This window comes from Poecilia mexicana, unplaced genomic scaffold (assembly GCF_051168715.1).
Source record: "Poecilia mexicana isolate PSO_F unplaced genomic scaffold, ASM5116871v1 scaffold_17, whole genome shotgun sequence".
In the NCBI taxonomy this organism is placed as follows: domain Eukaryota; kingdom Metazoa; phylum Chordata; class Actinopteri; order Cyprinodontiformes; family Poeciliidae; genus Poecilia; species Poecilia mexicana.
This window is the reverse complement of record NW_028263386.1, coordinates 16,342,921-16,405,140: the sequence shown is the minus strand read 5'-3', so window position 1 is coordinate 16,405,140 and position 62,220 is coordinate 16,342,921. Positions and strand designations below refer to the sequence as shown.

Here is a 62,220-nt window from a genome sequence, read left to right as displayed (position 1 = left end):
TAGGACAGGCCCTTCATCATCCATCACGGGCAGGTTGAGGAAGAATGAGAGTGTGTGTGTTTATGCGTGTGTGCGAAAGCACATGGGAGTGTACACATCAGTAAATCACGTGTGGTAACTACGCTTCCATAAATTACGGCAACAGTGCAGCCCAGAGCAATGGCTGACGGCTCATCAGTTCCAGTCATTTAGCAGAGAGCGATTGTACTGTACACATGTGTATTAGTGTGCGTGAAGGTGTAAACAGATTCCTGCAGCTTGCGTTTGTGCATGAAAAATGACTTTCAATGACAACAAAAACTTGAGATCATTGTATGGGTGTACGGACCATTAGAACGACAATAGATTTACTTCATATCAATGCAGAAAGACAAAAAACATTCAGGTACACTGACGGATGGCATCATGACCATGGGATGGTGAATGATCACCTGCTCTGACAACGTATTCCACAAGAAAGAAAACACATCATAGTAATGTACACCAATATACACACAATATCAACCTGTACTCCACTTACACAGTTGTAAGCAACACAGATTTACAGACACACAACGAGGGACGAGAATAAAAACGGAGTCAACACTGATTGGCGGAGAAAATGAGACTGGAAATGAAAGGAGGCAGAAAGGAGAAAGAGCAACAGACGACCTGCTGGAGGATAGCTTGAGCTCGGTACGGGTGTGTGTGGGGGAGGAGTACGAAATAAAGCTTAATTTTTTTTTTTTTTAAGAAAATAGCCACACAAAGGGGGAAATGAAGAAAAAGAAGATAAAGAAGGCGAAAATCAGCGAGGGAGTGGGTCGTCGGCTGTCAGACAGGTGTTGAGGCCCCCCAGCCCTTCCATTCCCCGTTTGTTTCCTCTCACAAACACCCGACCCCTAACCACCCACCACCCCTCCCTGGCCGAGGAGGTTGTCGACATGGGCGCGAGATGGAGTGGAGACGAGGAAAACACAGCAAACACGGATGGAGGCTGAGCTACTGACCTAGCCTGCAGCCCTTATGGGACACCTGTGGAGGTTTCAAGGGTGCATCTTACGAAGGGGGGAAGGGGGGATAAGAGGAAAAACAACAGTCTTTTAAACAGGCAGAATTCATCAGTTCTCCAGTGTATCTGCTATTTATGGCAATGCATCAGTGCAAATGTAAGGATAATCAAACATAAGACACACAGCATCTTTGCCTTTCCTGCCTCCCTAATCAGATCTGAGGAATTACCTACCAACCAAATGGTACCGAGAAGCTTGACTAATTTGCTCTACATGTAGTTACTAAGATTTAGGAAATTTGTGGCTCTATGGGCACAGATATTGTTTGCTGAGGCTCCACGGACGACATCGTATTAGTCTGTCTGGCTTTAAGTGGAGGAAGACGGGTTGACTGCATCTGTTGTCCTTCCATTCTGCCTTAAAAATTGATGTCTGTCCGCCTCATCCCTCATCAGTCTGTCTGCGGGACTCTGAGTGGACCGGGCTGTCGTTCATCAGACAACAGAACTATCTGGATGAAGGGGGAGGTGGAGGTGCGGGGGACTAGGGTGCAGGAGGGAATGGGAAGAGGAGGTGGCGGTGACTTGCAAGACTAGGCTGTTATCTGTACACCATGCAGGGCAGAACCAGAGGAATCAGACAGGGAGAAGGCTGGACCTCGAAGTTTGGTGGGGGGAACAGAGGCGACGAGTACGTCGATACGGCTCTCAGAGGCAGAGGGCTATTCCTCCCTTCGCTGCAGTAAAGCTCCCTGTCTGCAATAAACATTTACCATTAAAAACATTTAATCTCAAAAGAGCCTTGGTGCACTGCGGTGCGGCTTATCTCCCCTCTGTTGCCCCAATCTGCATTAATATTGAATTAGGTCATTTAAAGCAGCTTTCCCTTCCCCCTGTGCATTCAATTTGCCTTTGTATTTGGGTTTGGAATGGGGGGCGAGGGTGGGGTACAAGAGAGTGGGTGGGAGCCTATTAGTCTATACGTGTGAGAGAACAGAACCTTCTCAGGTTTTATTTGAAATCTGTTGTGTTTGAAAGCAATTTTAGTTCAACATAGCTAATTATTCTTAATGGAGTTCAGTGAAAAACTAAAGGAATAACGTCACGGGAGGCAGTGTTTGCTTTACAGTCAGACAGCTCCTGTGCTTCATGTACAGGACCGACAGATAACAAGAGGACATGCAGTAAAGAAACAGGTTGATTTTTCTAACGAAAAATCAACCGTCTCAGATTAAAGCCCCTGACTGCAGTATAATGTTTCTGCTACTCAAAGAGGGGCGGGTTGCGCAGGGGGTCTGAATGGGTAGGGGGTGTGGGGGGGATTGTTTCCCTACATACACACAACACACATCTGTAATAAAAAGAATTTTTAAAAAAATGAAATTGTCCCCACTGACCTGGTCGCCGCCGAACGGGTCTTTTCTTGCCGCTACAAAAACGGACTTTGCTGAAGACCCCCAAGAAATGCCTCTCGCAGAGAGAGCGGGGGTCTTTGCTGGGGCTGGGGCGACGTTTCGAAGTGGAGACGCGGTCGCTGTTGGATTCCCTCGCCTGGCGTTTCTGCCGGATCAGGGAGCTGGCGATAGCAGCCATCTGCCCGAACCCGATCAGCAAAGAAAGAGTCTATGGTCGCCGCCGGCAGAGGTCGGGTCTGGATGCGCTCCCCTTTGCGTGGTACACGAGCACACGGGACAGGATACAGAACGTCGCTTCTGGGTCTCGGTCCGCCGAGAGTTTTTTTTAACTAAATGTCATCCTGATCAGACAATCCTGTGAGTCCCGCGCATCGTTTGCTTGCTTGCATGCCATGCACCGTCTTTGAGGAGACAGTTGCATGTAACTGTTCCGAGTTTCGGTCGCACCCGACGGGGGGGCGGGGTGAGGAAGCGTGAAATCAGCACTTACCGATCCAGGGACATAAACCTACGGGCAGGGCCGCTGGGGGCCGGAATATGAGGCGTGAGAACATGCAACAGTGTTCGGAGGTCGGTGCAGCGGCGTTGTCATTGGAGAGCCTCAGGTATTCCAGGTGAACGGCGCCGCGTCAAAAAAAACACACACAAAAAAAAACGAGCACGAATCCTCCTCTGCACAGCAGGTCCGTCCTGAGGATCCCTGACGCCTCTTTAATTATGCGTTTCCACCTAAAGCCGAGTAATGTGCGCCTCTGCGTGCGGAAAAAAGAAGCAAGGTTGTCCTAACTTCCTTTGGTTGTTGTTTCACATCGTCACCTCCGCGCACATTGAACAATGAGACCGTCCGCCGCCGGTTCAGACAGGAGCCCATATAAGCCCAGTTCCCTGTTCCGTCGGTGGTACCTCTAAACGCAGTCTGAAGAAAAAAGAAAAAAAAATGGAATCGGCAGCAGAGGCTTTACTCTGCAAGGATGCTGCAGCGCTGGAAATGAAGCCAGCGGGGAGCGATTTGTGTCTGAGGAGCAACAATTAGTTGAAACGAAAGTGCTTTCTGTTGTAGCACACAAATAATGAGTTTTTTCTCTCTCCCTCTTCCAAACGCAGTCGGTGAGTTACATCGCCGACGAGGGCTGAATGGTCCACAGTCTCCCCCTTTTCTGCCTCCCTCTCTCTCTCCCCTTCTCTCTCTCTCTCTCGCTCCACTTTCTCTCTCCTCTCCCTCGCTAACTCTTTTAACGCAATCATACGTGATTGAGGTTCGTATTAGGAATTCACAGGGATTGTTCAGGGATAGATTGATTATCTCTCGATGGAAATATAGAACTAAAAAGCAGATCAAATAGGAAAAAAAAGAGAAGGGTTAAATGCTGTGTGCCTTTTGCGTTAGGAAAAATGGGTTCCTCATGGAGAACATTTTTTATCTTTCATTTACAGTCTGTTAGTATAGAATTTGTGATGATGCCAGCTGCAAATCAGTTAACTAAGAGTGACACAATTACATCTAACTGTTAGGAGAGCAATTTGTCGATAATTTTTGGGCTTTCAGCCACATCTTCACCCCAGCTCTCTTTTTTTAAATATATACATAATAGAAAACATATATAACATACTAGTTTGGTTATAAAACTCCATGCAACAGGTTTGAGCAAACAAAAGGCATGAATGGCCAACAATGCAAAGACAAAACACATGAACGGATATGATTAAATAATAAATGACATGTATAAATGACAACGTACTGACATATTTAAAGATCAAAACGTTACAAACTTCGCCATGCACATTTAAGCACCTCTTGGTTCAAGACCTCAACGCTCCTCATTTTTTCAGAGATATAACATAGTTCCTTTCAAAAGTATTCATACCGCATACAGACTTTCAAGTTTAGAACAACAAACATCAGTATGTTTTATTCGGATCTGATATGGGTGATCAGAACACATTAGTGCAAGGTTGTGATATGGAAAGGAAAGGTCACATAGTTTTAATTTCCTCTTTTTAAATTAAAAAGATGATTTTAATTATTGTGTTGCATAGGTACATAAATCCCTACATGAAATCCAAATGTCCACAACAGCACCCAAGTATTAATCAACTCGCCTGTGCATTCAGCTCTGTTCTCCTGTGGTTACGCCTGCAGCTTCTTTCTCTTAGTATTTGCCCAGTTTTTTGAGTACACTCACTCTGAAGGAGAGCGGTCAATAAATCACGGTCATAATTTTACTGTTGCAAAAACATAGCAAGACATCATTTCACATGCAGTTATTCATTGCAACGACAGTATACAGCTTTAAACAAATGAAAACCATCAAAAAAAAATTAATCAATGCAAAAGCAGCAAGGACTTGCTAAATGATGCCTCCTTCAAGAATGATTTACGCTAGCCATTTGTCTGCTAATCTAAAACAACTATTTGATGAGAAAGACTTCTGCAGACTTTGAGGATTTTCAGTTTTTCAGTCATCTCCTCCTCGTTAATCTTCCTCAATAAAACAAAACTTGTGATTATAAGGCTCAGTTTCCTTTGACAAGTCAGACCTTTGTTTTTAGTTGTCTTCGTCAAAGCAGCATGTCTTATGCTGGCAGCAGTTTATGTGATGGGTTCTAGCTCTCTATTAGACTCCCCATTGTCACATTTAATTCATTGCACTTGAGTTGTGTCCTTGTGTCAATCCCACTTGTAATCTGCTCTTTAGCCTTGGCTTTCCTCCACCAAATATAGAGAAATACAATGAAAGTTAGAGAATTGGTCATTGTGGCGCTACAAAGAATTGTGTCCATGGCACCAAAATGGTCCTGGACCCACCAAACGCCCAGACTGGGCTGCTCTCATCATACGGGACGTTTAAATGCCCACCGGATATTCCGCCATATCCTCTGAAGGGAAAACTCTTGCAAAAAATACAGATGTGAGTGGGAAGATACACATTCCCTGAACAGCTTCTGTGAGGATTAATAGCATGCACGTTTTTCAAATTGTGTCAGTGAGTGAATTTAGCACTCTGTGAATTTAGCATTCTGTCTGCCTAATAGCAGACAGAATGGATCAGGAGAGCATCACAGTAGACAAGTAAGAACGCAGAAAACTCAGCTTTCAGTGTTACAACTACTCAATCTACTACTGAGACAGATATGGTGGAACATTATGTTATGATTGATACAGTTTAATATTGTAATTTTAGAAGAATATTGTGGATCAAATCAGGCAAGAAACCAATAAAGGTGAGGAGTAGCTAAGCAGGGTTGGATTATAAAACTATATTCTAATCTACAAACATCTTAGAGAGCACTTCTTCAATCCAAGATCCAAACATGGGAAAGCAAACCTAGCCAGATATGGCAGTCCATTTAAACTAGCAGGCTGGGCAAGGAGAGCATTAATCAGAAAGCCAAGAGACTCAAAGTGACTCATGAGGAGCTGCAGAGGTCTAAAGCTCAGGCACTGCACTTAAAAAAATGCCATGTATGGAATAGTGGTTACAAGAAAGCCATTGTTAAAAAAACCCAACAAAAAACAATAAGAAGTCCTGCTCTAGTTGGAAAAAGGTTCTCTAGAACAGAATTGAAATATTTGTATTCAAAATACTTTGTGTGATAGAAAAGAAACATTGAAAGTTATCCTTTGCAAGACATGGTGTTGGTGGTGGTATGATGCAGTGAGGATTATTTATCAAGGCCTTGGAAGTTATATGAGGTTAAATATAGGATGATTCTGAAAGAATATCTTCTATGGACTGCATAGACATGAGACAGAGGTGAACTTTCCACTTCCAGCTGGACTACCGCCTGACCGACACAGCTACAAAGGAAACGTTTATAGCAAATGTAACAGTTATGGGCTATGCAGTTAACTGCGGCTACAAGAGCAGCATCAGAAGATGGTTCTTTAAGGAGCCTGAGGTGTGAATGAAGACACGAAGCAATGGTTTTGGTTTTAGTTTTGGTGTATATATTAGTATTTTGAAAGTGGGGCGTACTAGACTGTAATCAGCTGTTTCAATCCCGGTGACGGCCCAGGTAATGGACGCCAACAGTTCAATAGATCAAATCAGTGGATGCAAAGATTTCGATGAATTTGCCAGGATGAATTTGCAGGAAGATGCCAAACAGCCAGCCATAATCACAGTGGAACAGGTGATGAAGTTCAACTGTGCGCTGGAGGCGGGGCTTTAAATAAGTTAGCAAGTTTGGGGCAAAACAGGCAGTGAGCCCGCAAAAATAAAAGTCTTGACTAATTGACTAATTGCGGGTTACACAAAGTATACTTTCATCAGAGTGCTCGGGTTAAAGTATGGAGTGAAATCCAACTCAAAATTTTTGGCAAGTCTTCCAAAGTGACCTTTTAGAATAATGCATGATTTTCTGCATGCGAACATCGTTGAGAAGCATGCAAACATGTGCTTGGCAATAGGTTTGTATTCCAAATAGATCAAAAGCTAAGCTGACAGAGACCATTGTTTGTTGTTTATGAACAGATGCAAAAATTGCCGGACAAAAACGCAAGAGGTCAGCAAACTTCCTGCATCCCCATGATGAAACAGCATGAAACATTTAAAGGCTTTCTCCGTGACTTTGCTTGACATTCTCTACCCAAACCAAATCTGTTCCGACAGCAAGATCAGGGGGAGAAAAAAAATGTAGATAGATCTACATAATATTTAAAGGACATGGGATAAGAATATGGCACTGCTTAGTCTTTTGGCTGATGTTTAATGTGAGTGACAGAAAGGCAAATATATACAGTTAGAAAAAGACAAAGACAATGGAAAGATAAGCTCTTTCTAAAATAAAATAAATGGTCAAAATGTGTAATTAGAAACGAGCAATTGACTCAATAAGATTCAGAACAAATACTCGTCATTAGGCATTGTACTATGCCTAATGATGGGAGGTAGAAATCATTATGCCACTGCGGTATTCAGAAATATATCAACAACATTAATTGTTATATATCGTGCTGTTGTGTGCAACAGCATGATACTGAGTGTACAGACAGGTTGTGTGGTGTGAAGCACAAAGGGAACGTCTCAGAAATGAGCGGGACCATGTTGGACCTGAGCGCTACATAAGTGGACATATGTCTTTGTCAGAAAAAGATAAAGTATACCCTTTCAAGAATCTGCTTAACTTCCTCATTCCACTGCAGACGACTAGTGTTCACTTCCTGGAGAGATTTACACAACAGCAGGGAAACAGTTCTGCACACGCTTGATGCATAAGGAGACTTTTTTTTTTAAATTGTCTCACTGTTTTGTTTTGTTTTTTTACATAAGCTTCTGTTTCATAAGTGTGATATATACAATTGTTAAGGTTTAATTGCATCAGTCCAAATCTTCTCTGTGAACATACAGACGCTACACTGCAGCACATAACTGAAGTAAAACAAAGCTAAGCTTCAGCATACCTGCGGTCCCCAAATCGCTTGTTTCTGTCTGATGCCATCTTGTGGTTAAAAAAACAAACCACAGCGTGATAAGAGGAGAGAGAAGAAAAAAAAAAGTCTACGTCCAACTTTCAAGTTTCTCACTTCTGAGTGTCCTTGAAATACCTCGCAGATTTGTTGACTCACAACAGCCGGAGCAAAATTTCATAGCGTAATGTCTACTCGACTTTCTCGCTGAGTCTGTAGGAGGCTGAAGTGCCGAAATGTGAGAGAATGAAAGCAATCCCACTGCTCAGACTGCTTGTTCAACACACTTCTAGTATTGACAAAAATCATCACATAAACGTGAGAAGTTTGTGCTATTAAAGCGCTAACCCCACTGAAAAGACGAGACAAACATTAAAACTACTGTCTGGGCAATAAACAGTGAGGCAAATCATTAAAATCAGCATTTGTCCTGTGAGGATAAGCATAGTTACCCAATTTAAAACCACATTAGCATTCACTAAAGCTTGGAAACTAACTATGTTGCTACCAATCAATTCAGTAAGAAACCACTTACAAACATTTATTTCTCTACTTTGGTGTCCACCAGAAAACCTTCTCTTTCAGACGGGACCTTCTCGGTTTGAAAGTTTGAGATGTTACCAACACAAAAGTCGGTGTTTTTCATTGGGGTTTAATGTCAAATATAGGCAAAAACCATCTTATAATTGTGCCACACATATATCTATTCAACCCGCTTTACTTTGATAACCCTAAAGAAAATCCAGAGTAAACAACTTCCTTCCTCTAGTTGGTAAAAAGAGTCCACTTGCATGCAATTTAATCTCACAGAGCTCCTGTGAAAGAACACACCAGCCATATCAGGGATAAAGCTGTGCAGAAGTTTAAAGCAGGCTCAGGTTATAAAACTGTATCTAAAGCTTTGAACATCTAACAGAGCGCTGTTCCGTCTGGCATCTGAAAATGAAAAGAGCAAGATCAAACTTAAAACCTACCAAGACATGGCTGTCTGCATAAACTGAAGGCAAGAGGCCAATGATAAGATAAAAGGAGCTGCAGAGATTCGCAGCCCAGTTGGGAGAATTTTTTTAATGGTGTAAAATATTAGTTGTGCACTCCCTAAATATTCCTTTTGTGAAAGGCTGATAAGAAAAGGGCATTTCTAAAGAAAGTTAAAAAATAAATAAAAAATAGAAGTCCAATTAGCAAGTTGGATTAGCTCCAGTCTTGTTTGATGAGACCAAAAATCGAAAGTTTTTTGGCCTGCACACAAAATTAATACTACACATTACTGTAAACTCCTCATCATCACTGGTAAACATGGTGGTATCATGCAGTGAGAATGATTTACGTCAGCAGGAACAGAGTTGATAGGAAGATGAAAAAAGTGTGCCAACTTTAGAAGAAAACATGCCAAGTACTACAAAAGGCTGGACAAAAGGTAGAAGGACAGCAATCCGAAACATGCAGCCAGAGCTTGAATGAAGTGGTCTAAATCAAAGCATATTCATGTGTATGACACAATGGCGGAGTAAAAGCACACATCTGAGTCCAATAAAGAATCAATGGCAAAACTTGAAGGTTAGGCTTTATAGACAGCCTCCATCCAATCTAAGTGAGTTTTAGTCATTTTTACATTTTTTTGCTGATCTATCACATAAAAACCCCAATAAAATACATTAGCATTTGTGTTTGTAACATGACAAAACACGAACAAGTCTTACGTTGATAAGCTGATAAGTCTTCTCACAACACAAACAGAAAAATAAACACATGTCTGAATAGCAGCTGCTGCATTTAAATTCTTCTAAATAGGCTACAGTCAACAAAGTGAGATCCTCAGGTTAACGTTTGCAGAAAACAACCCAGGTGCTCGACTCGCACAATGAGGGAAAGCAGGTGCAAACATGTATGCCAACTCCAAAAGCCCATTCACGAAAACATCTTGAGGTTAGTTTTTTTTTTTTTAATCCAGACTGAACACATTGATTAAAAAAAAGAAAAGTTTTCTCTCTTCCTTCTGCATATTATTTACTGAAAAAAAAAATATGCAGAGAAAGTAAATAAACCACTGCAGAGAACAATGTCTGTTAAGGGATCTTCTTCCTAACAAGCACAGACCTGCTTTACTGTACCAATTATTTACTCAGCAGTTTCAAAATTGCTTAGTAATCAAACATTCCCCAAATTATCATGATACACAGTGGGGCCAGCGGTTAGACCACTACCAGAACAACTCCCAAGTTCAACTTCAAAAATATGTATATATATTTTTGCTACAGTTTGCTATGTCTTACTCCTCTGTGGCTTCACTTGCACATCCCTCTACGAGTTATCAAAACTAATACATTCAGCAATATTTTTAACTTCAACTTGAGACAGATGCTTTGGGGAAACTCGTGGATTTAAGTATTGCGTCCATTTCTGTCAACACCTTTGAGCTGACTACTGAAGTTTTGATTGAGGTCACCCGGTTCAGGTAACAGCGAGCTGAGATGCGGGAGAAGGGACTGTCAGGGCTTTCAGTTGGAGCCCTGCAGATCCCAGTGTGCGCGCTGCTTTTGGTCCAAACGACCTCGAAGGAATCAGCTATGCTTAATGGAGTTTCTAATTGTCTGCCCTGAATTTCACAAGTTGAGAGGTGACAAAAGGAGGCACCAGGCGAAACAATGCAGAGTTTTCCTTGTGTAAACACGGGACCGTTTTTTGGTTTTTTTTTTTTTTTTTGGTTTAGTTTTTTTTAATGCCTTTGAAAACAGGAACAGTTATGTCACAAGTGAACAACTGTAGCAATGCAGTCAGCTGCCTCTGAGATGACTAAAGGACATAGGAGTGATCTCAGGCTTTTTGCCAAACAGGTAAGTGGTGGTTGTGTACAGATGTGTGTGTGCGTGTGCGCGTGGATGACAGTTAGTGTTGATATTATGCAGTGTAGTACATTGTCTGCATTTGAAAAGTAAGTCTAGTTCAATAAGAATGTGTCATATCCAAGTTATACCTCTGTTATGACATGCGCTGAACAACTTAAGTCAAAGTAAAGTCTGTGGGTTGTTTTTGTTGTTATGAGAGTCTGAATAGTAGCTACACAAAACAGATTTTCAGAGATTTTCTTACAACTAAAGGACCGATTTTTTTTAAGTTTGGTTGATCAGTTGTGACGTGAGAGCTCTTTAAAACCAATTCTGACGTGAAAAGTTTGAATCACTGCCCTGGAGTGCGTCTGCTATGGCGCTATCCACGGTGCTGAAGCAGGCTGCTAGTTTTGGGGCCCTCTCAGGAGCGCTTTCTGGGCCCCCTGAAGTTTAATAACTTGATCCCTGCATTGCCCCTTTATTTATTTATTTATTTTTTTATTGGCTCGCTTCAGACGGAGCACTGTAAATATACAGCCCGGCTGGGGCGAAGTATCTGGAGCTATCTGTGTCCTCTTGGTGCCGACTGGCTGAAGCCATCTGCGGCGGGCGCAGACTGCACACAAAACTCGGGACAAACGCGAGGAGCGCAAGGACTGAGAAGAAAAGGCTCTTCTCTGCTGCAGACTCGGAGGATGTGAAACACTCGAGTGTTTAATGAAACCTATCCACCCCCCACCCATCCTTCTTTCCTCATTCGCATCCTCTCCCTTTTTTTTATAACATTCTTTCTTTCTTTTTTTTTTTTCTCCCCCTTACCCGCCACCTCCCCTCCCCTCTGTCACTCAAGAGAGAAAGCATGCAAAGCAAAGCAAAGGCAGCTGTTGAAGCTATGTTTGTCTCTCACCGTCGGTGATAGTGGTCGACTTCGATCGTTGTCCACAGAAACACTGCAGCATATGCGCTCCTTTCTGAAGGAATGGCCTCAGAATCCTCATTGATTTGGGTTGGTGGGAGCCTTTCCTCAATCCAAACAATCGGACAGCGCTATCACAACACAGAAGGGTCAGGCAGCATAGCGTTGCCAGCCAGCCAGCCTCTCTCCGTAGGCTTCGCGGCAGCCCCTCAAAACGCCAGAAGGGCACAGTCTGCGGGACAAATTACGCTAAAACGAGGCATCTTGAGTGATCCCCCCCTCCCCGCCACCCGTCTCTCTCTCTCACTCTCTCTCTCTCTCTCTCTCGCTCGCTCGTTCTCTCTCTCTCTCCCTCTCTCTTCCCTTTCTAGTGCTATCTCACTCTCCCACAAGTCTATCCACGGTCATTCGCGTCCTCAAACTCCTCTCCCGCCACGGCAAGGCAACGCAAGGACGTTACAATGTGCTCTTTTTTTTTTTTTTTTAATTGTAGCTACATCCTCTGCCTCCGCGTCTTTCCCGGCAGCGGACGTAAAAAAAAATAAATAAATAAATTTTAAAAAAAAAAAGCAGGAACGCGAGAGGAGAAGGGAGAGACTGCGTGGAGGAGGGAGGGACGGAGAGGGAGGAGAGGGAGGAAAGGGAGCACACACGCCAAAGTTAAACTGCAGGGGTAAAGTGGCAGGCCGGACACCAGTGAGGTAATGCGGAGCTAAGAGTTTAGAAGAGATGTTGGAACCAGTGATCCAATAGGGGTTTTTTTTCTCTCTCTTACTCTCTCTCTCTTTTTTTTTTTTTTTTTTTTGTTTCCACAAATCCACTGGGAGCAAAACGCAGAGGCTACGTCAGCCGCAGTCGGAAACCTTAAAGTCATCCTCATTGTTTGATAGTAGCAGAAAGTTTCTGTCGCTGCGTTATGAAAGAGCCAGCAGTTACCTCATTACTGCCCTTCAGATTCATGTTAATCTTCACACATCAGTGAATAAGTTGTGGGCCACAATGCAATAAAATCCAGCCAATGTATTTTGTATTAACTTTTCCCCATCTACAAATATGATTAATAACTAACCACTTATTCATACTAACCAGTATTTTCCTTCTTCTTCTCCTTCCTTCCATTAGTGTTCCCACTACTCAACCTGAGTAGCTGAGTGGTCACTGAGCTCGATATAATGCAGTCCATCCAATATGTGATTGCAATATTTTCCAGGCAAACAAAGCCTGGAGAATATCACACCCAATTACTTATTTGGTGTTGCAGTTCTGCACATATTAATACTGTGATTATGTTTGAGGTGTATAAATTGCCTGCACAATTCATACTACGCAGGTATTTTAGAAAAAGCTGAATTGTTTATTGGGGAAAAAAGAGAGTGCCAGGGTCAAGGGAAGTTGGGACAAAACAAGAGTTTAACAGAAGCATAAATGTTCTCTTTACACGTCAGAAGGCAGACTTATGTAGTATTATCCGTCTTAGCAAAAAATAAAAATAATAATCATAATCATAATCATAATGGCAATGATTATGAATGGCCTCCCATTGTGTGTTCTACAAAATGTATTAAAAAGTGCTAAAAGTGCTCTTTTAATTTAGAGTAATGACCTAAGGTTAAAAAAGCTCAAGCTCTAGGATCTAGATGTGCATTTTGACCCATGATGACAAGCACTATCCTGGGTTTCATTGGCAAAATAAAGTCAATAAGAGAGTTTTACCACTAGAGGGAGATACAACATAAAACAGTTACGGCTCAGAGGCAAACGATGGGTCTAAAATTAGACGCCAACATAAGAAATGGACACCAAAAGCAGACCCAAAACAAAACGCTGTTTCTGGACGTGGGTAAGTGTCAGAGCTCAATTTCCGCAGCATTTTTTCTAAAACTGCTGCAAATTCTAGAAGTTTTCCACACTGCCTTCTTCCTCTTGGTGGTTGTCGGGCAACACTGCACCAGCAGGCAAGGACGAGAAATTGCTACACAAAATACCTTTGGAAAACGCTGTAGATGTTCATAATAAATAATCTACATTAAAGAATGTGTCAGATCAGCAGAAAGCTTTAACAGCAGCCATGCAAATAAGAGGTTAGAGAGGAATAAGGAGAAGCTGGGCGCACCAGTGGGGAGGGAGGAAAGGGGGATGTGGGGACTGGTCTGGCACCCTTTGTTCAGATCCCAAACCTGTCCCACTGCAAAGCCACCACTTGCAGGCTTTTAGCAGAGAGCACGTCGCATAGTCCAGATGCATTAAAAATACAGAATCAGTTCTAAATTAGGGATCAAATATGCATTTAACTTAAGGCTTTAGAGTAATCTGAACCTTTAAAGTTGCCATATCAGGGTTGTCTTTCTTTTTACATCCCAAATACCAAATCAGTAAGGCTGAAGTCAAACAATGTAAGCCTAAACTTACATATAAGGGAGTGGTAAGAGAAAAAAAGATATGTTGTACAAAGACCAATTCCTCTTCTTAAGAAGCAACCTCAAATTTAGTGTACAGTGGTCAGAAAATGAGCATTGCCTTTCTCAGTATATATTGTCATAGTATATATTTTCTTTGTGTCAAAAAAGTTATGTTTTAACTGTACCACTGCCATAAATTTCTATATATCCAATTAAAATCATAACTGCATACAGGACAATGCATAAAAAGGCACACAATTTATTTGTCTCTGGCACTAACATTAAAATAACAGAACAAGAATTTAAAATGACCACATTTATTTCTATTTCCTAAGTGTTTTCTATTGTCTAAGTGCTAGAAAAAGAGGAAGATTAATTTTTTTTTTCTTAGGTCAGTTAGTTGTGGCCACCTTGATAAAACACATCTTTTCAGCATTGCCCTCTAATTGTTTAGGGAATCGGCGCAGGGTTTTATGAGGGTTTGTCCAAAATATTGACTTTGTTGTTCTTAAGCCCCTTTGTAATTAATTTGGTGGTTCGTTTAGGGTCAATCTCCATTTGGAAAACCCATTTGTGTCCAAGCTTTAAGCTCTTGGTTGATGCCTTGAGATTTTGCCTTAATATTTCCACATATTGTTTTTTTTCTTCATGATGTTATTTCGGACCACTACATCAGTGTCTACTGCAGTCAAATACCAAAACACCGTGATGCTGCCACCTTCTGTACTTCACAGTTGGGGAGGTTTTCTCAGCTTTTATTCTCATAAATGGAAAAATAGTCAAGCTTAGTCATATCAGACTGTAAGACAAGTCTCTGATAATGAAAGTCTCTCCACTTACAAACTGTAATCTGACACCGAATTATTTTTCAACCCGTGTTAGTACCGAGTTTGTTTCAGAGTAAATAATGACAAGCTTTTCTCAGTTTCAGCCAGAATCTTCACACTATGTTTTGCTTTGGTTCGAGGGTCAATACACCCATTTCACATCAAAACAGATTGATTTCTGGGACACTGAACTCATACACTGTATCAATATTTAACCATTTCCATAATCATCTGGGCTTTCCCAAATAGTAAAAAGGCATAATAATCTTACTGTACATAAACATTGTCACTGTCGTTACTCTGACTTTCAGCACCATTTAGGATGATTAAAGTTAATCATCAAAAATGGGTTAAAACACAAAAACTTGTTTTAATGTCAGTGAGGAAAAAAAAAATATTTGACTTACTATCCAGCATATGTATAAAATATCTGGTTTCAGCAGTATATATATAACCTGTCTGCATTTGAGCAAACTCAGGTCTGTGTTAAATGACACTATGGAAAGATGCTAAACAAGCCATTAGTCATTTCACCTTCCTAAATATGTCAGCAACAAGGAGGTTAAAATGTTCACCTTGAAAGGCGACACTACCTTTGTCTGAAGCGTAATCAAAATGGATTTTGTATTGTACTGTAAAAAGAAAAAAAGTAAACACCAATATAAAAGATTTATTCTGGAGCTCCAGTCTCAAATGGTATATATTTTGGAATTATCTTTCTTTATTGATAAAATAGATGTTTTCCATTAGTATATGTGTTGATGCATAAATAGGGACAACCTTGTAAGCTCTTTGTTTTTACTTACAGATTCCAAGCTGATATCTCTATCAATGGACTAGGCAGCAATTTTTTTCATCTTCTGATTTCATCCGTTGAAATCAAACAAAATATGCACAAGTGAGTTTATGAATAAGATGTCATAGTCCAAGTAATAAATCTAATAAAGTCAATAAAGAACACAGCTTACACATCTGAAGTTAAAGCAACCTCCCCGCCCCAACAGAATTATGGACATATCCTCAAAATCGTTCACAATCCAGAGCAGTTGAGGTTTTACGCTTAAAACTAAAACGACAATAAATAAGATCAAACAATTCATGAGGCATTCCGAAACCAAAATGCATACATTTGAAACAATTTAAAAGCAAATTAAGTCGTTTTCTCACAGAGCTATAGTCCTAAATTAAAATGTCACCATATGGTGCTACCTGTAAATAATAATTACAAGTGTATGGATGACTCAGTTGTTTGTAAGTGTGAAGAGCAACGCTGCCCACAGTGGGGCATGCAGGATGAGAAAAACAAATCAACCAGTTTCACCTAATATCTAGTGCATACAAGCGAAAACAGGCTGGATGTGCAAGCATGACTACAATGTATCCATTTCAGACCACTGCAAAAACAGAGACAGATGTATTCACAGCTATTTTTTTATTATTTAAGGATGTGCTTATCTAACAGCAATATTTTTCCCAGTATGCTGAAACATTTCACAATAACTTGCAAATGTATTCACTCCAGCAACTTGAACAGTCAAACTGGATGGAGAGCTTCAGTGAAGACAGACTATTACAATGAATGCTCAATTGGATTTATAATTTTTTCTTCTTCTTCTTCTGCTTTTATAATTTCATATTTTAGAAATAAACATTCTATATTTACATGAAAAAGATGGACTGTGTTTTGATACAGGTCATTGATAAACCAGCCTCGCTGTTTCCATTGAAATCCCAACTAATCATGGGTGTACAAAGCTTTCAGAAAGGATAGTTCATAAATTAAGGATTTAGTTTTTTACTTTGTAATTATTCATGATTAGTGGTATGGCAGCATACTGCACAGCACTCAGGTCTGTCCCACACAGCCGTTGGTGGAGCATCACCTAAATGTGTCCTAAAAATAACGTATGGACCGGATCCAGGTTGCCTTTCGATTTGGTCCAGATCCAGCCTGGATTTTGAGAATTGCCGATCCAAAATATGCGATTGTAGATCTGACAGTCTGACTCGAAGTCTCAAGTCTTTTCAGAGCCTTTAAAATGTTTTGGTCTTTGTTTCTACCTCTGACCAGCTTCCCTCACCATGCTGACGAAAAGCATCTTCAAGACATGATCCTGACACCACCTGGGGGTCGTTTCTGGGTTCATGCACAGAGCTGTTTTTCTTGGACAAGTAATGTTTCGTGTTGACCAAAATGTTTCATTTTTGTCTCATCTGACAAAAGCACTTTCTTTCTTTCCCACATCTTCTGTGTCCTTTGCTTGTTTTGTGTGAATTTCAAACCGGACTTCTCATGGTTTTCTTTTAGCAACGGCAAACTTCTTGTCAGTCTTCCATAAAAGCCAGATTTGTGGCGTGCATGACGAAAGTTTTCCTGTCAACATATTCTCCCGTCTGGGCTGTGGTTTTTTCCAGTCACTCCAGTCGGTTTTCTGAATAATCAGCCTTTGCACAGCTTGTCAGTTTAGGCGCAGACATGTCTTGGTAGGTCTACAGCTGTAACGCACCCATTCAATTTTCAGACTGTTGATTGTTGTATTACCTAACTCTGCTTTAAACTTGTCCACAATATTACACCACATAATAGATGTGCAATATCATCCCAGAGCTGTCCGGTGTGTTCCTGTGTATTCCAGATGTTAGTTAGCATCAATAACCTTGGAAGCCTTTATAGAGCTTCTGTATATACACTATATGTAAATTACACACAAGTTTGGTACCAAATTTCTTTTTTTTTTTTTTTTGCACAGCCAACAGCCCATCTTCAGCATTTAGAATGCTTTGTTCTTGTGGCATTTACAGTAAATTAGCATGCATTTGAATTTGAATTAAAATAATGCTGATGCAACATCTCTCTTTCTCAAGTGGATGTAGAGAAAATAAATTAAAGAAAGTGAACAGGGAAGCATTTGTATATAATTCCTGGACAGGCCATTCTCATTTTCTGTAGTAAATTTGTTTCTCACCCAAACTGCCCATGATCTATGTTTGAATATATGGAAAATGTCATATGAAAGCCAATTGTTTTTTGTTTTTTTTAACATCGAAAGGGGGTGTACACTTTTGAGAACCACTGCACTTGCAAAGTGTATTTGCTGTTTGTTCCAAGTTAACATGAGATCTGTAATTGCATTTTTTAATTAATGATGCATTTTGGATGTGGAAAGTTAATTGCCTCATTGCCCCATCTAGTTCTTGCTGTTCCAGAGGGACGTGTATTTATGGTAGTGTTCTCTGACTGTTCAAACTTTTGACCTGACAAAGATTCAAGCTGAATCATAACACTGTCCGTTAAATTATTTCAGCAGGATTAACTGTGCACACTGTTCTAAGTTTCTCTCCGCAGACAGACTTTGAGGCCGTGCTTTTCATTTTTGTTTAAGTACCCTTCTGACACGGAGCAAAGGTTCTCATGGGTATTTAACCTATACTCTCAATAAACAACCCCATGATGGGAAAAAAAATAATAAATTTACCCCGGTTATCATCATACGAAATACATACATGTTGAATTAATAACTGGATATTCTAACCTTCCAACACAGCAAAACATTAAGAATATTATATCAGGATAAATACAGTGATTCTGTGGTGAACAAAAGAATAATGATGACGAAGGAACACTCCTGACAGGTCAGGGATAGAGTTGTGAAGATCTTTGAAGGAGGGTTAGTTCATAAAACAATTGCCCAAGGTTTGGACATCTTACAGATATCTGTTCAATCCATCATCTGAAAATGGAAGAAGAGTGGCACAGCCGCAAGCATACCGAGACACGGTCGTCAAACTAAGCTGACAGGGTCGGCGAGGAGAACGTTAATTAGAGAAGCAGCTGAGTCTTAAATTGTAACTCTGAAGGAACACATAAAAAAAAAATATCAAAAGAGTTAATGGATCATTGGAGGTGGTGGAAGGTAAGCTAGTCAGCAATGTGCCATATTAGCATTCGGAATCATTTTCAAACAAAATTACAAAACATGGGAGGAGAGGAACATACTACATGCATGCTAACGTACAACTGACATGACATCACAATATCACAACACCCTGCGTGTTGTGATATTGTAGACCAGGGGTTTTCAACTCCAGTCCTTGAGGGCCGGTGTCCTTCGACTTTTTAGACGTCTCTCTGCTTCAAGTCAAATTATTACATCATTAGCAGGACTCTGGAGAATTTGACAGCCTGCCGAGGAAGTAATTCAGTCATTTGATTCAGGCGTGTTGGACCAGGGGCACATCTGAACGCGTCAGGACACTGAAGTTGAATACCGTTGTTGTAGGCTGTTGACACTGTTGTATCCCACTGACATGGACATTTTCATTTTGACTTGATTTAATTTGCTAATTAGTTCATTGAAACAGGTTGTTTGACTAGCTGCTGGCTTCCACCTGTGTGGGGACTTGATTAACTTACGCATAGCACTTGGTGACATCTTTCTACTATGGGAAATAGGACTGTTAGTGATAATTATTTCACACAACCTCACTTTATGCATTAAACATACAGAAGGGTTAGGGTTGGGATTCAGATGAGACCAAAGCCGGACTTTTTTTTTTTTTTTTGCTTACATTCTAAACTAAGTGACAGAAAAGTAACGCTCCTCTACACCTTGAACACACCACAGTTCAACCGATGAGAGCAGCATCATGCTGTACAAATGTTTTTCCTCAACACAAACATGGGATGTAGTCAAGTATTAAGGGACCTAAATACAGAGTACTGTAAGAAAATCTGTCAAAGGGTCCTTTAAAATTAAGAACTTCACAGATGCTCTCTGACCAAATACGACTGAGCTTGAGCTTTGTTTGTAAAGAAGAGTTGGGTGGAAAATAACCCTTTTACCGATCAAAGATAATCACCGAGCAACTTGCTGTAGTAAGTAAAGCAAAAAGTGTGGTTCAAGCATTGACTCAGAAGGACTGAATAAAAATCCTCAGCACACCTCTCAGACTTCAATTTGTAAAATACGTTGAGTGGACTTTGCTTCTTCTCCTCATCCATGTGTGGGTTCTCTCCTGGTACTCCGACTTTCTCCCACAGTGTAAATACATGGCTGTCGAGTCAATCAATTACTGAGTGTGTTCATGCATGGGTGTTTGTCCTGTGTGTCTCTGTTTTGGTCTGTGATAGACTGGCGAACGGTTCAGGGTGTATTCCACCTCTCGCCCAATGACCACTGTAGACAGCTGCCAGCAAATGTATAATTTTTCCCACCACTTTCCATTTATACCATATTTTGTGTTGGTGTACCACAAGAATTGGATGTCTGCAGCTGGAATAGGACAAATAGTGACAAAATTCGCAAGCTACAACCATCCATGAGAAACATTTAATATGCTATAAAGTATTGACACACATAGCTGCACGACGATGCTGAACAGAGCTCAACTAAAAAGGACATAATGTTTTGCCACACATGAACCATAACCCCACAGTCCACTCATCTAAAATGATGCGAACGCTGAGAAGGAACACAAATTCCGGTTGGAGTAAGGGCTTTTGTATCCCTTTGGGAATGAGACCATGAGAATAAAATCCCAAGGTGGGCTTAAAGAAGCCTGATTGCCTGTGACATAGCAATGTAAGGGAAATGGAAAGTGTACACAAGACAAAAACACAAAGTCACCTTATCGCCAATGACGAGGTTTCGCTGCAACTTTACAGTAAAACAGGGGCAAAAACAGGACAGAGCAACCATGACAGGTTAGCCTATTTAAACAAGGGCACTCTGCCCCTTATCTAAATATACTGTGCTGTTAATGTGTCTGATCTGTGTTTGGACCCCCATCTATTAACCCTGTAACACAACAAGGCAAACCACTGCCATCGTGTATGTTGTGACTCTACTGCAGCATCATTTCTTTTCTTTTTTATTTTATTTTTTTTCTAATGCAGCAAACTTTCAGGGGCTGCAAAACACTGCTCCTTTAGCCATTACTGGCAGAGTTGGAAGGCTTTGTCAACATCCCGCGTGCTGATTGCTGAGGCCACAGCACTGCTCCGCTCTGGGAGCAGCGCGCACACACACACGCACACACACTCACATCGCAGCAGTGAAAGTGGAGAGGCAGCACTTTTCACTAGATCGGCTGACAGCACTGACAGAGTATAAGAAAAAGCATGGAGACCGAATCGTTTACAACGCAAAGCACTCCGTGGGAGGGAAAAGCAGGGATCCTCAGATTCGCACAAAACGGTCATTTAAAAGCGGGAATGACTTCTAGCGTGCCGCGTACAACACGGGCGTTAATATGACACGGACCCGGGTCAGTGCTTTGGAAGTGGACAAAGCAGTGAGCAGCAGACACCCAGCAGCAGCAGCACCGCGCTGCAGCATTCTGCGCTAACTGCCCGCGATCTGCTCGCATACAGGTATTTTGTAAAATATTAATTACTGTTTAATGAATGCACCTTGTATTTTGCTGCGTGCCACTACATTACAAAGTGAAACGTGAGTCCGGATTTAAAACTTGAGAGCCAGCTGCTCCTGCAACCAAGACATCCAAACCAAATTTACTTTAAATCATAAAGAAAAGCTCTTTCATTCTCACCGGCGTTTTTATCACTCATGTTCCCGCGCTTTGCAGAAGTTAAACACCGCTGGCTCTCTTCTTGCTCTTCAGTCACGGCCGCCGATGCAGGCTGGCTTGTTTCATGCGATGTTCGGCCGAACTGGACTCCTCCGGGACCCTCTGCTTTCTTTCGCTGGAGTGTCACTTGATGCAGAGCGGCTCTGAGTGAACTCCCGCTTCCTTCGCTGCTGCTGTTTCTGAGAGTTTCTGAGAGAGCTGGACTGAGGGCTCAGGTAAAAAATGATGTTGAGGGGAGGGACTGCGTGTGCGTGTGTGTGACTCGTAGGGTGGCAGCGCATGCATCGTGTGCATGTTGTTGCACAACAAATGGAGAGTGAAAAGTAAGAATGTATGCTATTATATATGCGTAATGATAACGAATACTGAGTTTGCTAACTTAACTTTTCCTGAACTTTTTTTTTAAGCAGGGCCGCCTCTAGAAAGTTTTCAAACGGGTGGCCAGCAGGGGCCTTTCAGGGCTGACAAGTTAAAAGCCTCCACGCAAATTTTTGGAACAGCAACAACTATAAAATAAAAAAATATGATTGCTTTTGTCAAAATCGCAAAAACAACAAATATTCTCAGATTGATTCATTTGTACACACTGTAAAACACCTAAAGTTCTTTAATGTAAAATGAAAGTTCTCTTGAACTAAAGTTAACAAGAAATTCGTCTTTGTTTAAATTCAGAATAAAACTTCCTACTGCAAAATTATCTTTCACACACTAACATTTAGGTTCAAAATACTCTACACACACATTGATACAAAGCCTTAATCAAAACATCACATGTCACACAGTGAGTGTACATATTTTTAAATCACAAAGATATGACAGTAAGGGTGATGGAGAGCCACTTCTTTGTTTTGCATGCCATTTAAGTGTGTGTGTGTGACTAATTACATTTCTAAACAGGAAATTTTAGTGATTGTAGCCAGTCAGAAAGATGACCATCAGAATGCAGCAATGGGTTGAGGATGGGGCAGCTCTGTGTTATATCTAGTTTACACTCACTATTGCTGGGGTGCAAAACAAAGGCGTCGACTCTACCTGACAACTGCGTGTTACCACATTTTGGCTTGCAAATCCACATTTTTGAAACCTTTTCTGCATAGCTCGAATGGCACTCACCAAGTAGACAGAGCAGCACAGTTTAGTCTGAAAACGTTCATTTTCACTGCCACAGCCATTGGGTGCACATCCCACCTGCCACCTGTAAAACATGTATTTTTTTTCTCTCCATCTCTAAAAATAAATTAAAAAGAATAACAGGAAAAAGAAGGGCAAGAACTTCTTGATGCGTTTAAAAAAAACTTCAAGAATTGTTTTCTTGACTTCAAGGACAGTCTAAGCTGGCCTAAAACCATGTGAAAAGCTTGCTTCACAACTTTACCTTTCAGTATTTAGGCTACCAAGACGACAATGATGTAGCAGATACCCCAGTGAGTGCGGTGAAAAGTCACCACACTTGCTGACAACGAGCATTTTTTATTTATTTTTTTATTTTTTACCTAAGACATATAATATTTTGCTGAGGGCCATCAATATTTAATATGTGGATCAGATCAATGGTGTGTTCTGGGCATTTGATGCTGTATTGTTCCTGTTATTTGATTATGCTGCAGTGGAACTCAGATACATATTGTGCACTATACACACAGTGAGTGTACATTGAAAATAATTGTTCGGCACCTGTGTAATCGGTTTGTTCAAAAAGCTCTTGGGACTTGCTTGTGTTGCATAATCAAATTGTGTCAGCGCAGGCATACGGGGGTCTTTTATGCGTGTGCTTTTTTCACATTAATTTCAAGTGCTCCTCTTGTTACACAATTACTCCTTTTTTTTTCCTCATTCGAAATTAAAAATGATGAAACTATTGCAAAGCTGCAGATCTGTCAGAAAAGTTTTTTTTTTTCTCCCTCGTGTTTATGTTTATAACAAACATCAAGATTGAAATCTCCCTCTGACGTCTGTCCGAAGAAAATCACAATCATGCACTGATCCACAAGATGTGTGCAGGGTAAAACAGAAAGCAAGCGTGGTATTATCTCACAGGCCCATTGATCACTGTCTTGGAAACGGCCCCGTCAGCACACTTATGGGACGCTATGACAACAGCTAGAGTTTCCTCTGAAGGTATAAAAAGAGCGGTGCTGCTGGTATAAGATGTTTCTAGACTTTGCGCTGAAATAGAAGCCTCAAGGCCAAACGGCATTTAGCCTCATGAGTCTGTGGATCTGAGTCTTAGAACAAATGCAAGAAGAGAATTGCTTGAGCCTGCTTTTTTTTTTTTTAATTATTATTTATTTAATCTGCATGGGTACAGTTGCATTAGGGTGAACAGATGTCTAACACGACTGACAAGTTGTTCTTATTGCAGGCATCGCGCTTCCTGTCACATGGGCAATGACGTGCCTCCCCCCCTTTCTTGTTCTGAACACAGGCGGCTGGCGTCAGTTCGCCAGGGAATCGATGACGGGACCTGAAAGAAGACACCTCTGCGGGGGTAAAATGTGAACTGCATTGATTGAAAGGCAAACAAAAATAAATAAATAAATAAATAAAAAAATGAAAAGGATGCTTAAAGGTCCTCCAGAATCCGACAAAGATTAGTCAGTGTGTTCTTTTCGGTTACGACATCTCTTTGATATCCATGCATCCTTACTTATCTGTTCCCGTGGCCTTCCCACCTCAACCTCTCCCATGTTTGCTGTTCTCACTCCTTCTGCTCTGCTCATCCATCCAGCCTTTCCTCTCCCCACATATCTGTGTCCTCCCCTTGCCCCAGACCTGCACCCACAGGATATCATCTGACTTCGCAGCATGTCCTTGGTCTATACAGTGGCAAAGGCATATTGCTCTTCTTTCTTTGTACTCTGGATCTTTGCCCTGAAACTGTAACACCCTCCTCTTCCTCCCACCACCACCATCACTACCTTTTTTTTTTTTTTTTGTGGGTTTGACTGTATAATGCTCTGCTTAGCTATGGAAATTAGATTGTATTCAAATTTGTGAGCGGGATGTGCTGTCTAATTCTGTTAAGATGAATTGCTCCTACTGGTACATTCTTCCCCCTCCTCTGTCACTGCAGTTCTCTAAACAATTCTGTGTGGCGCGATACAGCTATGCAGATTTTTGCATTGGAGTTGAGCCCTGCTCTGCAGACACTGCAGTGCAGCTTACTCACTGCAAATTCCACCTTTTTTCTTACCTATTTCTGGAGTCAGTGGGCAAGTAAGCAAGAAGTTTGTGGAAGTTGTCCAAGTGCCAATAGGAGCTCCCAGTGCCATCAATACAGCCCACCTACTGGCCAAGACTGCTGCCATTCTGAAAGGTGTCAGAACAAACCTGCATAAGAAAAAGGGATGAGGTACTATTAGCTGCTATTATACGCAAGCTAGTGTTTTTTTTTTCCCCTAAGTTTTGCATTCATATATTTCTTGGATATGGTAGTAGGTTACATATGGATGAAAAAAAGAAAAAGAAAACACTTGTGGGTTTGACCCGCCTCATTAAATTGCATTAATTGATTAGTGTTTTGTTTACTAAAACGTTTGTCTGAAGAATAAATTACATATGATCAAAGACTATAGATAATCACCGTAAGATCAATTATTTTGTGGTTTATTAGATAAAGAATTCCGCAACCAAAAAAAAAACACTAAATATTAACGGAGACAAACATAAAAGCATAACAAGGCCAATGTAATAAGCTCTTAGTTGCATTGACAGTTGTTCAACCTATAAATAAATACAACTAAATTCTACCGTTTCCGAAACTTTGAAACAAGGGGACCAACGTAGCAAACAAACCATAGACAAGGTTACGTGCAAACTAAAGTTCTTAGAAAAGCTTTTTACAGGCTTGAACATTAAAAATATTCTATAAGCCAGTTAAAGCTTAAAAAGCTTCAGCTTCTCATCAGAACCCTGCACAATGAAAGAACGAGTGCCTCGGTGGTCTGAATCTAGCTATTGCTTTATTCACAGAACTTCGTTTGGACAGCCACCATTGCAATTTTCACATCCCATTTCTAAACTCAGCTAATGGCAAAGAAATCTCTGCATGATCACAACAAGTCTGAGTGACTTTCAGCTGTTTGGTTGCTGTTCATGGGAAGGCTTCAGCTTTATTGATGCCTTACGCAGTTTTTCACTCATAACAAGGCAACAAGCCCTAATATGTTGATATTTTACGACATTGTCTTTGTGACAAGAGGCTAATTTGACTAGAATTCAAGTCGTGATGAAGCCGTTTTAAAATTGACATGTTGTGTTGATCATGTAATAAGTTAGTAAGGTGTGTCCTGGAAGCCCTGCTAACAAAATGATGGAGAATGAATTCTTTTGAAGCCACAGTATTAAATTTATAGCAACTATCTAAATGAATTAATAAATAAAATGGATAACATGATCTAACGGTTTTAAATAAAACAAAAACAGCGATTCCTAATGTTGCTAAAATAATTTGACGTATTGCTGAAGTTGTAAATGTAAATCTATACTTTATTGCTATTATAATGTAGATAACAGCAAAGATGATTTTTTAAAATACTGCTGACTTGCTTGTCTACGTAGGCGAAACGTCACTGAGCATCACAACGTAGGTTTTCAAAATAAAAGTACCCCTAGACTCATCTAAAGAACTGAGCAGACTATATAAAACTGCACAGCTCTGGATCAAGAGACGCACTGCACTGAAAACCTCACGGTCATTCCACCAAATATTGATCTCTGAACTCTTCCTGAGTCAAAACATTAGTATTGTTGCTTCTAAATGAATGTGAACTTGTTTTCTTTGCATTATTTGAGGTCTCAAAGCACTACTGTTTTTTATTATTTTATTTTGACCATTTCTCATTTTCTGCCAATAAATACTAAATTTTTGCTTGGAATTTCGGAGACATATTTTCAGTAGATCATAGAATAAAATGACAATGTTTATTTTTACTCAAGCATATAACTATAACAAAGAAAAATCGTAGAAACTGGTCATTTTAAGTGATCTCATAATTTTTTTAGAGTTGTAGGAACGCTTTTTTACAAGCGTCCGTGAAGGCAGCATCAGCTCCAGTCTGACAGGGGGGAGGGGCTTCTAGCAGGAGGTCACAACAATCATGGCGTGCAGAGGATTTATTATAAAATGGGGCAAAACAGAGTTCTATAGATCGCCAAATACCTTTTCCAGATGCTCAAGGTGAGCAGTAAAAGCGGCGTTCAGTTTCTGTTTGTCTGAAGATTAACCCTGGAAGGAGACGTGCCTGTCTAGGTTTTCCTCTCGTCTAGTAATGTTTAGTTACCTAACCGTTCTGCCATTGTAAATGCAGCTAACTTTGTTTGGGGTAGGAAACCGGGGTTGTCAGCGTCATCGATATTTATTACTATATTAGTATTACTAATTTCTGATGATGGCCAGTGTTTTTTTTCATTGCGTTTGCTTGTTTAAGTCTGTGCTAATTGGGCTGAGGTACGCACGCGCTGCATATTATGCAACCCACATCAAATTAGCTAACTTCATGTGGTTGTAACCAAAGGGGATTTAAAATTTTGCCATTTAGTTGCTAGCTTTTGTTACTGTACTTAAACATTAAGGATGGAGTACGGGGTCCGCTCTTAGAGGTTGGAAACAAAACTTGGCATAGCTGTTTCAACGAGTGCTTAGGGACCGTCAACAAATAGCAACACCTGGCTATTAACTAGACATACAACTGGCAGTTTTGTTCCCAAAATGAAAATTTTCAGTGGTTTTGCTGTTTTGTTTTTTTTCTTTTCTTGTTTGTTTGGTTGTGTTTTGTGTGCGGTTGAGTGAAATTAGATAATTTATTTTAAGAGTAATAAAAGCATGACACACTTGGCTGGTTTATTAGTTGGCCATTTTTCTTAGGTAGTCAGCTACATAAATGGCACAAGTTGTTCAAATATTAGTTTAAGAATAGTATTACCTCATAGAGTAATGCGTGAGGTTTCTTTAGTTTCCACACCATGACTCTCCATTGTTTCCATGACTGGAAATATTTCCAAAAAGCCAAATTTTTGGAAATAATGTTATTAAGGAATAACCTCTAGCCTATTAAACACTTCACTTTTTAAATCATCAGTATGACTTCATACCAGCCCATGCCGCAGGTAAAAGGTTTTGCTTGTTTGTTTGTTTTTTTTGTACAGGCTCAACCCCTACCAGCAACAGAGGAGTGGGTTCCGCCGGGAAGCTAAAAGGACAGATCCCAAAAAGGGAAATGTCAACCAGCAACAAACCAAAACGTCACCCCCCAAGGCTGGCACACCGGGACCCCCGCCTCCTCCCAAAGTCCGACGGCCAAGGCTCTTTAGACCACTGATGTTCACAGTAGGGGTATGCTGACGTCCGAATTATAACTAAGTCTGAATATGAAGTATAGTAAGACAAGAGGATCCATCTTTTATTCTCTTGAAACACAACACGTCCCGTCTCTATTAACAGCACAGGGCAACTATAGATGACTAGGGGTCATCCTCTGAATGTGCTAGAGGGGAATTTGATGTATGAAATCAGAAGATTGTTAATTTTGATGTAATAAAATGTTGTACACATGTTGTAATGCCAACATGTGTAAATTGTTGCTAAAATAATATTCAGGACAGAAGATGGCTGGTTGTTTGACTCCATGCCAGTTTGCAGGTTGTTCCTTTGGTGGGGCGGCCATTTTGCAGTACGAGACTCTGAAAGCAAGAGTTCAAACTGCAAAAGATGGAGAAGAGCTGGAAAAACTCGTGATGGTAAGGATTTTACTTAACCGTTTTACTCTTGTCTGCCACCACTTTTAACTTTTGCCAACTGTTCAGTTAACAATGAGCTCAATTTCAGTCAATTCCCCGTCATTTTGTTAACAAGGGTTCCCAGGACATGGCGTACTGGCACAACTGGTGGAACCAGCTGTCCAGCTTCCAGCGGCAGCTCCTCCTCCTGGTGTCCATGGTGGATGACTTCTGGAGAAGCCTTACAGAGGGACAGAGGACTGCTACTGGTAGATTTATCAGCAGATATATTTTGGATCTCATCGATTGTGGACGTCGGCGTGTCTGCAAAGGTTTAAAAGCCATGCAATTTCTTCTTAACGTCTTCCAGGAATTATAGCTGTAAACGCTGCAGTCCTGTGTTGCTGGAGGATCCCGGCGATGCAAAGAACTATGATTAAGTACTTCACGTCCAACCCAGCCTCCAGTGAGTATGGTTGTTAGCTGTGGAAAGTTAAAAGAAGTAATTCAAACACAGCTGTAAGGAGTTGATTTGTTTTCTATGCTCTGCTGTTTGTCTTATTTTTTTTTTTCTCCTACCCAGAAACACAGTGCCTTCCCATGATTCTGTCTTCCTTCAGCCACTACTCCATTATACACATGGTGGCCAATATGTATGTCCTATGGACGTTTTCCTCTGGTATCGTCTCCCTCCTAGGCAAAGAACAGTTTCTTGCAGTCTACCTCTCAGCTGGTAAGTGGAGCAAAGGACAGAATCAATACTGGCCAAGTAATAAAACAATAGAGCAGTTTTAGTTTGACCTAAGAAAAGATCTTAAGTCAAAATACGATTTAGTTGCTTCTTATGATTTTTTTTTTTTTTTTTTTTTGTAGCTGTAGAAAATCCTGATATTATTGAGAAAATATTCACCAATTATGTAAAAAAGGTAAATCTGGTAATTTTTTTATTTATTTATTTTTTTATTTTATCTTCTGACAATTTTGTGACTGAACTCAAATCAAGGGTTTTCATATGTATTGTCGATTTAGATTAGGCCTCATAGCTCATTCAAGATCCAGTACTTTACGAACCAAACAGCAGCCTGGAGTTGGTCTTTCACATTGTTCATATGTCTGACAACGTACTGTTCCAGCTACTGTGTGATGTATTCAGACAGCAGCAATCTGCAGTCTAGCCACTTGGTGCCACAAAAGTATAACTATTGCCCTTTAATGTCCATTGTTTAAAATGTGACAATGTCCACAGACAAAAATTGTACATTGAACAAATCCATACATGGTGTTTCCCATTAAATTGGTTTTCATTTTATTATACATTGTTTTTTTTTTATGGCTGAAAGTGTATGCCGTTTAGCTGTTCTACCATGAGAAACAAGAAGACTTCAAATGCATCATTTAAGTCGAAAAACTAAATGATGTTCCTGTTGTTCTCTGACAGGAACTGTATCTCTGGTCCATTCTGGGGAAAACGTTACATTCTATTCCCTTTTCGCATCTTTTTAAGACATCGCAAAAATATGTTTTATTTTTTTTTTTTGTAATTTCAGGCGTGATATCCACTATGGTCAGTTATCTTTGTAAAACCGCCAGCGGGCGATTCTACCCATCACTTGGGGCGGTAAGAATGTTTTTAACCTAATATGTTGTTATGAACGGTGAAAAGATTGTGATATGACGTTGTTTTATTCGCAGTCAGGTGCTGTAATGGCTGTACTCGCTGCGGTCTGTACGAAAGTACCAGAGGCCAAGCTCGGGATAATCTTCCTTCCTATGGTCACTTTCACTGCCGGAAATGTACGTGTCACTGTTTTTTACCGTATATCCCATCCTCTGTGTGTCAGAGGTCTCCGGATGTTTGCTTTGTCTTACGTTAAATGTGTAACGTCATTCCTACATTGTGTTTTTGCTGCAGGATAAAGATTTAAATCTGTGCATGAACAAAGCAAACGCGTGTATGAATGTGTGAATGTGTAAGTACGCATGACTGAATGCACAGCATTCAGCTGTGCATTGTTTAGAATTTTAAATATCTGGGTTTTATTTGTTTTTAGGCTCTCAAAGCACTTGTGGCCATAGATACAGCGGGGCTCATCTTGGGATGGCGGCTGTTTGATCATGCTGCTCACCTTGGCGGAGCTCTCTTTGGAGTGTGAGTCCCTGATCCGTAACCCTCTTTTCAGCTTTCTTTTCATTTGCATCAATCAAATTTAGCTTTCTGATTGATGAAAATGTCACTGAGAAGGGAAATCTACTCCTTCCGTCTCGTTTTAACCGTCTCCTGTTTTTGTCTTGCAGCTGGTATGTGGCGTACGGTCACAAACTAATTTGGAGAAGGAGGGAGCCTCTCGTGAAGCTGTGGCATGAGCTTCGCTCTAAGGGCGGCAAGGGATCGAGACCCGGCGGTGGGCCCGAGGTCAGAGGTGGCGGTGGAGGACAGCAGTAAACCCTGGAGTTCTTTACGGACAGGAATTCTCTGGTCATGGAAAAGATCTGGATGTTTTCAACTTTGTTGAAGTGTGTCGTTATTTTTCATGAATAAATATAAAAATATGCAAACATCTGCTCTGTTCAGTTTCAACAGTGAGTTAAAGTTTGTTTTAGTGGGGCCATATTGGCATTTTAGGTGCTTCCCTAATAGAGCATGGTGCCACTTGTTTGTTTCATTCTAAAGCTTTGATATCAGTTTTAAAAAGGTCCTTGCTGAGTTTAAAAAAAAAAATCATATAAAAGTATCATCTCTGATGAATAGGACTTTTTTTTTTCTTGTTTTGGATTTGTTTATGATCTACCAACCATAGTCCTGCTCAGTCCTGTGAAAACATGTGATTTATACTTGTTAGCACAGATGAGCGTTTTGGATCTGTTCTGCCATGTTTATTATTAGAGGCCATATTCGTTCTGTGTTCTAATTATGCTACCAACAATCATCTTGTGGACAGAGAACAAAAATAATGTTTGATTTTGGGTAAACTACCATTGCACTGCAAGATTTAACTTTACTTTTTGCTACATTGTGCATACTGTCTTTGTGTCATTTGTCAGAGGCTTTAAGACCAAGTCAGAACAACATATATGTTGCAACGTTTTGACAAGTGAAATCTTAGAATTTGAAAAAGGATGGACTTTCTTTTTACCGTCACTGAATGCAGACATTTTCTTTGACATAAAATGACATTCAAGTTATAGCAACCAACCAAATTGTCCTCTTTTGTAAACCTGATTTTATTTATTTTTTTACATTTTTCTATCTCTATTGCTACGACACAATATCTTGGTAATATTGTGTGTGACTTGCCCCAACTAAGGATGAGCAGCAACTTCACACCTGTGGAGTAATTAAGTTGACTAATCATTTTTAATGCAACACTGCTATTTGCTATATGCACATGAAGCAAATGGCTACAGCCTAAAATTCTTCACACTTTTGGTAATCGTTTTTCTTTTCTGGATATAGTGTTTGCAAGTAGAATGATTAGGATGATGGAAAGTAGGCAAACCAACTTCCAAGACTTGGAGCTCATCACCAAAGATAAATCATGAAAACAGCAAAGGAAACTTCAAAAAAACGTTCGGTAGTTATAAGGAGTTCCTGATTGCTGTAAAGCCAATCAAGATTTGTCCACTGATTATTGAGTTGGGGAATAAATCTGTGACGCTAACTCTTTAAGAGTGAATAAAGTATTCTTTTATTGTTTTTAACTCTTTCACAAATAGGACTGAGTCCTTCAATTGACACTTAAATTTTCATTTTATTTTTATTTTTTTTAATTAAAAGCAAACCAAACTTAAATCACATTCTTTGAATTCTGAAGATGTGTGTTTCTTAGGATCTTAGCACTTCTTTTCTCCATCAAGAATTTAGAAATCGGTTAAAAAAAATAAGCCATATGAATCATTTTCTGGACCTGTATTAAATTTCATTTCTTAAAAAAAATCCCAACTAAATACCTGTATATGAAAAACTCTTAGGCTTTTAAACCTACTATTCTTGTTGAATAATTGCAGTTCAGCAAGTGATTCTATCAAGAATACATTTTTACATCTGACTAGTCTGTGTCCTCATCACCATCCTGCGATGAGAACTACCGTCTGATCCCACGACGAGACTAAAAGCGTCAGCTGATTGGCATGAGGAGCGTTAACCAAACAAACAAGCCTACCAAACTCCCCGGCAGTCTCATCTCGTACTTTAGCCCTAATCATCAATTTGTAACTTCTTCATCCCCTGCTCTTGTGATTGGCATAGCTTGGGAAACCAAACTGGGAAACCATGAGGTTGGAGTAGCAGAGCGGCATGAAGCCATAGATCTGCGTCAGCCGGTTCAAACAGTACGATCTCTGGAGAAGGTGCTCAGGACGATGCCACATTCCCCGATATCCACTGCCGGCATCTTTCTCAAGGTTGCGCAGGTCCACAGGCTTGACAAAGATCCCTGAGGGTCTGTGGACTGCGCCTGAATTTGAGTGTTTTCTTAAATACAGAGCAACAGCAAAGTTCACAGCTATGTCGTCACAGTTTTGGGTTTCGTCAACTAAGGCGTGTACTTCCTTAGGCTGATCCTGGAACAGTTGCAGGTAGCGTCGATGGAAGAAGGCAGCACCGATCAGAACCATGGAGTACCTGCAGGGAGAACTGGACTGAGTAAGAGCAAACACAACAAGGACCCCAAAAAACAGGAAAAACATAAGACGAATGCAAGGGCAACTTACATGTCTCCTCCAGCCGCTTCTGGATTCTGCAGCTCAAAGCTGCCATAACTGTAAACTCCTCCAGCCGTCGAAACGTGTTTCCGAGGGACAAATCCAACTATTTGGTCTGGAAATTGCTTCAAGATATAGAAATGTAGTGCTCTATTATATGACTAACATAGTGAGTTCAGGTATTTTACAACGCCTCAGTCGTAAGACTAGAAATGCTGTTTGAACTTAATAGACAATCAATCTTATTACCTTCCACACAGAAAAAGCAAAAGTGATGTCAGGGACACTGACAAGGGTGTCATCATCCAGCATTAACACAGCTAAATGGTTGAGAGAGAAAGAATCAGAAGGGATTTTTGTTGTAGGAAAAATTGACAAAAAATAAATAAAAAGTAGAGATGCACCAATCAGGCTTTCCGGTCAGATACCCATTTCCATTTTTCTTTGAGGTCTCCAATTGATCAACTCTACTTTTTTTTTTTTTTTTTTTTTTAAATAAAGAGCTATAACATAAAAGAAAATAATGTGCAGCAGGTGCTTTGACACCTGGTTACAAAATTACAAAAATACAAGAATATAATTATGCACGTCTCTAACCTTCACGTCATGAAAAAAGTGCATCCTGTTGGTTGACTGATTGAGTTCTAAGTTTCATTATCTAATAAATACAGGAAAAACTCAGGATTTTTGGTCTATGTCTTGCCAATAACTTAGTAGTTGATCAAGCAAAAATGATCTAATTCCAGTCTCTGGTCTGTTGAATGGCACGTCTCTGGTTAAAAAATTAAATAATAATAAAAAATAAATAAATCTCTGAATATTTTACACATTGCAAACTAATGCAAGTTAAAAATGCACTGACCATTGGTGGCAATCTCAGAGAACGGCTGTAGCCTGTTGCGCATTTGGTTGCTCGCCTGCTCTTTAAAGACAACCTGGACTGGATGAGGACCCAGGGATTCCCACAGCTTGGCCGGAGTCTGCTCCCTGATGTTGTTCCACACTATGATGATCATCTGAAGATGAGGCACTGCCTGGTAATGATTCAGGAGCTTGAGTAAAATGTCTGTGCGGTTGTAGGTTTGGATGATGACGGTAAACTTCTCTTCTGGGGCATCTGCAGGTTGACCCTGAGCGGGGTTTCCCTTTTGCGGCGCTGCTCTGCGCAGTACTCCCAGGACCCCGGCAACACCTCCATGCTCCTCGGCGGGGGGCAACAGAGCTGTCAAGGCTGCTCCGACCAAGAGGATCAGCAGAAGTGGAAAAATGATACACTTTCGCCGTAGTCCAAAGCAGCAACACCGAAGCCTGCAAAGAAGAGGAGACATAAACTGAGTTGTTTTTTGTTTTGTTTTGTTTTTTTTTAGAAAAAACGTAATGCAGAAACTGAATGCCAAGTTTAATTTTAATTGGTAATCGTGTGCGGTACACAGCTCCAAACATAATTTCCTGACCCTTTTTCATTTTACATAAGGAATTGAAACTTGGCAAAATACAATTTTTGCCCAAAGGCAACTACGTATCATTATGGAAAAAAAAATTGTCTTGAGACAAAGGAAATTCTGATGCAGATAGAGGTAGACATTATACTCTGTAGTCTACACGGTCTACTGTTACACTGCATTTTGCTCGTCTTATTTAGTAATAAAATGGACACATTCAGTTTATGCAGAAGACAGAGCAGACGGACAACACAGAAAAGCAGTGATTCAAGAGCAGCTTCTATGCTAAAGACAAAGCAGGGTTATAAGCAGCGGCATCTCTCTCTTTTTAAGTTGCAAGTGACATTGCAGACAAAAAAAACCCAAAACACGTTTAAAAATATACTTAGAATACGTTTATTTGTAGCATTTTAAAAAATAAACATACTTGTTATCCTAATGAGCTATATTACAGAATCCGGATAAAATAGTTTTCCTTTGTTGTTCTGGCATTCGGAACAACAAAGGATGGGTCAAATTAATACTAAAATATCAAGAGTCTCATGCACTGATTTGAAAAAAAAATATTTCGCGCTATTTGTTTTCGTGACTGTTCATGTTTCTCTGCTGATGCTGTGAACTTTGTCCGGTGTGTTGCAAATGTTTCTCTCTGTTGAGTTTAGTTTTTTCACGTCTCACTAGAGCAGGTTTTCTATTCTTTTATTTATAACTCACCTCATTTTGTTTGCGTTGCAATCATCTCGTTCGGGTTACTGTGTCGCCATATTGGTTGCGTAGCAATGACGTAACTAGCTGACATGACAAAGAGGAAGAAATCTCTGCTTTTAGAGCCAGACGGAGAGGGTCTTCGCTGCAGCCTGCGGAAAGGGGCGGTGACGGACCACTGTCAGTCTCATACCTTATATGGAAATTGGACTATTACATTCCGGAAATGAAGGGGGCGCTATTTTCACAGTCACTAGTATAAATACCTTAAAGAAGCGGTGTAAGAAGTTTGAGAGGTTTCGCCACTGACATTTGCCACGCGATCCACAATGCAAAAACCAGGAAGTCAGCAAAAGGTACTTTCTACCGTATTAAATCTTTTTTTACAGAGTAAATCAATACGCTTTTCTAGATTAGTTAGAAAATATAATTGACAGCTGTAAACGAGTGAAATTCGTAGTTCGGGAAGGCTAATTTTAGCATGTAGCATAGCTAATTATTTCGTGCAGGCCACCGTTAGATAAAAATCTAAAAGTAGAAAATGTATAATTGAAAAATGTATTTTATGCTCAAAATTTGTTTTTTTATTTAAATTTCACAGATGCACGTATCAATTTGTAACACTGGGATCGGAGCTAAAATTGTTCCGTACTGCATGAACAACAAGTACTACTGTCCCCTTTGCTCATACAGTGCGGATGAGTCTTACAAGGTTAAGAACCACATTGCAAGAACTGCTGTGGTTCAACATAACGGTATGGAAAAATACACTAATGAATGTTTTTTTTTACACACTTATCAGTTCTCTCGTGTTTTTATTTTATTTTATTTTTTAAGGTTAATATTTTTTAAAATATGTTTTTGTACACCAATGTTCAATTTCTGGAAAGTCTAATATTTTTTATAAACTAACAGCTTTCTTTATAAGCTATCAGCTGCCATCATAGTACCCAGAGATGAGTACATCTCTGGGTATTTTCAATGTATTTCAATGTATTTTTAGTAACTGTGCAGCAAACTACACATTTAAAAGTAACAAAGTATTTTGTGAAATGGCTATTATTAAGTACTGTTTTACTGATTATAACGTGCAATGTAATATTACCCATTTATTTAAGCAGACATTAATAAAAATGAAGTTATGTGCACTGTTAGGTATTTTAAAACCAAAAAGGAAACATTTTAATACAAGACAACAAATTAAGGTTAGAGGAAACCTAACATAAACAACTTTTATCTGTGTATCGTGTTTAAATTTTTTGTGTATTAAAATGTGTTCTTCATTCAGTGAAGTTACTCACATTATGTTGCATGTAAGAGTATAACATTTTGAAAAATGGTCCTAATTATTTATTTTTTTGTCAAAATTACAGAGTAATTGAGTTAATCTGATTAGTTAATCTCTGCCCATGGCAGATTGAGCAATATCACTTCTAAAATTTAAATTCATTTTTTGCAGAATATATATTTGTTATCTGGAAGCCATTAATTGTTAAATCCTACAAAACAGTAACAATGTTAAGGAATGTACAGTGATTAATTCAAACATGGCTTTTTTTCTACCAATCAATTGTGTATTTAATAGCTACTACTTTTATTGTAGTAGCTATGAGGCTACTAAGAAAAACAGGGATTCATTCTCCCTGTTCTGAGGGATAATGAATCACATCTTGTTTAAACATATCTGCAATGTATATAAATGCTTTTTTAAAATTTTACTCATTTCTTTTTGTTACTGCAGAATTCCATATCTTCAGATGTGGCCTACCATGTAGAGACACCACTCACTTCCATTGTCCTTACTGTTTTTCCACCATTGACAGAAGGGACAGGTTTGTTAATCATTTGGTTAATCACAGAATGACTTTTCACATGGTGTCCAGCTGTGCAGCAGCCCAGCCACCTGTCCACCTACCAGCTACAGACATCCAGGCTACACAGGCGCCTGTCCGTCCAGCAGCTACAGACATCCAGGCTACACAGGCGCCTGTCCGTCCAGCAGCTACAGACATCCAGGCTACACAGGCGCCTGTCCGCTCAGAAGATATGATTACATGTGAAATGTGCAATCTGCGCCTGAGAAAAAAGAATCTTCGTATTCATTTGAAAAGAAAACACCATGAAAAAGTGGAGCTGATTTCACAAAATCATCATTTAAGGAGTCAGTGTGTGGATGCAAAAAAAGGTGTTTTTGCTGTTCAGAAATCCTTTTGTGGTCCATCAAAACCTATAGATGTAATCAAAAACACCTGGTCACAATTTCACAGATCAGAGTGTGAGCTTGACAGGTGTAATGTGAATGCACAATTTGCCAAGCGAAGTGGGATTTTGCCTTTTGAGTGTGAACACATTCAATCATTACGCTTTTGTCCACGCGCCACAGACTCAGAAGGACCTCTGTCTGAAACTACCCTCAACATCCTGGTTGACAACTTATGTTTCAGTGTTAAAAGAAAATACCCTAAATGCAAGGAAGATATTAGTTTTTTTTTCTTTTTTTTTTATGATGAAGCACATTTGCCTTTTTTCTTGTTCAGTCATTTGTTTTTGAAATATGTTAATAAAATATTATGTACATTTTTGAATGTTACTTTTGTTGTAACTCATTTGATTGAAATTATTTAGTTTTTATAGAAATGGTGTCATTTCCACACAGTTACATTGTGGCTGTATTTTGTTGTAGAGTAGAGCCAATAAAATGGTTGTAAATATATTGTAACAGTGTTGTTTAGTATTTGGATAACCTTGATTTAACAATTTAAAATACATGCTAAGTTCATAATTTTCAATATTTTATATGTGTAAATACAATGTTTCCTATACTTTTTCAACAATGACTGGAATCAATACAAATTTCATTTACAAACCTGACATACGGCACAAACAGAAACACAAATGTTTCTGCTTGTTTTAACAGTCAGAATGAACTGTTTTATAATAAAGCAAGCACATACAGAAACATTGTTTAGTTACAAAGTTATAATCCAAACATAAGATTAAAGGTAAGCTGAGCAAAAGTAGAGATCAGGTGGAAGTGATGGAAGCTCAGGTGAGGAGCAGTTGCACATCAAGCCGGAGTTTCTGAAGGGTGGAGGAGATAAGACCGGCGCCGTGATCAGGTGAGATGAAGACAGTTATAGTTACAATTTACACAGGTTTAATTTATGTATCCAGTGAATTTATTAAAAAAAGGTTTTCATATAGAAAAAAATAACTCCTGAACAGCAGATCATTCTCTCTGGCGGTGACCAGCGCAGCGTCTACGGCCGGGTCCGAAGATTATTTCTTATCAAATAAAATTTCTAAAACCTACTTTCTGTGTGAGTCTTTCCAGGTTGAAGCTGAATTTAAAGTTTTAAATGAATCACTGGGTTCTGCAACAATTGCATATTTAAGGTCTTTGGAGCGCAGTTTATAAATTGATTGCAATTAGAATAGATTTGTAATTTCTAAATGGAATAGTGGGACACCAACCAGTTTACTGGTTAAGACATTATGGTAAACAATAACAGTTGAGCTTGTTAGAAGTTCAAAAGTCATTTAATTTGTTAGTGAATTATATTCAAGATATGAATAATAAGAAAAATATTTGGCAAATAAACAGAATTGTGAATGAACGGACCAGGTTGGCCAAAATTGTTGACCAAACCTCTTTTCCATCTAGTCCTTATGAAATAATGAAAAGGACATTGTATATTAGATTTTAACTTATTTATTTTAAGAATACCATTCACAACATCTAAAACTATTATTTGAATTTCAACACCAGCAAGTATTTGTTTATGGATGGACTGGCGATGTGTCCAGGGTCCATCAGCAGCTCTCACCACCCCGCTATATGTGTATAATAATTAATGGAATGGATAGATGTGTTCTTAATGTAATGTACATTTGTCTCTAAAATATTAATTTAATTTGTTTTATGACTTTTGTTTGGGATAGTTAGGGTGTAAAGATAGATAAATACATCTCCATGATTCCTTCTTTTAGATTGTTTGTTAATATAATTTTAACATCCGAAAAGAAAGATTTAATAAACGTAATATATAACGTATCTCATTTCCTTAACGTTTAATTTGTAATTAATTTTAAATGTTAAAAGTGTTATTGGGTGTTTTGAAAAGTTTTGAAAGTGTAAGTTTTGAAAGGGGTAGTCAAATAAAATGCGTTATTATTATAATTATGAAAACACGGCGCACCCTTCATTTCCTTATTATTGTTTATTGTAGATTGTTTGTTACTAATGTAATTTTAACATCCGAAAAAAAGATTTAATAAAGATAAAAAAGCGGACATACCACGTGACTGACATACCACGTGACTGACATACCACGTGACTGACATACCACGTCACTAACATAACGTAACACGTGGTATGTCATTTCCTAATTAGTAATTAATTTTAAATGTTAAAAGTGTTTTTGGGTGTTTTGAAAGGCGTTGTGAAATAAAATGCGTTATTATTATTATAATTATTAAAACACGGCTGGTACAGGAAATGGTGTCACTGGCGCCCCCTTCATTTCCGGAATGTAATAGTCCAATTTCCATATAAGGTATGAGACTGACAGTGGTCCGTCACCGCCCCTTTCCGCAGGCTGCAGCGAAGTGTACTTGGCCAGACGTGGAAAAGTGGGTTGAGCCACGCCTCCGTACGTTAGAGCTCAAAGGTGATTGGAGAAAATATGTGGGAGGTTTTTTTTTTAATGTAAGTATTTTTAAGAGAACTCTAGAATGTAACTAGTCTTGGTTTGTTGGATAATGTTACCGGTAAAAGACTCAGCAGTCCTAAATCTCAGCTGCACACAGAACACTAATCAAACGCGCTAGTGTAGTTTTGACGTAAGAAACGTAAATATTAACTCGTATTTCTTTCGGATCCAGGATTGTTTAACGGAAAAAAAAAACAGAGAAGCATGCCGTTATTTCCAGCCCTGAGGTGTCCCACAGTCCAACTCTCCAATGGTCTGGAAATCCCAATACTTGGATTAGGTCTGTATTACGCTTAAGACAGGTAAAGAGTCAAAAGAAAATATTTAGAATGTGTTCTCATATTAAATTGTCTTTGTGTTTTTTGTGTTATGTGTTCATGTTGTCTAATTTGCTTTGAAAGGCACAGCTGCAAGTTCTCTATCCTGTCACTTTCTGCATAGTATTATGTATGTGCATGTTATACTGCAGTTGTCCACTGGGGGCAATGAGAGCGAGTTCTTATCTGTAGGCAGCACTGTTCTGAAGAAGAAGTGGAACCTGTGAATTATCAAAGCAGTGAAAACAGCTATCTGACGAAAGGATGTGTGGTCAATTGTGAATATAAGTATTGAACAAGAAAACGCAACATAAATTAACATAATTTCCAAGAAAAGTTTATTTGTAATGTTCTAAATATTTATATACGTTGTTTGCAAAGCCATTAAATACACTGCTGCAAAACAATTAATCGGGATCGATACTCATCCAGAATTGTGATTTTAACAACGTTTTTGCTGAAACACATGAGGGTATTGGAACAAGTTCACTGTCCTAATGTCTGAATTGTAAATCATTGTCCAAAGTGTATTTTGAGGGAAGCTTGTATTAGGTTTTTGTCAAGGTTATAGAATTCATAGCACAACTACAAGTAATTTGTTCACATTATAACATGCACAGTATTATACTAAGTGTAGCTTTTTGTTGGGTCTTTTTGGTAGTGGTCAGATGATTTTTTATTTTATTTTATTTTTTTTTGGCTTTTGTTATGCTTTTCTCTAGAATTTGCCTCATTCCTAACAGCTTGACAATCATCATTTTTGCCATACTATAGCATGCTTTAGCCATTCTTTGCGAGGTTTGTGGAAAAATGCATCACATTTTGGGTCTCTCAAGAAATAGTCAAAGTGCTTCACCCTTAACAAAGTTGTATTGTAAAGTTGCCAGGACATGAAGCTTTCAAATATGATGTACTTTTCCACCTAACTTGTGGTAGACCAATGGGAGAAGTCCTTGGCCCCCTCGTTCTTGATGTTGTTGTGCATCATCATCAAGAAAACTTTTTTTTAAAGATTTTTAAGCGTGTAAGTCAAAGACAGTAAATTTTCAATAGTATTTCTTTATTTTAAAAACATCTGAGAGATCAAATCTTCATTGAAGGCCACAATGTTCTGCATCTGTTCTGTTGCCTCTGTTTCTTCAGGTGCATGTTTGGTCTCCTCATCAGAGAATTTTTGTTGTTTGACTGTCAGGTACATCTCATCATGGCGGATACTCACACGATGCCATCGTGTACGCTCTCACTGAATGTGGTATTCGCCACCTTGACACAGCAAAGCGCTATGGCTGTGAGGAGAAGCTGGGCAAAGCTATCAAAGAGAGCGGGCTGCAACGAAGTGAACTATGGCTCTCTAACAAACTCTGGCCTGGGGACTATGGATACAAAGCTGCACAAAAAGCTTGCCTGGACTCCTGCACAGCAATGGGGGTTGAATATTTTGGTATGCGGTACAATGTATATAGCTTTGTAAAACAAATGTAATTTAGTCAATGTGCTTGTGTTTTGTTTGCTTTTGTAATTGTAAGGTTTTCTCTCTTTTTTTTTTAGATCTGTACCTGATGCATTGGCCAGAGTCATTAAAACCTGGTTGTTCTAACCGAGAGATTAGAGCTGAGACATGGAAAGCTCTGGAGGACCTTTACAAAAAAGGTAGAAGGACTAGATGTAAACATTAACCTGATTTCACGGGGGCAGCATGTTGCAGAAACTTTGCTCATGCTGTTAATCGTTGCACCTTCCTGAGATTTTCTATCATTTTAGTTACTTTTAAAACACAATTTGGAACATTTCCCGACTCAGACTTGGACAGTGTGCCGCTTCAGTGATTTTTAGGTCACATAAAACATGTTCTATAATGAGTAACTATTCCAAGGGAAGACTTGTGAGTCGACTGATTTCTCAAGCCTATGCATCAATCCAAACCCAACCTAGTTTAACGCAACAAATGTATTTAATGACCTCCAGAGATTACAACCCCACTTCTTTCTCAGCTAGCTCCATCTGAAATGTCCGTCAGCTTCGTTTAACTTGTTTGCACAATTGTTTTTTTTTTTTCAATTTTAGTTATGACTTTAATTACTTTACAGATGTTTCCCAATCACAGCACAGACTCTTGCGCTTTCTTCTGTCTTCTGGAATTGTGTCTGTAGAGCCAGAACACAAACCTAGACGTAGCGCAATGTTACAGCTACAATCTGACCTTATCATTGTAGGGATTTGTCGTGCTATTGGGGTGAGTAATTTTCTGGTCCACCACCTGGAGCAGTTGAAGGAAGACTGTAGTGTGGTGCCACATGTTAACCAGGTAATATTCCCATTCGTTCAGTTCATTTAAGTGTATTTATTCTTCAGTTAGAGGATTGGATTAGATTAGATTAGATTCAGGATTGGGAGTCGGACAAGATCGTTGTCCGACTCCCTGCAATATATTTTTTAATGGTCTTTTCACAGATGCTTCAAAACATTGCTCTGCTCATTTAATAACTTTGCTAGGTGGAGTATCATCCTTTCCAACAGCCCAAACACCTGATGGAGTACTGTCGGAAGAATGGGATAGTGTTTGAAGGCTACAGTCCCCTGGCCAAGGGTCAAGTCCTCAATGATCCTGTTGTACAACAAATAGCAAAAAAGCACGGACGGACGACTGCTCAGATCTGCCTTCGCTGGAGTATTCAGGTAGTCGCATTGTCTTGTTGCAGTAGTTTTTGTCTCTCTTCTTGTTGTTAACCAAAGTTATATTTTCTAAAAAATTATTCCCCAGAATGGAGTTGTCACTATTCCAAAGTCCATCAAGAAGAACAGGATACAGGAAAACTGCCAAGTGAGTTAATGAGCCTGTTGTCTTTTGAGCCTTATTAACATCCATACAGTGAGGAAAGATCTTGGTCCGGTGAACTAAGGATGATATTTCTGTCAATTATAGAGTTTTACCTTCTAAATGATTGGATCTTCACCAGGCTCTAAAATGATTTAATCTAAATGGCACAAAACAGATTTAGCTTACAATAAATCACACTAAAGATTTCCTGTTTTAGGCTAGTTAGGATGTCATAATTTTAGTTTTCTAAGTTCAGAATAATGGGTAATAAATATTTTAGTTTTCTTCCATTTCAAAGGTTTACATAAAACGTAGTACTTGTTAGAACCACCTTTTAAACTGCAAATCTTAGGTCAAAAAATTGCATCTTTCTGCCAACATCCCTCAAAGATTTGATCAAATTGCAGCCCATTCCTCCTGACAGAACTATTTTGAGGTATTTGCCTTAAAATACATCCAGAAACGTGCCTCCATTTATTAAAAATGTTGCAAGTTAAAATCAGAACCTTGCAAAGTTGTTTAAAAGACATAGTGATCTTTGGCCTAATCTTTAAAATTTAATGAAAAAAAGTGATAAAACTTCTTATTCTAGCCTTTATTTTACATTTCACACCGTTGCATTTCACTTTCTGCCATCTTGTACACAGGTGTTTGGGTTCCAACTTGATGAGAAAGACATGGTTGCTTTAGGAAATCTACATGATGGACGGCATGTAAGTTGGGATCCTACAAATGTGGATTAAAATTTACCAGGAAAAACAAAAAGAAGAAAAATCCTGGTAATAACTTTGAGTGTCAGCTGGGGAAATGGTCTTTTTATAGGGGGACACTGATGTGGATTTCCTTTAAGCCTTAACTTCGCATGACAAACTGCATGGGAATTCAATGTGGTTAGCATGCTTTTTGTAGTTTTTCCTCCTTTAAAGTTTCGTATTTAAAACGTGACAATTTCACTTTTTTGGTATTATTTGAAGTCGATTATCTTCTATAATTGTTGCAGTACTTCCATCATTGGATACATTTTTAGAATCAATCTTCAAATTGTGTACAGTTAATGTTGGGAATAAATGTTATGTTTTCAACCGTGTCAATTAATTTAATAAATAATACTCTTATACATTTGGTTTTCAAAGTCTAAAAATCAAGACTATGAAACTTACCAGGAGTAAAATACAGTTATGTGCTTTAATATTTGGTACATGATCCTTTTGTAAATGCCTGCATCTCAATTGATGGGACTTAAAAGCGTAAAAACATTTAAATAAAAATAAAAGTATGTCAAGTGTGGCGGTACTGTTTCATATTTTGCAGAAATTTAGGAAGAACTCGCTTTTACGCGAGTTGTTGAATGATCTAGAACACGATTTATGATGCAAAAGGTTCAAACACAACCCATACTGGATCTGAACAGAAACGTCTGGAGCGCCAACCATTGGGGAAAAAAATATACTGGACTGTGTGGAACATTGCTGAAGTTACACTGCTGTAACTTCAGCAACTCCTACATTTCTCTTTAACTTTTTAGGACACAAAAGGACGAGAAAAGCCTTAGTTAGCAATATCATTTAATCTTTCCCCCTCAGAATCACTGTTGCACATAAGTTACATTTTTTTTTCAATTTCACAGGTTCTTTTTTCCTTTCTTCAAACTTCCAGTTTGAGCTCCCTCTCGTATCAAACAAACACAAAAAAAAAAAAAGAAAGCAGATTGTATTATACAAAAATGCAAACCAATTTTCACACAGTGAATTCTCTTACAAAGTCATAAAATGGCGTATTAATGGCTACATCCACATTGGAGGAAGATAATTCTAGACATTCCTTAATGGAGTATAATATACATATAAAAACCTTTTTTTTTTTTTCTTTTTCTTGCTGAAATCAAACCTGTACCTTAATTTAAGAGATATTTTACAAGGGAGTAATAATATAAAAATCCATTTGTGAATTTCCTCAGAAAGTCTGAGAATAAAATGTGAGCCTCAAACAGCAGTAACAGAGGTCAGTGGTCAAGGGTGTGGGTGGTTGTTTTTATCATCAAAAGGGTGTAGGCAGCAGTTTCACTCAAAACAAAACACACAAGATTGAAATAAACATCTTTGCCATTTACTATAAAGAAAACTTCCCTCATACAATCACTGCACAAACGCTCTGCTAAGTGGATAGGTGTGTTAGGCTCATTCAGACCTGCGGTGACCCATCAAGCAGAACAAGCTTTTTGGTAGTTTTGGCTTACTCAAACTTAGAGCTCGTTGGTACGACTCTAAATTGTGATGTGTTTGGGTTTTTGTTTTTTTCTCAGATCTAACGCTCCTTGAACAAATAATGTAAAAAGAGCATTTCAGAGGAAATGAAAGCTAAGAAACTTCCTGGTTATTGTCACTGGAGCGGTAGTGGGGCGAGGGGGAGAGAAGACCCAGACCTGTTCTAAAATCTCAACACTACGACCAGGTACAGCACAATTAAAGGGGAGTAACCGAAACAAAAAAAAAAAAACATAAGGAAATAAAAAATAAAAAAAAAAACAAAGAAAAATGAGGGTACGTTTCCTACAATACAATCTAGCACACACGAAAAAACATCTCCATATAAATTTTTCCAAAGTTACAGATTTTTGTCTTCTTCGGAAGCATATTCTATAAAGAACAACTTTGTTTGAACACAAAAAGATTTAAGTGAACACACGTCAATGCACACAGAGGTCCTTCGTCTGGAAAAGGATAAAGTCTGTGTTGGCAACCAGTGGACAGAAAAACAAATTAAAAAAAAAAAGAAAAACAAAAAAAAGAACAACATTTAGCTGATTCTAAGTAGAGATCATTTAATATAAATGCTGAGCAAGTAGAGTAAGAGGTGGCACATTAATAGTGCTTTAGTATATTAATGTATGTATACATACTCATATGCATAAGTGAGCTGTGTACCTAAACAATAAATGTAGCAAGGAGCAGCCTGAGGCTTCCAAGTGTGGATGGAGAGAAAACAAAATTGCTATCTTTGTGCTGACAAATTGAAAGAGGCGCCCTACAACACCTGATGTTTATGCCTTGAACTGAATTCATCAGTGATCAGGGATTTGTCCGTCAGTTTCTAAGCAAAATGAGGGCTCAATACAACAACTTGGCCCAGAGCAACTCTTTATCTTTTTTTTTTTTTTTAACCGTTCGAGCACATGAACTCATGCTAATTGTTTACAGAAGGCAGAGAGCTCCGTGTTGAGAATCAGTGGTAAACAGTTCATCTGTTAAAGAAAAGAGCTATCGCAGTAGTAACGGTGGTGATGAAGACAGCAAGGGATGGTAGAACCAATATTAAATTGACTTTTTGGTCAGTGGTAAATGCACTTGAGGACAGTTCGGAAGAAGAAGCAGATTTGTCTCTTCAGTAACTGACGCTGCTGTTCTTCAAGCTGTAAACAGGTTTTTGCAATCCATTGTTGAGCCTCAACAACAGGAAGATTTCCCAGGATTAGCAGAAAATGCAAATATTCTAAAGAAAGGAGGACACGTTTTCAGCAATGCTTCATAAAGTTTTCGGGGGAGGTGAGGGGGGGTAAACTGCACCGCCCAAAATTGTAACAATGTAAAGCAAACAATCAAAATTAAGCAAAAAAAAAAAAAAAAAAAAGGGAAGGCAACTTCATAGAAGTTATGAGAACAAGTGACAAGATAATCCCAATGGGGAGGCCTCTGTGTGGCCAGAAGAGAAACTCTGGTGAGGGAAATGCTTTTGATTTTTTATTATTATTATTAGCCTTAATACTAGAAAAATGTCATTTTATTATGAGCCAGGCCTAGCTGTGCTCAGAAACGCAGGCGAAAGGCGCTGAACGTAAACCGCATCAAGGTCACACCGCAACCAAGAGAAGCACCGAATATTTCCCTTATCGAAAAAGAAATCTCATCATCAACACAACTGCAATCTTTAAAACAGAATGCTTTCATTAAATAGATACTGCTTTCAAGTATGAAATAGAAAAATTATGTCGTTCATAAAATAATAAAAATTATACTTCCCGAAGAAATGCATTTCTACAAAAAAAAAAAAAAAAAAGCACCCGACGTGTCCATTTTGGCCAAATAACGGGTGAAATTTATGTGTTTTCCCTCCACAGACGTCTGCGTCTGGCCAGCCTCTCGTTACGATTTTGGGGGTGAGCGCCGAGCCACACGTTAGCTCTTTCCTATATTAAAGTCACATTACAAGCTCCTTGAAATGTATGTGATGTAAAAGTGCTTTCTCACTTGTGCACCTCTGCATGTAACCGTTCAAACTACAAGTACGGCCCTACAGGCAAACGACCTGCTTTTTTTTTTTTTTTTTTTTCTGGGGGGAGTGAGGGGATATTAAGTTTAATTCTGCTTTTATGGCGTTTTATCAATTTTAATAAATATACACATGCTGTCATCATCACCACCATTTATTTTTCCTGATGTATAAATTTTGAGCCTTGTTAATCAAATACCAGTACAAAAAAAAAAAAAAAGAAAAAAAAAAGAAAGAAATAACACACAAGAAATGTTATTATATGCTCTGGTTTCCAGGCAAGGAAAGTCATAAAAAAGCTCATTCACAGAACAAAAAGAAAGAAAATCATCACGGCAGATACTGCTCATCTTCTAAATAGAATGGGTGTATGTGTGCCTGTGCATGCTTTTCAAATGAGCATCTTGTATGCGTTTGTTTGTGTGTGTGGTGTGTGTGTAAGTGTGTGTACATAAGTGTGTGTTCCTATGAGCAGGAGTGGACAACGCCATTCTTCTGCATCTCTGAACCAGCAACAACTGGATCAGAACACATGCTCAATCCAGCCGTCTTATTGGTCAGCGACAGCATGGACCCGCCCACTGCATTTTCTTGCAGACTGCTGGAGCCGTTGGACACTTCGCTGAATGAGAAGTGGAGAAAGAGAGCTGTATAAGCACATATAAGAACAAAAGACAGAAAAAATGCAAGAAAAAAAAAAGACATATTAAAAGACACCAATTTCTGCTACATATGCATGTCATGGTGTCTTTATTTCCTGGCTGCCATAACTTCACAACAAAATGATTCCAATACATAGCAGCAGAGGGAAACAATTTAATGAATTACCTCCAAAACCTGAAAGGGGAGGCTGAACAGAAACTGCAGCGACTTAATATAAGAATGTAGAATTTGGCCATCTGATAAAAAATGAATGTCTCCTACAAAGTTGAGCTAAGGTTATACTCACCCGAGAGCCAGAGACATTTCTTCCAGCTGGTTCTCGTGCTCTGGTTGTCCATTCTCTGCAGGCTGCATTTTGTACTGTTGAACATCATGAGCTACTTGGTTTTCCTGCTATGGAGAGAAACATAAATAAATACGAAAAAAAAAAAAAAATCCCATCGGTAGAGGTGTCAAATAATGTAAGGCTTGTCAAGCATCTGTACTAAGGTATTAATTTTTCTGACAATTTCTTACTTTTACTCCTTATATCTTAAGACAAATATTTGTGCTTTCCACTCCCTGGATTACTTTCATGGTGTGTGTGTGTGTGTGTGGGGGGGGGAAGGAGTGAAGCCATTTTAAAATGTCCACCTCATGGACAGAAAGTTTGTCAAAGTGGTGGTAACGCAACAGTCAGATGCCAAAAATACCAAAAACAGAAGAAAAACACATTTGTGTGTGAGAAAAACATGAATGAAGTAACATTGCAAAATAAAGGAAAAACTAATTCTGAGGCTTTCCGCATCAACGGCCTTATTTAAAGGATAAGACTGCGGATATATCGGCTCGTACGTTTCCAGGTCGTCTGCTCAACAAACGAACGATTTGTGGCAAAAGCACCGTTTTATCAACCATGAGTTTCTGGCATTCAAGAACTTGCCATCAAACCTTCTAAAACACAAAAAGGTAAGCTTGTATGTTTGGGTGTTATTTAGTAGTAGTCATCTGTGTTGTAAGACATTTTGTATGACGAAAACTTTTTTAGTATTTTAGACTTAATTGAAGGTCATTTTGTATTACTGAAAGTAAAATTACTTTCTTTTTGTTCTTGGGTCCAAAATTTGTACTTTTATACCTTTACTTAAGAAAAGGGGTTCAATCTGTCATTTTACCAGTTTTTTCATACAACTATTTGTACTTCTACTTCAGGAGAGAACATCAATACTTTGAACACATCTGCCTGTCAGCTATATTAGAAACCAGTCATACACGGATACAGAAAGTTTCCTACCAAAGCCATCTCTCGGGTCCTCTTGCCAATTTCTCTCTCCACCTGGTGGAGCTCCAAGCTTAACTGCTCATTGGAGACAGCTGGCACACCGGCACCCCCTACTGGCCATTTAGGCTGCGGTTGCTGTGGAACCACTGCCGCTGGGCCCTGGCTGGGTTGCACAGGCTGGATGACCAATGCGCTGGCCTCCCTCTGCAGGAGCAAAGAGTTACTGGCGGCCTGCAGCATTGAGACAAAGTAAAGAGTGTGGAAACAAGAAAATGTGGGCAAAAAATAAAAATGCCATAAGATATATAAATCTAAACATTTTCATAACTTGATTTCATCAGAACCGAAAAGCTTTTCATTCTTCTTTTTTTTCCACTTTAAAAGCACCACATTACTCTAGCTTAGCTTCAGATCCATCCTACATACCTCTATGTTGTGCATCTGAGTCTGTTGAGTGATCTGCTGATTGACCTGCTGCAGCTCAATCTTTAACTGTTCTCTATCTGGGGTTGTCATGGGAAGGCTGTGAAAATACAATGAACTGGTTTAACAACATTTCAACGTCTCAAGCTTACTTAAAGGCACTCATAAGACTTATTAAATCACATCAAAATAACTGGAAAATCAACAGAGGTGTTTGGGGGGAACAAGGGCTCACCGCTCAAAGTGTCCCTGAGAGGAGGAGGCAGTGTGGTGGGAGGGGTATGAAGCTCCAGCCCATGCTCCATGACTTCCATATGAGTAATCTACAGCAGGAAGATGACAGATATTAACGAACATCAGTCGATATCGCTGATATACCGGCTCATACATTAATTCAGAGATTAATTGAATTCGTGTACCCGATAGACAAAAGATGAATCCCATACAATAAAAATAAAAATGAATCAGTTAAGAAAAACAATTTTAGTGACTTTTCAGGGTTTAGTTGGAAATCCTAATTTAAATCTTACCAGGCATGGTCATGTGTTTAGAGTTGGGGTTCTGAAGAGTGGAAGCCATAGCTTGCACTGGGCCAGTGGTCTGATAGCCAGTCTTTGAAGTGCGGGAGATGGCGCCAAAGCGTGACACAGTGGGCTGGGGGCCAAAAGGTATAATAGGGTCATCATCTTTCACTTCTGTTCCCCTGCGAGGGGCCTCCAATGATGGCTCCCTCTGACCTTTATCGTCCACATTCTGACAGAAACAAAGAGGAGACGGGAAGAAGAGATCATGAGATCATTATATGGAGCAAAACAAAGTCCATCGACATTAGAGCTTGAATTAACGGTTGCTGAGTATAAACCAAATTAATGTGTCAAAAAGAAAACTTGTTCCACATTTCCCACTCCCAGCAGAAATAAATAGGGGTCACTCATCTGAACTTACCATCATCTCCATGGTACCAGGAGCCATAAGGTTCTTAGGTTTGGCATCCTTTGAGTTAATATAAGAGCCAATAGTTTCGCAGGACCAGGGCGAGTACTGCCCCGCGTAGTCGGGCTCTCTGCATTTCATCGTTTTGGAGCTCTCGTCGCCATACTGCACGCAAGAAAACAAGGTTATTAAAAACAGATTCTATACTGTCTAACAATGAGCTCTCGAACATTTTGACTCAATAAACATGAGTGCTTTTTGGAAGTAAACAGCACAATGTGAAAGTAGAAAATTTATACTGTGCTAACCTCAGGGGGGTAGTCGCTGGGGAAGGGATGTGAAAGAGTGGGGGAGGCAGCAAATGGTGGAGGAGAGATCACCTTCCTTTCTGCCAGCTGAGATAACAGTTCCTGCCGTCGTCGGTGGAGATAGTCCAGGCTGGGCTGTGAACCGCTGTATTGTGACCCCTTATGAACCAACACATACAAAAATACCACTAGTCAACTCCAGACGGCCTAAACCACCTGCATTCAAAACAAGAAATATTCACAGCTGACATACCCTGACGTAGGTCCTCATAGGTGGAGGCTGGGAACCCGGAGGATAGTAGCCGTCTGGGGCGTATCTGTCCCGGGAACTCGCTTCTTGGTGGTAGAGAGAGTTGGCCTGCCCCGCTGAGGGGGGCGGGACATCGAGGGGATCCCTCTGAGACGGATAAGGCTGAGGGGGCGGGGGAGGGACGTTGTAGGTACTGTGGTGACCTCTGTCATAGTGAGATGGGTGGGAGTAGGGAAAAGGTGGGCCAGAGTGCTGGGAGGGGTAGGGGCGGTCCGGAGCGCTGTAGCCGCTGTAAGGGTCATGGTAAGGGGGTCCTGACTCACTCGGCGGAGGGGGGTTACGGATGTATTCCCGGACATACTGTGTTGGCTGTTGGTAGGGATAACCTGAGCAAACACACAAAAAACGTCAAGAATTTATTTTAAGATCACAAAATATAGATTTTTATCATCCTGGTTTAGGTAAAACACCATCATGCTTTCCTGATCATTTCTTCCACAGTTTACAGAACGGTAGTTGTCAAGGGTCTATAAAGATAAAATTCATGTGATATTCTTGAATAAGTCAAATACTTCTACAATATTAGGTGAAATATACAAAGGAGCTAATTATATTGTTTTATTCCCATTTTAGTTTGTTTAAAATGTGGAATCAATTTATACTTCTTTGTAGCTTTTCTGGCCCATGCAGCAAATGAGAACTTAACACTCAACAAAGACTCAGTTGTTTCTCTTTATTGTTCTGTTGCTTTAAATTGACAGATTTCCTTGGGAAGTAAAACAAAAACCACACATTTGTCTTTGATAAGATTATTTGAATGCCTTTTTAAACCTACCTCCTGGGTACTGTGGCGGCTCATACTGAGAGGCAGGTGGGGGACGAATGTCATATACGTCACGGGGTTGTGGTTGAGAATAAACTGGAGAGCCCCTGGCGACCCCGGGGATATGCTTGACCCCTGTGAGGTGATCTGCTGGTATCCTGGGGTGAGCCATTGCATGAGGTGGCAGTGGTATACTGCTTTTAGACATGGGGTCCAGGCTAAAGGAATGAAGCATTTCAGCTTTACACAGTGCACCCCATGTTCTTCTTTGGTTACAACATACCCAACGAATCTGTACATACACAGAAATCAGTGTAACTAAACGGTGCCGGTCAGTTTTTAGGCACTTACACATCTGGTGGCGATCCAGGAATACTTGGACTTCCTCCGTCCAGCTTGGCAGGTTTAGACAGCAACTCATATGGGACTGTGTCGGTGCCGCGGGCGACTAATTGGGGCAAGTTCGGCGCGACGCTGCCATTGGTGACTGGCGAATGCTTTCGGGTCACAGTTACATCAGGAGTAAGGCCGTCGTCTGGAAACACCACTCCTGAGCGACCCGCCATGCGCTTATTCATCTTACGATACCTGGTGAACAATAAAAGGCTTTGCAAAAGACCAAACAAAATGCTGAAGAGATAGTGGACAAAGGTTTAACATATTTACACTTACTTCTCTAGTTCTTCCTGAGAGTGGGCAAAGGTACAGCTGGCGCCACGAGGACAGCCGCCTTTCTGCTTCATGTCACGACACATGTATGTTTTATATTTGCTGTGCTGAGGAGGCTGAAGAGAACAAGACAACATAACCTTTGTGTTGATGGAACAACAAGTAAATACTTGTTGTCTGAAGACCTTTTGACATATTAAAAAGGCAAAACTTTCAATGTACAAGGAAACGCATTCGGTTTTTCGGTCAAGTCTATTTGAAGACTATTTGGAGAAAGGCTAAAATTAATCAATAAAATTAGGACAGACCAAAAGGATATCAAAATATTTACTGACCACCACAGATTTAATGCAGATCAGCATTTTTTTTAGGTTTACTTGAGTCTTTAAAATAATTAGAAAACACTAACCTGTTGAGGATCAGCTCCTTTTTTGCTGTGGTTTTGAATGAAATCAACCAGGCCATGGACCACTGTTTTCACTGCTACCAACCCCTTCTCAAGCTGCTCCCATGTTGGTGGAGGAGCATCTGAAAAATTGGACATAGAAAAAAAAAAGAGAGAGAAAGAAAATGAGAAAATTCATAAAGTCATTATTTAGATTTAGACAAAACTACACATTATTTGTACGGGTTCTTAAAGAACTTAACTGACGACCACTTCATAATAACTTTCACACTAAAGTCAGTCAGTTTTTTTGTCTATGATGTGTTAAACAGTTAAGTGCAAAGAGTTGCAAGAAGCCATTTAAAATGAAACTGAAAAAGCTGAAAAAAGCAAGAGAAGTTTAGCAGGTAAGTTTTGCACAGATACTCTGTTTTACCTTTCTGTGATTTAAACTTACACTGGCTACGATACTTCTACAGTTTTAGTAATGCCAACAATGCCAATGACAAGTACGGGATGCAAAATACAATAAAAAAATATCCATAACCAACTTCTCTGTTTCATAATAAAAAGACTAAAACGTGGTCTTACGTCACATCTCTTCCTAATTCAATTAACAGAAAAAAAAAACATTTTAAATGCTGTTTTTATATTTGATGTTACTGTCTTTGGAACAAAATCAGAGCATTTGAAACACAAAAAAACCATGACAAAATTCTGATTGGTGCGTCTTTATTCATCCAACTTGCAAGTTTCTAAAAGCAAGACAGTTGATGTTCGCGTGCTTCTTACCGGGACTGGGATCGATGTTTGCCAGCAGCTCTAAGTGGGGTCGTAGTCTGTTGAGGTTGGCTGGGTCCCCAGTCCTTTGCAGTGCAATTGTCAGCTCCTGCACACTTTGAGCAAAAGATGCCGGGGTCTGCAGCTGCAACGGAAGAAAAGACACAGAAAATAATGGCTTGCAGAAATCTCTTAATAACTGGGCTACTGTGACTACTTGAGTCAAAACTATGAATGTAGAAAATAACTGCTTTGTCACATACCTTATCTATGATAGACTGCATATGTGACTTGTGTGACTGATCTCCATACAACAGAGAAGACCACTGGTCAGGCGCGATGCGCAACCCCCCCTCCATGGCGATCTGAACAATCTGAGAGTCATGCTCCCGCCGCAGAGCCTCGTACGTACGAAACTCCTCTTTCAGCTGCATGAGAGATGAGTCTTCATCCCGTTTGGTAACCTTAAATCACAGAAGAGGGAGACTATTTTAACGTCCTACATTCAACACAGTATTTTCTAAATAAATCACAGATTGCTAAACTCTTATTTCTGCGTAGACCATGTTACAGATATGTTGAGTGAACCAATCCCATTAAGCAGCACTAGTGTAACTCTTGTTGATGTACCTTGAAGCAGGAAGCTCTGTAAAGCAGCTGTACCACATGGCCTATGCTGGTTTTCGAGGCCTGAGGAAAGCGTGGTTCAAGCCTTTGGACTACAAAAAGAACCAAGACTTTTCTGGACAAAGCCGAACCATCTTCCAAAGCGAGGAGAACCAACTTCAGGGCTTCCTCCTGCATTGCTGGTGTCGGAGAAGAGACAACGGTGATCATTTCTGAGTAACAGTGGATTTTCAAAGGCTTCTGAAATTTTAATTAAACACAAGCAGAATAATTTACTGTCTGTGTGGCGGTGTCACTTGACATGTAACAGACACCTACCTGGGCCTAGAAACTGACAGCCCCGTGCACGAACAGCGGCCCACAGATTAGAGGACAGCTGCTGGGGATTCTGGTGCTGCAAGATGAGTTCGGTGACAGTTCGCTCGCCAAGAGAGCGCGCCGCTCTCATGGCTCTGACCCGTCCCTCCTCCTCCACCAGCTGGCAGTGGACCAGAGTTACCAATTTCCTCTGCATGGGTCGACTCAGCATGCTTTGGGCTGTGCTGCTCAGACCCACACCTGGAAAGATATTTAATCATACATTACTTACAAACCATTCGCCTCTAGAATCTCCAAATCTCCTAATTTTAATCATGGTACACAGCGATTTTCTCAGAACATGATATACCATATAGTACTCTTAATAGGCTACATAAAAATACTTATCTGTCAAATGACATTAACCTCTAAACCTGTGATTCCCTCATTACGGCGTCTTTCACAATTTCTCCTCAGCAACAATCTCACTGGTTATTTCTGAGATTCATAACTGCTGTGTGTTACAAAATATTGATGAATAATTTTGTTTCATTCGGATACTTTATAATCATAAGTTATAATGCAAAAAGTTAATTTTACTTTTGTTACAGAGGTTTTTTTACTATTCCAAGTGTGTCCAATCGTTCAATGTGCAGTTATTTCTCAATCTCATGTTAAATATTAACTTGGCCGAGTTTCTAAATGTTTTTAAAGAAAAACATTACACTAAGGCTTGCATAAAAGCAGCCATTACATATTTTTTTAACCTGTTTAAGATGTTATTTGTGTAAATTATCTGTACACGTTAAATACAGGGATATTCCCATAAATCTGTAATTAGAAGGCAAATGAGGCAGAAAGTTTAAAATATTTTTACAGAAACACAAAACTTTACTTTTTTTTAGGTTCTCTGTATAATTCCCCATTAAACAGAAAAGCTAACATTTTGAACAAACTGTTATTTTCAGTATGAAACAGAAACATTTCAAAATGTAGATTTCTGTGTTTTACACCTGAACATAAAAGAGTTTACAATTTTGGCTGAAAAGTAGGTTATGCTGAATGAAGGCATCAAACAATAAGTTGGGTACCTCGGGTGTTGCTGAGGGGTTTGAGGTAGAGGGCCAGCTCCTCCACACAGTGTCTAGCCACCTCATAGTTCTGAGTGTCCTCTGGACTTGTGATCAAGGCAACCGGCTGAGCCTTGGGAACCTGGAGGGGAAAATAAAAGAGCAAAATTTGGTCACTATGTAGTGTGTTATATGTGTTTTGCACGGAAAATGTACTTACAGAGCACAAAACTATTATTTATCGAAACATTTTAAAACAAAGAAAAGACAGACCTAATTGTATGTCTGTACAAGCGAAGGTTTGCATCCTTATAGTAATAGTGGAATAAATATACTTCAGAAGCATTTAACTTATTACACCAATCCTGATCGATCTTATAGTTTTGCTGTCCTGATAACTAAACTATGCTCTAACATCTATTTAGCTTAACATACAAATATTAATGCAAATGATATTAATGACGACCAACAAAACGGTTACCCCAACGTTTCTGATCTATGACTGAGATCATGATGGTTTATTAAAATATTCATTTTTGCAAAAAATGTGATAGTAAAATTTGTAAATCTCACGTTAATTGCATAAATCTGCTGAGTATAATCCTTACTACTAAAGTAGTAAGGATTATAGTAGTACTAAAGTAGAACATGAAAGCTGCCTTTGTTATCATCTGAAATTATGTTTCTGAAGTCAGGTGTCCATTAATTATATACATTTTATCTTCTATTATTTTAAAGTCTAATGGTAAAATGTGCTTCTTTTACACACCACCTCTAATAAACCACTGTCGAGTTTGGGAAGAATACAATTAATTAATAATATAATGCAATCCTCCATCCCTGGCACCTTAAACCCAGCAGGCTGAAGACCTACTTACTGAAGGTCATAACATTTGTCTGTTGCCACGGTCGCAAAACACTTTCCGACCAAGCCTTGTTCCCACATCAGTGTGATATGTGACATGAACAAGGCAGCAAGGTGGTTAGAGATTGAACCACCACTGCTGTTCCTCTGTCCAACGGGTAGAGTTGAGTTGATGAGAAGATGTGAAGTGAGCAGAACCAGAAGTAGAGCTCCTCTCCAACTACACTGTTGTCACTCGTCTGATTCCACAATGCTGAGTTCACAACAGCCTGAGCAAACATCAACAAGGCACTAAACCAACTTTGTTTGCTGTGTTTGAACAACCAAAGAGGAAAAACGCGAGCTCCACAGAGACATTCTTCTTTCCTTGATAGATAACTATATGGAGCAAACTGTGGTATGTGTTTGTACATTTTGTAACATGTTTAAAGGTTTTTTTTGCTTAGCTGGTACAGATCATATAATTTAAATAATTTAAAGATAAAAGACCAGAAGTTCATATACCATAATTATCATAAAAGTAAGTTAAAGTGATGATAGAGCATAAGATTATTGTTTTGTGCAGATTGGAAGAAGAAAGCCTCATTCAAAAAAACAAAAAAAAACAACAAAAAAAACACCCGTTAGATGGAAAAGTCAGACTGAAACAACAATCATCAGTCATCAGACAGACAGATCTTCAATGTTGAGTCATATGAACTGAAATAACAGACTGTGTACTACAATTACATTCATCTAAATTCTAAAGTAAATAACCCAATTTATCCACTAAATATTTTCATCGACATTCGTTTTTCACAAAGCGGGTCACAGCTCACCACTCAGAATAATACATTTAAACAATACTCATTTGAGAAAACACTGCTTCGTCTGCCAGTGCATCTGTTGATATTTGTCAAGATGGTTGTTTTTAAGTGAAAGAAGAAGAAAATAATAAAAGCTTTAGCTACCCTGTTAAAACATTCCTTTTACATTGCAACACAACATCAAACGACCACAAGGAACCAGAGAGCTAGAAAAACATCCTAACTATTACAAAGTCCAGTCCAAGGTTTTCTCAAGTCATGCAACACAAAAACTCAGGTTTGTTGAACTTGCTTCACAGAATACATTTCAGGAAGATGTTTTAGCTTTACCTTAGGCAACTGCAGCTTAACTGTGAATCCCAGCTTGAATTAATCCATGTAATAATTGCTCATACTTGGATAAATACTATTGTGTTTTTATGCCCAGTACTGTTACTGCGGGGGAGGAGGTAGGTTTAATCCATCTGTTTTGTGTGATAATTGCTTAAACATGAGAGAACTGTCACTGTTTCGGTTTCTATTTTCTTACAGTTTTAACAACTAATTTAACACAGACAGTTAAAATGTATACGTTTTTTTTTTTTTAAATTGAGTAGCTGTAATATCTCATGAGGTAATGTCTAATTAAAATGAAAGCAAGGCAAAAATGGAAACAAAGATTAAAACGCTAGACACGAGACAGTCTTGTATAATTTCTGGCACTAAAGTTTAATTACAGAGACTGTAATTTGTTTTTGCTTTGTGTTCTGGTGGGAGGGAACAGATTGTTTTAATCAGTCCATTGTATGCATATTATTTTAAAAGACAAGACGGTGACTGTACTGAGGTTAGCATTTTATGATCTCTTCAGTCCCAATCCTGAAAACCATATAAGACAAGACAAGAAATGTGTCTTAATAGCTCAATAGGTGACCAAATTCACTATGTGAAATTTGCCCATTATATTTTTAAACAATATGCTGTACAAAAATGTTACATTTTATGTAGCCCTGACACGTTATAGAAAGGGAAGCCGATCATCTATTTTGCTGATTATACATGAACTAAGCAAATTTCAACAAAATTGGTTTACTGACGTTATAGTCACACCAACTTATGGCTATAATGTCCTAACAAGTTACCATCATTCATTCGGAATCTATTTTGCAACATTAAAACATGACTATCGATTGCTTCAACTTTGGAAAGTACACACACTGGATCCTATTACTAAAATGTAATTTATACAAGTTTTACATGGACTTATGTCAAAGCATATTTATTAACTGAGAAGGAGAAGAAAATGTACAAGGAACTTCTGTACATATGTAACATTATTTAGTCAGTCTGGTGTCATATGGCGTAGCATCAGCACACACCATCACCTAGACTGCATCTGACAAAACATCAGTTTTACGATTGATGCACTGAGAGTTTCCATTACGGCACTACCGACGCCATCAGCTGTGCCTCAAGGAAGAAAAAAAACACACACAAAAAAACGCTGTGCCTCACCCTGCTGATTAAACATTGCCTCACAGAAATACAGCTCTACACATTGTCCCAGCACTCAGTAAACCAATAAAATACAGTTCATTGCTTAATGAGGTTGGTGTGACACATTAAAGGAATCCCTTTAATGTGTTGTCTTAAGCTGTTCTGCAACCCCAATATTACCTTTAGGTCCATGCATTGAGAGGATCTTTGCACAGACAATGTGAACTGCTGCACTTGTTTGGTAATGAATGACAAATCCAACACAGGCTCATGTCTTACCTGGCCTCCCACCAGCTGCAACAGGGCTGTGTTCACAGGTAACTGTTCGATGTCTGTGCTGATGGCCGTCTGGTCAAAGGGACAGGCCTTGCGGTGCAACTTGTTCAGGCACATCTTGCACACAGTATGTCCACAGCCCAAGCTGATGGGCCGGCGAACAGTCTCTTCAAAGGTCTGTGTGCAGATTGGGCACAGCAGAAACTCTGTCCATTGTGGCGCTTGCACAGGCATGGTTATATGTTGGTGGGATGGGTGTGTATATATAAATGTAAGTAAGAATTAACACAAAGGAAAAAAAAATATAATAATTATATATATATAGATATATGGAAGATTCCACTGGAATCAAGATTTGTTTTTTTCCGAACTAAATCGTTCTTAAATGTCCTCACACATTGTGGATGGTGGATCACATCTCGTGATGAATACTGCAGGAGAGAAAAAAAGAAAAGAGGAAATTGTTAAGATCTTCAGTAAATTAAACGATTTAGCAAACATGTCAAAATGTTGTGACAATTCAATCAACTCAACTCTTTCCAAGCCTACAAAAAAAAGGCATGTTATGCATTTCACTGCAGGCGTGTTTTTAATTCCTATTCATCGCATAACCAAGGCTTATTGCTGCAGTTTTAGTTTAACAAAACTAAATAGTCTAAAAGCTAACGTTTTCAAGTACCTTTATTCCAAAAAGAAACTGATGTATAATGAGCACACACTATGCAGTTTGTATTTAAAGTTGTACACATAAATAAACTTCAGAATTTATTTGTTTTTACACTGGAAAAAATATGCAAGTTGAATGTCTTTATTCCATGGCAGAATATCCTTTGTTGTTGTTTATAATGGTGAAAATGTCATTGTATATCAGTTATCACTAGCTTTTGGTGAAATAAGAATTCTATAACTAATCAAATTTACAGATGTTTATTCTAGCCACTAAACTGGTAAAACATCCACTGGCTAAACAAAGTATTCTTTTTTTTTTTTTTTAGATTCTGGGTCACAATCTCCGTTTCACATTTAAATTAAAGGCCATAAATTATTCTTGAAATTAAGCTTTTAGTTTGTTTTAAATCAGCAGATTATGCTGGTATATTCTTCAAATCTTCTTTTTTTGTTCGTGCAGATGAAATCGTTTGTCTTCACAGACAACACTTTTGAGCAATTTGCTAACATCTCTGATCATATGTATCTGAAAACAATCTAAACAAGTAGGTTTACGATTTTACCGTCGTATAATATAGTAAAATTACATTTTCTCTGGCGTACACAGCTCACCCATTACAAACCAAATATTAAATATAAGAAGACATGCTTAAAATCCACAACCGAAGTGAACGAGAAAAACAACAGCTGTGGGGCCTGCAAACAGGAGCCTGTAACTACTATGACTATGGACAAAGGATACCGAGCTAGCCGTCACCGAAGTCCCTAAAGCAAGATGCCAAATTTCGCCTTTAGGAAGTCGTAACACTACGACTTCAATGTTGAGAGTTTGTGTAATTTATTCGATGAGCATGACACATAAGGTTTTTGTGTTTTGTTGTAAATGATTCTGTGTATGTGACAAACTAAGCGATTCGCTGGCTAACTACTAGCGAAGTAGGCTATGGGAGGCTAGTTGGCTAGCTTAGCTAAAAAGTAAACGGCGTTAGTTCAAAGCAATCGATTTAACTGTTTTAGGCATGGGTTTATTTGGCTATAACGTAGTTATTATCCTCAGTGTCACTGTAGATTTCAAATTCAAATTCTGTCGAGAACTCTAGTTGCTATATATATCTTTGGTCAAGAAAACGATAGGTAGCAGATGAGTGGTAGACTATCGCTTGACTTGCTGTGATATTATGTAACGCTAGCATCTGGCACTAGCAAACAAACATTTAATGTAAATGTATTTGTGTACATAATGGGCACCCATTTCAATACAATATGAAATAATATTTGAAGTTCTCGTTATTGACATGCGTTAATCCAGTCTTAGAGATACTTAATTGAACGCTTCTTGTAAAAAGAAACACCAAGGGCTAACAGGCTAACGAACAAATGTTAGCAACTCCTCCCTTTAGCTAAATCTTTATGTCTGCTACTAACCATCGCTATGCGTCATTAACTTGACTAAACTAACACTATGGCCACTAATGTTACTTTCACGTGATAATAAAATGATAATTATCGTTACTACTCACTTATTCCAAATGACTTGGAAGTATTTCATCTTTCTTTACAAAACTGTTGCGATATTTTCCTGCCATGTCGACTCTGCAGCTTCGCTGCTGCCGATGTTTCGGGGAGGTGCACTGTCAACAGTCCTGCTAGCCGGTTAGAGCTAGCTGGGCCCGGACGTGTTTACGTGCGTGTGCTTGTGCGCGCGCAACCATGTCTAAATAGCGCCCTCTGTTGACATTGGACGACATGCACAACAAAAAACTGAGACATGGTGGTTCGTTTTAAATTGTCTTTGTGGCATTCGACAAAGACAGTTATTTTTTATTTTTTTTTTTTTTGTAATTTTCAAGGAACTTCAGAAAATTAAACTTTGTGAGTCACATTTTACAATAGTGAAATACAAAGATCTGGTCATTTTCAGGTGGGCTGCATGTTGCACAGTTACTGTTGCTTTGCAACAAGAAGGTCAAAGTTTCAAATCTCAGCCTTAAGGTCTATTTGTATGGAATATGTGTATCGTGTGTGGGGTCTCTCTGGGTACTCTGGATTCCTCCCACTGTTAAGGTAATTAGTGTCTCTAAACTGCCCTTAAATATGATTGTGAGAATGCATGGTTGTCTGTGCACTACTGCCCTCTGACAATCTGCTCAGGGTGTATCCCGTCTGTCGCCCAGTGACAGCTGAAGACAGGCACCAGCAACAATTATTGTTAATGACAAAAGAGCTGAGAAAATAAGATCAATTGCACAAGAACAACAAAGATGTGTGGATCTGTAAAGGAATAAAGTTGTTTTGCAGTGCCATATTGAATAGAGTTGTTAAGGTGACACTCAGGTAGCACTAATATGGTTTTATATTGAAAAAGAATGCCTAAGTGGGATGTTTTCTTTGAGAGTTTTGTTTCTTTGAGGAAGTCAAAATGATTTGCACTATATGCCCTGTCAATGTTCGAGAAATGTTGGTGTGGTGCATGAGATATGCCTTTCTTGTGTGCTTGTGTGACGAGTTTAATGTGTTAATTTAATGTTTTTCATCTTATAAATAAAAAGCTTTTTAGTTAATGTAACCAATACAATGTAGT

At 39.2% G+C, this 62,220-nt stretch overlaps 5 protein-coding genes across 7 annotated transcripts in view; 2 read left to right on the top strand and 3 right to left on the bottom strand.

Annotated features, from left to right (window-relative positions):
* The window catches only part of fgf12a (fibroblast growth factor 12a), a 24,460-nt gene extending 20,796 nt beyond the window's left edge, over positions 1-3,664 (bottom strand). Inside the window, exon 1 of the mRNA XM_015000122.2 lies at positions 2,389-3,664. Coding sequence (XP_014855608.1) covers positions 2,389-2,584 — 196 coding nt within the window. The 5' untranslated portion in view covers positions 2,585-3,664. The remainder of the gene's footprint in view (positions 1-2,388) is intronic.
* Positions 3,665-26,419: 22,755 nt separating this feature from the next.
* On the top strand, positions 26,420-30,653 carry parla (presenilin associated, rhomboid-like a). Its single transcript, XM_015000117.2, has 10 exons — positions 26,420-26,559; positions 27,528-27,714; positions 28,014-28,118; positions 28,234-28,366; positions 28,468-28,563; positions 28,681-28,830; positions 29,645-29,715; positions 29,790-29,891; positions 30,149-30,246; positions 30,393-30,653. Exons 1-10 carry the CDS (start codon positions 26,480-26,482, stop codon positions 30,538-30,540), a joined length of 1,170 nt encoding a protein of 389 aa, XP_014855603.2. The 5' UTR covers positions 26,420-26,479; the 3' UTR covers positions 30,541-30,653.
* A 1,106-nt stretch (positions 30,654-31,759) lies between these two features.
* On the bottom strand, positions 31,760-35,057 carry extl2 (exostosin-like glycosyltransferase 2). The gene is made up of 5 exons (XM_015000119.2): positions 34,955-35,057; positions 33,661-34,106; positions 33,048-33,118; positions 32,808-32,923; positions 31,760-32,718 (listed from the first exon to the last, which is right to left on the bottom strand). The coding sequence occupies exons 1-5, from the start codon at positions 34,957-34,959 to the stop codon at positions 32,316-32,318; spliced, it is 1,041 nt and encodes a 346-aa protein (XP_014855605.1). The 5' UTR covers positions 34,960-35,057; the 3' UTR covers positions 31,760-32,315.
* A 4,503-nt stretch (positions 35,058-39,560) lies between these two features.
* LOC106925677 (uncharacterized) lies at positions 39,561-44,074 on the top strand. The gene is made up of 7 exons (XM_015000120.2): positions 39,561-39,937; positions 41,167-41,415; positions 41,523-41,624; positions 42,188-42,279; positions 42,468-42,650; positions 42,736-42,795; positions 43,440-44,074. Exons 1-7 carry the CDS (start codon positions 39,862-39,864, stop codon positions 43,533-43,535), a joined length of 858 nt encoding a protein of 285 aa, XP_014855606.2. The 5' UTR covers positions 39,561-39,861; the 3' UTR covers positions 43,536-44,074.
* A 266-nt stretch (positions 44,075-44,340) lies between these two features.
* rc3h1b (ring finger and CCCH-type domains 1b) lies at positions 44,341-61,975 on the bottom strand. 3 transcript variants are annotated; one of them, XM_015000107.2, is made up of 20 exons: positions 61,160-61,975; positions 58,974-59,401; positions 55,569-55,689; positions 54,499-54,738; positions 54,184-54,359; positions 53,817-54,017; positions 53,566-53,698; positions 52,798-52,916; positions 52,392-52,504; positions 52,071-52,307; positions 51,732-51,937; positions 50,900-51,282; positions 50,647-50,805; positions 50,351-50,503; positions 49,936-50,158; positions 49,641-49,728; positions 49,409-49,505; positions 48,995-49,213; positions 48,008-48,111; positions 44,341-47,680 (listed from the first exon to the last, which is right to left on the bottom strand). In XM_015000107.2, the coding sequence occupies exons 2-20, from the start codon at positions 59,202-59,204 to the stop codon at positions 47,524-47,526; spliced, it is 3,360 nt and encodes a 1,119-aa protein (XP_014855593.2). In that variant the 5' UTR covers positions 59,205-59,401; positions 61,160-61,975; the 3' UTR covers positions 44,341-47,523. The 3 variants fall into 3 exon arrangements, with proteins under 3 accessions (XP_014855593.2, XP_014855594.2, XP_014855592.2); XM_015000108.2 differs by having other exon boundaries at positions 48,008-48,114; positions 48,995-49,186; positions 61,160-61,973; XM_015000106.2 differs by having other exon boundaries at positions 48,008-48,114; positions 61,160-61,972.
* Positions 61,976-62,220: the final 245 nt, after the last annotated feature.

What these genes read in the sequence shown, in the direction of transcription:
- parla (XM_015000117.2), top strand. Translation starts at nt 26,480, where the DNA reads ATGGCGTGCAGAGGATTTATTATAAAATGGGGCAAAACAGAGTTCTAT. An exon ending in TGCAGTCTACCTCTCAGCTG is followed by an intron (nt 28,831 to 29,644) that starts GTAAGTGGAGCA and finishes TTGTAATTTCAG; the next exon opens with GCGTGATATCCACTATGGTC. An exon ending in TCACTTTCACTGCCGGAAAT is followed by an intron (nt 29,892 to 30,148) that starts GTACGTGTCACT and finishes ATTTGTTTTTAG; the next exon opens with GCTCTCAAAGCACTTGTGGC.
- extl2 (XM_015000119.2), bottom strand. An exon ending in TTGCTTTTTCTGTGTGGAAG is followed by an intron (nt 32,924 to 33,047) that starts GTAATAAGATTG and finishes TATATCTTGAAG; the next exon opens with CAATTTCCAGACCAAATAGT. An exon ending in GAAGCGGCTGGAGGAGACAT is followed by an intron (nt 32,719 to 32,807) that starts GTAAGTTGCCCT and finishes TTCTCCCTGCAG; the next exon opens with GTACTCCATGGTTCTGATCG.
- LOC106925677 (XM_015000120.2), top strand. Translation starts at nt 39,862, where the DNA reads ATGCCGTTATTTCCAGCCCTGAGGTGTCCCACAGTCCAACTCTCCAAT. An exon ending in AATCCCAATACTTGGATTAG is followed by an intron (nt 39,938 to 41,166) that starts GTCTGTATTACG and finishes TTTGACTGTCAG; the next exon opens with GTACATCTCATCATGGCGGA. An exon ending in AATGGGGGTTGAATATTTTG is followed by an intron (nt 41,416 to 41,522) that starts GTATGCGGTACA and finishes TTTTTTTTTTAG; the next exon opens with ATCTGTACCTGATGCATTGG.
- rc3h1b (XM_015000106.2), bottom strand. Translation starts at nt 59,204, where the DNA reads ATGCCTGTGCAAGCGCCACAATGGACAGAGTTTCTGCTGTGCCCAATC. An exon ending in GCCGCCACAGTACCCAGGAG is followed by an intron (nt 51,283 to 51,731) that starts GTAGGTTTAAAA and finishes GTGTTTGCTCAG; the next exon opens with GTTATCCCTACCAACAGCCA. An exon ending in TCTCAGGGACACTTTGAGCG is followed by an intron (nt 49,506 to 49,640) that starts GTGAGCCCTTGT and finishes GTATTTTCACAG; the next exon opens with CCTTCCCATGACAACCCCAG.